At 43.9% G+C, this 72,089-nt stretch overlaps 1 protein-coding gene across 1 annotated transcript; it reads right to left on the bottom strand.

Moving 5' to 3' along the window:
* Nucleotides 1-12,982: 12,982 nt before the first annotated feature.
* LOC140906139 (uncharacterized) lies at nt 12,983-50,018 on the bottom strand. The gene is made up of 5 exons (XM_073329643.1): nt 49,918-50,018; nt 43,117-43,162; nt 42,440-42,515; nt 31,508-31,633; nt 12,983-13,335 (listed from the first exon to the last, which is right to left on the bottom strand). The coding sequence occupies exons 1-5, from the start codon at nt 50,016-50,018 to the stop codon at nt 12,983-12,985; spliced, it is 702 nt and encodes a 233-aa protein (XP_073185744.1).
* Between the last annotated feature and the right edge of the window lie 22,071 nt (nt 50,019-72,089).

Below are 72,089 nucleotides of genomic sequence, written 5' to 3'. Positions count from 1 at the left end.
ATGGCACATCCTTTAATGTGCAAAAGGAACACTCTGCATGGTAGATGGATTGCTCAAAGCCCCAAACACTGCTGACCACAGCCCCTGAATCTGGGAGTCTCCTAGGGAAGCTCCCCATCTGAGACAGGAGGCACCTGTGACCAAAGCCAGGAAGGGTAAGGTTGCGGGAAAAAGAAATCTCTTTGCACACATTACACATCCACCAATCCAGGGAGGACAAGGCACTTGCAAGCACATGAGTCAGCTTATCCAGCAGTGACATGAAGGATGGTAGACAGACTTCAACCATCTCTGCATGACTCTAAAATGAAGTCTGGCATGCTGAGTCACATACATGCAAGCTACCATGTGTCCCAGAAGTATCAGGCAATTCCTTACTGTTGTATGAGGATGCACCATGAAATCTTTGCACAAACCTCAAATTGTCTGAAACCTGGCTTGAGGTAAATACGCTCTTGCTGTGATGGAGTTGAGAACCAATCCTATGAATTTGATTCTCGGCACAGGGAGAAAAACTGACTTGTACTCGTTGATCAACCGGCCCAGTGAATGGAAAAGGGACTGGATCTTCTTGATAGCTATTTCCATTTCACAGCTGGATCAGCTCCAAACCAACCAATCATCCAGATGTGGATAAAACTTGATGCCCACCTTCCTGATAATGTGCTGCAACCACTGTCATGAACTTGGTGAAGACTCAAGGAGCTGAAGGGGAGGATTATAAATTGATAATGAACACTTGCTTCAACAAACTTTAGAAATCTATGATCCAGGTGAATGGCCGTATGAAAGCAAGTATCAGAGGGGTAGCCAGGTTAGTCTGGATCTGTAAAAGTAGCAAAGAGTCCTGTGGAACCTTATAGACTAACAGACATATTGGAGCATAAGCTATTGGAGAGTTGTCTGGCAGCCTCCTTTTGGTAGTCAGACCTGTTCATGATGACAACAGCACCTCCTTTATCAGCCTTCTCACCAGCAACTACACACCGCACCATAATAACTCTAACTCAGGAACCAATCCATGCAACAAACCTCGATGCCAACTCTGTCCACATATCTACATCAGCAACACCGTCACAGGACCTAACCAAATCAGCCACACCATCACTGGTTCATTCACCTGCACGTCCACCAATGTAATGTACACCATCATGTGCCAGCAATGCCCCTCTGCTATGTACATCGGCCAAACTGGACAGTCCCTAAGTAAAAGGACAAATGGACACAAATCAGATATTAGGAATGGCAATATACAAAAACCTGTAGGAGAACACTTCAATATCCCTGGACACACAATAGCAGATTTAAAGGTAGCCTTCCTGTAGCAAAAAAACGTCAGGACCAGACTTCAAAGAGAAACTGCTGAGCTTCAGTTCATTTGCAAATTTGACACCATCAGCTCAGGATTAAACAAAGACTGTGAATGGCTAGACAACTACAAAAGCAGTTTCTCCTCCCATGGTGTTCACACCTCAACTGCTAGAAGAGGGCTTCATCCTCCCTGATTGAGCTAACCTCATTATCCCTAACCTGATTCTTGCTTGCATATTTCTACCTGCCTCTGGAAATTTCCACTACATGCATCCGACGAAGTGGGTATTCACCCACGAAAGCTTATGCTCCAATACATCTGAGAGTCTGTAAGGTGCCACAGAACTCTTTGCCGCTTTTACATATGGAAGCAGACATCATTTAAACTGAGGGCAGTGTACTAGTCGTAAGGATCTAGAGATGGAATGCAAGGGTAACCATGTGGAACTTTATCTTTTTTTATATATTTGTTGAGGTCTTGCCAGTACACAATAGTCTGAGGCCCTCTTGGACTTTGGAATGACAAAAATATCAGGAATAGAATTGCTTCCACTAATGTTTGAGGAGGTACTTCCTCCTGTAAAAGAGACTGAAATTCTTGAATGAGAATGGTCCCTGAAAATGGAGGGGGATGGAGGAAGTGATAGGGAAGGGGGAATCGAGGTAAACTGTAGTGTACACCTCAGTTTTACAGTGCAATCAATCTATCTGTTGTAAGGTAATGTGGATCCAAGTGTGTAGGAAGTGGGATACCTGCTGCCAAAGGGAGAAAAATCAGAATGAACAGTATGCTGGCCTCAACTAAAGAGTCAAATGGACTACTTAAATGAGTCAGTTTAGAGGTAGGCCAAGATTGAAGGAGGAGGCGGCAGTGGAAATGATGGTTGAAGACTCCTTCTTTGGTTGTTCTGGCTGCCTCAGTGAATAGAATGGATACCTCTGCTGGAACTGAGGTCGGAACTGCTTTCTCTTAGGCCCTGGAGTATAAATATTCAACAACTTTAGGGTTGCCCTAAGGTCTTCAAGAGAATGCAGAGCTTCATCTGTCTTCCCTGAAAATAAGTTTGGCCCTTCAAGGGGTAAATCCTCAATAGTTTCTTGAAGTTGTTTGTATACCAGAAGATTGCAGCCAACAAGTATGTGGCATAGTGACTGCAGTCACCTCACACATGCTGCTGAATCATCATGTAAAGCTATTTGAAGGGACAATCTTGCCACATGGCAACTCACATTCATAAGTGCCCTGTATTCCACAGTAGTATCAACTGGTAATTTTTCAACAAACTTCGACACTGTGTCCTAGTTAGAAAAATCATAATGACCCAAGAAAGCTTGATAGTTTGCAATTCTAAACTGTAGCCCTAATGATGAATAAACCCTTCTTCCAAATGAATCAAATATTTTTGCATCTTTTTGTGAGTAGGTTTAAATTCATTTTGTCTCACCTTCTCATTCACAGCCACCACTACCAGATATCCTGGGCCTGGGTGTGAATAAAAATAGTCATTCCCCTGGGAAGGGTCTTCATATCTTTAATCCATGCTTTTGGCTGTGGGTGGCAAAGAGTAAGGATTGCCAAAGGATTCTGGTAGGCTCCAAGATTACTTCATTTATTTAAAGGCTCTGAAGAGTGCAAAATCCGCTAACTTATGTGGATCATCTTTCACCTGTTCCAGTTGTACACCCAGAGAGCTCTCTACCCTTTTCATAAGCTTGTTCTGTAATTGTCGTCAGGTACCAGAGATGATGATATGGAGACAATGGCCTCATCTGGAAAATATGAGGCATTTAAAAGTGACCTGATATGATGTTTGTTAGACCTCTCTATCAGATGGGCCCAGTACTGAAGGTAAAAGTTTCTTAGTTGCACAGTACTGTGATCAGTACCAGGTAAAAATCTGCTGTCTTGAGGTACAAATTATTGTCTTATTTAAAATATATATCAATCATGTGGAATAAGGAGTAAAGAGAAAGATAATGAAATTTGCAAATGATACTAAATTAGGAGGAATTGCAAACATCAGTGAAGACAGAAAAATAATATAAAGACACCTAATAATATTAGAAGAGTGAGAAGAATATGAGAGTCACTTTGGGAAAACGTAAGTTAAAACATCTAGGAAAAAATAATCTGATACAATCAGAAGGCAAAATCTGGGAAGCAGGATGATTGTGGATAGCAAAATAAATATGCATTAGTTATTATATTATAGTTATGACAGAACGAGGAGTAATGGTCTGAAGTTGCAGTGGGGGAGGTTTAGGTTGGATGTTAGGAAAAACTTTTTCACTAAGACGGTGGTGAAGCACTGAATGGGTTACCTAGGGAGGTGGTGGAATCTCCTTCCTTAGAGGTTTTTAAGGTCAGGCTTGACAAAGCCCTGGCCAGGATGATTTAGTTGGGGATTGGTCCTGCTTTGATCAGGGGGTTGGACAAGATGACCTCCTGAGGACCCTTCCACTCCTGATACTCTATGATTCTATAATTAGTAACTGATGAAACTCAAATGGTTCAGATGCTATTCTAAATAATATTCAAAATTCATGAATATGCAAGGGCAGGATATCTGGGTCCCAGTTCAGCAAAGCACTTCAGTATGGTCTTAAGTTTCATTGAAGTAAATGGGACTTACACTGAACAGGGATGGATTTAAGCAAGCTTAAAGTTATGCACTCACTTAAGTGCTTTGCTGAATTGAGGCGCTCATGGAAATGGGTTTTTAAAAGAACTGTAATTCTTTTAGCTTCCAAATCTGGACCAAATCTATACTACAAGAAAGAATTACAACTGCTTGCTTGCTATTTTGGCACTTCTGCTTCAAGATCCAGCTGAAACCAGAAAGTGTAGAGGCCATGGCAAAATAAAAAATTCAGTTTGAGGTTTCAAAAAATAGCTATTTGTTCTGTAACTGTGGTTCTTAGAGATGTGTTGCACATATCCATTCCACTTCAAGGGTGTGTGCCCCCAGTGAACTGAAGCTGGAGCTTTTCCCCATTGTAGTACCCATTGGGGCAACTCATGCACCCTCCACATACTCATGCTGCTAGCCTATGGTATAAAGAGATGGTGTTGCCCCAACTCTCCCGCTCAGTTCCTTCTCACCAGAATCCAGCAAGTTAGATTCCAATGTAAAAGAGGAGGAGGGTAGGTCATGGAATGGACATATGCAAAACATCTCAAAGAACAACAGTTACAGAATAGGTAAGTTTTTTCTTCCTTGCATGATTTACATATCCATTCCACTTCAGGTGACTTACAGTTTGACAAGGTGGAGGGTTTTAGCATCTGCCTGAACAAGGACTGCAACACAGCTCTCCCAAATCTAGCATCATCTCTTGAGGCTTGGGAGACAGCAAATGTCCAGTGAAAATGTGTACTGATGACCAGGTTGCAGCTCTACAAATGGCACTGGATGGATGTCTGAACCAAGAATACAGCTAATGCTGCTTGCACTCTTGTAGAATGTGCTGAAACTCTCTCAAGCAGAGAAACCTTAGCAATGCATGCTATTGTATAACAGAATACAAGATGAAATCCAGGGAAATATTATTTGTGAAGAGACTGGATGACCCTTCATTTTGTCAGTGAAGCAAATGAATAGCTAAGGAGACCATTTGTTTAGTCCTCTACATGTAAAAAGCCAGTGAGCTGCCAACATCCAAAATATGTAGCCTGCCTCGTTCTTATGACAGTGAAGCTCAGAAGAAAGGTTGACAAGTAGATAACCTGATTAAGATGGAAGTGTGACACTACTTCAGTCAGAAATGAAGGATAAGGATGCCAAAGAAAGGATTATACAAAATCATATTCATAGATTCTAAAGCCAGAAAGGACCACTGTGATCATCTAGTCTGACCTCCTATCTATCACAGGCCATGGAACTTCCCAAAAATAATACCTGAAGTTTAGCTTTAAGAAAAACATCTTATTTTGATTTTAAAATTGTCAGTTTGAAGGGTCAGCAATTAATGCAAGTAGTTCTGCTATTCTCCTGGCCAAAGTACTTGCCACCAGGAATGCCACTTTCATGGAGAGACATAAAAAGAACACAAAGCCATAGGCTCAATAAATGGACCCATTAGAGCCAACAAAACTAGATTTAAATGCCATGGAGACATAGGCTCCCTCACAGGTTGAAAAAAGTCTCTCCAAACCCTTCAAAAAAATCGCACAGTCAAGGGTTTAGAAAAACAGACTTCCCTTCTATAAGAGGACGGAAAGCAGAAACAGCAACCAAGTGAACTCTTAGGGAACTGGTAGAGACCTTTTTCTTGTAGGTACAGTAAATAATAGAAAATAAGGTGAAGTGAAAACTGTGAGGGAGGAATGCCCCACTTCTGACACCACATAGAGAAACTCCTCCATTCCATCAGGTAAGTGTATCTAGTGGATGGTTTTCTCCTGTTTAAGAGAACATTCTGAAGTGGGGTTTTTTACCCACAGAAGCTTATGCCCAAATAAATCTGTTAGTCTTTAAGGTGCCACTGGACTCCTTGTTGTTTTTGTGAACCTCTGAGGTTTCCTGGTACTATAACCACTGAGCATTCAATGCTATCAGCTGCATGCTGGATGGTTTGGGATGTGACCACTGATTCTCTGGACTACTGATTGTGGTTTTGTGAAATTATGTTTGAGGTCTGAGGTTGAGTTATGGGATCCCAGATAGAGAGACTCATGAGATCTAAGACCCAATGCTGATGAGGCCAGGCTGATGCTATCAGGATTATAATGTCATGATTGTGCCTGAATTTGCATATTACTCAGAGGAATGGGAGGACAAAAGTATATAGTAGTTTGTCTTTCCATGACAGCAATAAATTGTCTGATATAAATTCACAGATTCCAAGGCCACAAGGGACCATTGTGATCATCTAGTCTGACCTCCTGTATATCATGGGCACAGAACTTCCTCAAACTAATTCTTAGAGCATATCTTTTAGAAAAACATCCAAAAGCTGATACTTTATATATTGTAATCAATTCACCCTTTATCCTTCTCTTTTTTAAGTAAAATAGATTCAAAGAGCTCAATCCATTACAATAAGGCATGTTTTCTAATCCTTCAGTTATTCTTGTGGTTCTTCTCTGGACTGCTTCCTATTAATTAACATCCTTCTTGAACTGCGGGCACCAGAACTGGACACAGTATTCCAGCAACAGTTGTACCAGTGCCAAATACAGAGATAATATAACCTCTCTGTTTCTACTTGAGATTCCCCAGTTTATGCATCCAAAGACTGCATTTCAGCCCGTTTGGCTACAGCGTTGCATGGGGAACTCATGTGTTGCTGATTATACAACATGACCCTCAAATCTGTTTCAGAATCTCTGCTTCCCAGGATAGAGTCCCCATCCTGTAAGTATGGCCAATGTTCTTAGTTCCAAGATATATACATTTATATTTAGCCATATATTGTTTGCTTGCACACTAAGAAATCCAGATCACTCCGAACCAATGATCCTGCCCTCTTATTTGTTTATCATTCTCCCAATTTTTGGGTAATCTGTAAATCGTATTAATTATGATTTTATGTTTTCTGCCAAGTCATTGATAAAAATTCTGAACAGCATAGGGCCAAAACCCAATCCCTCTGGGAACCCAGTGGAAACACAACACTTGATGATTCTCTGTTTAGTTACATTTTGAGAGCTATCAGTTAGCCATCTCTTAATCCATTTAATGTGTGCCATGTTAATTTTATATCTTTCTAGTTTTTTAATCAAAATTTCATGTTGTACATAGTCAAATGTCGTCTAAGTAGATTATATCAACACTATTGCCTTTATCAACCACACTTGCAATCTCATCAAAAAAGATATCAAATAAGTTTGGCATGATCTATTTTCCATAAACCCATGTTGACTGGCATTAATTATATTACCCTCTTTAATTCTTTATTAATCGAGTCCCATATCAGACATTCCATTATTTGGCCGGGGTCAATGTCAGATTGGCAGGCCTATAATTATCCAGGTCATTCTGTTTACCCTTTTTAAATATTAACATAACATTAGCTTTTTTCCAGTGTTCTGGAACTTTCTCAGTGTTCCAACATTTATTGAAAATCATCGTTAAGGGTCCAGCAAGCTGGTCAGCCAGCTCTTTTAAAACTCTCGTATGCATGTTATGTAGACCTGTAATTTTAAAGATGTCTAACTTCAGTAGCTGCTGTTTAACATTCTCCAAGGATACTAGGGAAACGGAAAGAGTGTTATCATATGATCTGACTATATCATCTGTTTTTTTCCCCAAAACCAGAACACGTCTGCCTTTTCTGCATTATTATTGATAATTCTACCATTTCCATCTAGTAATGGACCAATACCATTTTCAGGATTCTTTTTGTTCCTAATGTACTTTAAAATTCCTTCTAATTGTCCTTAACTCGACTAGCCATAGATTTCTCCTTGTGGGCCTTCACTTCCATTATCAATTTTTTACGATTCTTAACTTCAGATTTATATTTATGACTATCAGCTTTCCCTTTCTTTGATTTGTAATATTTTATTTGTATTGCTGTTTTTGCTTCCCCTTGAAACCAGACTTTTTTTTTAAAAAATCAATACTGCCTTCTTGCTCGATTGTGGCCTTTTGGGGATCTACTAAAGTGTTCTTAAACAATTCACAATCATCATTCACATTTTTCTAATTCTTCTTCCTAGCTCATTTGGCTCATAATTGTCTTCAACTTTGTGAAATTGGCCCTTTTAAAGCACCACATATATATCCCTGGTCTGGGCTTTATACTCTTCGCAGAATCTCTAATAATTGGTTTTCTGCCCCTTTATATCATGAGCTGGCAGCATGTGTGCGCAGACAGCATGTATGCCACCCTACAGGTACTGCTATCAGAAAAATCTCTCCAGCTTCATTGCACTGGTTGCACACACACCTGAAGTGGAATGGACTCGTGTAATCACTTGACGAAGAACAAAGGTTACTGGTTATTTTTTTCATCCCAAATAGAGTGTGAATTTTCCTGACTTAGAAATGTGGAGCTGTGGTAATATTTTACATACACACACACACACACACCTTGAAAGATCCCAAAGTACTTCGAAAACCATAAATTCAAATTGGAGATTTGCCATAATCCTTCAGTAGGTGGCAGCGTTTAGTTGTGCTGCCCCAGAAGCAGACCATGAAGCAGACTAGAACTCAGAGCCACAATATGTCCCTAATTTCTTCCTGGCTCTGGCAGAGAAGAGGAGGTTACTTACCCTGTGCAGTAAGTGACGTTCTTCGAGATGAGTGTCCCTGTGGTGCTCCATTCTAGGTGTTGGTGCGTCCCTGAGCCTTCGCCCTGAGATTTTTACAGCAGTACTCATACTGGTCACGAATGCACAGAGCTTGCCCCGCCGCTCTGAGTGTACCTTTATAGTACACATGCGTAACTGGTCTCTTCAGTTCTTTCTCTACAATGGAGGCTACCACAACTCCGAAGTAGAGGGGAGGAGGATGGGTAGTGGAGCACCCACAGGGACACTCATCTCAAAGAATGTCAGTTTGTGCACAGGGTGAGTAACCTCCTCTTCTTCTTCAAGTCCCTGTGGGTGCTCCACTCTAGGTGACTTAAAAGTGGTGTATCTCACGGAGGTAGGAACTTTGGACTGGATAGAAATGCAGTAGATAAAACAGCTCTGCCTAATTGCGTATCTGAGAGGGGACTCTGAGTAAAGGCATAGTGCTTAACAAAAGTGTGTTCAGAAGACCAAGTGGCTGCTTTACAGATGTCAGTCAGGGGAAATTTGCGTAGAAAAGCCACGGAGGTAGCCATCGATCTAGTGGAGTGAGTTCTAATGTCTGCTGGAGGCGTAACTTTTCGTATCTGATAACAGAGTTGGATACAGTCAGAAATCCATTTTGAAAGTCTCTGGGTTGAAAGTCTATAGGTGTCCCTCTGGATTGCTCCGCGATGGAGACAAAGAGTCTAGAAGAATTCCAAAAGGGTTTTTGTCATAAATATAAAGGGAAGAGTAAACCCCTTTAATATCCCTCCTGGCCAGAAGAAAAATCCTCTCACCTGTAAAGGGTTAAGAAGCTAAAGGTAACCTCGCTGGCACCTGACCAAAATGACCAATGAGGAGACAAGATACTTTCAAAAGCTGGGAGGAAGGGGAAAAAACAAAAGGTCTGGGTCTGTCTGTATGCTGCTTTTGCCGGGGATAGAACAGGAATGGAGTCTTAGAACTTTAGTAAGTAATCTAGCTAGGTATGTGTTAGATTATGATTTCTTTAAATGGCTGAGAAAGGAACTGTGCTGAATAGAATAACTATTCCTGTCTGTGTGTCTTTTTTGTAACTTAAGGTTTTGCCTAGAGGGATTCTCTATGTTTTGAATCTAATTACCCTGTAAGGTATCTATCTTTACTTCTATTAAAAGTCTTCTTGTAAGAAAACTGAATGCTTTTTCATTGTTCTCAGATCCAAGGGTTTGGGTCTGTGGTCACCTATGCAAATTGGTGAGGATTTTTACCAAACCTTTCCCAGGAAGTGGGGTGCAAGGGTTGGGAGGATTTTGGGGGGAAAGACGTGTCCAAACTACATTTCCCAGTAAACCCAGTTAGAGTTTGGTGGTGGCAGTGGAGATCCAGGGACAAAGGATAAAATTAATTTGTACCTTGGGGAAGTTTTAACCTAAGCTGGTGAAAGTAAGCTTAGGAGGTTTTCATGCAGGTCCCCACATCTGTACCTTAGAGTTCAGAGTGGGGGAGGAACCTTTACAGCTTTGTTCTATCCAAATAGAAGGACAAAGCCCTGTGTACATCTAGGGTGTGCATTGTGGATTCAAAAGAGTTCGCATGTGGTTTGGGAAAGGTCGGCAGGTGGATCAGTTCATTCATGTGGAATGACGAATGGACCTTTGGAAGAAATTTGGGGTGTTATCGAAGGGTAACTTTGTCCTTAAAAATATGGTATACAGTGGGTCTGCCACAAGAGCTGCTATTTCTCCTGCCCGTCTGGCAGAAGTGATTGCCATAGAAAGGTGTAAGAAGGAGCAAGTGGCTAGGGGTTTGAATGGTTGTTGAGTTAAGCAAGATAATACTAAGTGAAGGGGTAGGAGGGGTAGGAGGTCTAACGTCTGAGTATAGGGATTGAAGTCCTTTGAGAAAACGTTTAGTGATCGGATGAGCAGACACAGAGGTACTGTCAATTTTATTGTGGAAAGTTGTAATAGCAGCTAGGTGGACTTTGATGGAGCTAAAAGAAAGGCCAGATTGTTTGAGGTCCAACGGGTAGTCAAGTATAAGAGGAAGAGGTGCATACATAGGAGGCAGTTATTTAGTTAAGCACCATTGTATAAATCGCTTCCACTTTTGGAGATAGCCGAAACCAATCTACTCGCACCACCTATGTAAGAGCACTCTTTGAACTTTATCAGAGCATGCTAACTCATTTTGGGAGAACCATGTAGGAACCAAGCTTTGAGGTGAAGCATGGACAGGTTGGGGTGGAGAAATTGGCTGTGTTGCTGCAATAGGAGGTTCGGAACGAGGGACAATGAGATTGGTGGTCGAGTTGACATCCTGGTGAGGAATGGGAACCACAGTTGTCTAGGCCATGCCAGGGCAATCAGGATCACCTTGGCACGATCTGTTCATATTTTTGTCAGAACTCTGCGGAGAATCGGGATCGAGGAAAAGCATAGAGTAAGTTCCGGTGCCATGGAATCATAAATGCATCTCCCAGGGAGTGTTTGCCCAGTCCTGCTCTGGAGCAAAATTCGGGCATTTCGTGTTTTGCGCAGTTGCAAAGAGGTCTATGGTTGGGTAGCCCCAAATGCGGAATACATTGGTGATGATCATTTCATTTATCTCCCATTTGTGGTCCCAGGGAAAGCGTCTGCTTAATTCGTCCGCTGTAGTATTCATAGCCCTGGGAAGGTAGGCGGCTGATATCCGGATATTGTTCACAAGGCACCAGTTCCAGAGTTTCATAGCTTCTGTGCAAACCAAATGAGAGCAAGCTCCTCCCTGCCTGTTTACATAGAACATACAGGCGATGTTGTCTGTCATCATCCGTACATGTTGATTCTGGATTAATGGGAGGAAGTGATGGCAGGCATTGCTTATAGCTTGAAGTTCCAGGATGTTTATGTGCAGGGAGGTTTTCGTTGGAGACCATAGCCCCCGGGGTTGTGTGATGTAACATGTGAGCACCCCACCCTGTGAGGGGTGCGTCGGTAGTCATTATTATGGTTGGAACCTCCTGGAGAAAGGGGACTCCAGAGCAGAGGTTGGAGGGAACTGTCGACCATAGGAGACAGTCTTTGACTCAGAAAGGTATGGATAGGGGGTTTGTTTAGGGCATGCACATTGGGTCTGTGAACCGTGGCCAACCAAGCTTGGAAGCACCTCATGTAGAGTCATGCATTTTGGACCACGAAAGTGCACAAGGCCATGTGACCTAGTAGTTGTAAACAGTCTCGAGCGGTGACTTGAGGACTGTTACGAAGTTTTGTTGCCAGCTGCTTTATGGTGTTAAAGTGACCGGACGGGAGAGATGTTATTCCCGTCTGGGAATCGAGGTGTGCTCCAATGAACTCCAGGTGCTGGGTAGGAATTAATGTGGATTTGTCGTTGTTTATTTGTAAGCTGAGGGATAGGAAACAATTGACGGTGAGTTGAATGAATCGAAGCACTTCGTCGAGCATTGAGGCTTTGAGGAGGCAGTCGTCTAGGTAAGGAAATATTATGACTCCTTGCTTCCTGAGGTGGGCAGTAACTACGGCCAGGAGCTTGGAAAAAACACGGGGGGCAGTGGATAGGCCAAAGGGTAGTACCCTGTATTGAAAATGTGTCGAGCCGAGGGTGCGTCTGTGGGCTGGCTGTATTGTCACATGAAAACAGGCGTCCTGTAGGTAGATGGCTGAAAACCAATAGCCCTGCTCCAGTGCTGGGATTATGGTGGCGAGGGTAACCATTTGGAACTTTTGCTTCTTGATAAAATTGTTGAGCCGCCTGAGGTTGAGGATCGGTTGCCATCCCCCAGTTTTCTTTTCTGTTAAGAAATAATGGGAGTAAAACCCCTTCCCTCAGTGTCTTTCGGGCACAAACTCCACTGCTCCCAATAGAAGGAGATGTACTTCTTGCAGGAGCAGTTGCTCGTGAGAGGGGTCCCTGAAGAGGGACGGGGAGGATGGGTGGGTAGGAGGCATGGATAGGAAGGGGATGGAATAGCTAAGTGTGATGACCTCTAAAACCCACTTGTCGGTGGTAATGTTGTGCCATTGATGGAAGAATGGTTGTAGGCGGTGTCCAAAAGTAGGGACAGGCGGTGTAAGCATTGAAGTGGGAACATTGTTTTCGAAACCCTCAACCAAGGGTTCAAATCTGCTTGTTAGTCAGAGGGGGTTGAGACACTGCCATGGAATTGGGGCAGCGATGCTATTATCTGGGTCTCTGGCATTGTTGCTGATGTTGGTCGTGTGATCTCTGGAAGTGCTGGGTATATGTTGGGTAGTGTGGACATTGGTAAGATTGGTATCTATATTGTCGCATTCTGGTCATAAAGGTTTGTATTCCTAAAGACCGGAGAGTTGCTCTTGAATCCTTCATTGAGTGAAGGACGTCGTTCGTTGTGGAGGCAAAGAGTTTGTCACCATCGAATGGAAGATCTTCAATAGTAGTCTGGACCTCTCGAGGAAATGAAGAAGAGAGCCACGAATGTCAGCACATGACTACTGCTGTAATGGTGGATCTTGCTGCCGTATTGGCCACATCGAGGGCCGCTTGCAAAGCAGTATGTGATAGGATTTGTTCCTCAGAGATTAAAGCAGTGAATTGTGGTTTCTTTGCTTCTGAAATGTCCTCAATAAAGTCCATGAATTTGTTGTAATTTTTGTGATCATATTTTGCCAGAACGGCCATATAATTAGCAATTTGAAATTGTAGGGTGGAAGATGAGTATACTTTACATCCAAGCAGATCTAAACATTTACTGTCTTTATTGGCTGGGGTGGAGTGGGGATACTGGTGCTTATTCTTTTGGTTGACTGCATCAACTACCGGCGAATTAGGCACTGGATGAGTGAAAAGAAATTCAGAGCCTTTAGAAGGGATGAAGTACTTGCGGTCCGTTCATTTGCAGGTAGGTAAGCTTGCAGCAGGAATCTGCCAGATGGCTTTGGCGGGTTCCAGAAGGGCTGGGTTGATCGGCAATGCAATCCTGGAAGAAGAAGGCGGCTGCAGGATGTCCGTTAACTCATGCTGCTATTCAGGAACCTCCTCCAGATTAATTCTTAATTCACTGGCCACTCTTTTGAAAAGGTCTTGAAATTTTGAAAAGTCATCTGAAGATGACAGGGGAGGAGGAAGCAGGGCTTCGTCAGGCATAAAACTGGGTCTACTGGGTTAGAGACAGGTCATGCCTGATTCTGCACTTGGGATGGTGCTGTCTGGTGACCAGCATCAGTGGCAGGTTCATGAGCTTGTGGTGCCAGGCCAGTGTCGGGCCTGGTTGAGGTGCCATAGTGAGTGTGGTCTCAAGGATAGGATGCCACGGGGCCCAATATTGCCACTGTGGTAGGAAGGGCATAGGTGGTGCCATCCATGGGTTTACACACCATGGGGCAGGATCCTGAGAGTAGGACGAGGTGATGTTTCTATGACCTCTATTAATTGGAGTCTGAGTATGAGAGACTTCATATGGTGAATAATCCTCCTAGAAACCAGCTTCCTCCTCACTGAAGGAAGGCTTTTTGGACCCTGGCTGAGCATTTGGCGAGAAGTAGGCATTCAGTAAGGGTGACTGCAGAATGAGTGACACAAGCAGGTCACTTGACTGCATAAATTGGAGTGCTGAAGCACCTGTGTGGTGAGGGCTGTGCGAGAGGAATTTGCTGCGATGAAAAGTTCCTCTGCACCTATGTCTTTAAAGTTGTTTGGCTGCCAGCCTGCTCAGCAGGTGTTGGTGCTGGTAGACCAGTGATAGCCTGTGGGGGGTCATGCACATCCACATGTATTGGCACCGCTTTCACCGCGGTGCCGAAAGGTGTCATCTGAGAGGCAGGCAACTGGAAGCCTGAAGCCTCGGCACTGGAGCTTTGTGCTATCACCGCAGCCACAGGCGGGTTTTGCGTGGTGCTGGAGGAGCCCGGCAGATCAAAATTGCTCAGCCAGGGAAGCGCTGGGAGGAGGCAGTAAACCTGCTGGGAGAAGCCTTGTCCCGTGAAGTTCGCTTTGCGGGTGACAGAAGGTGATTTTTTTTTTGAAGTTTTCTTCATCTTCTTAAAGGTGGGGGGCTGTGGTGTGGAGCAGAGCCAGAATCAGGACCTAAGGATTTTTGCAGCAGGAGCAGCTTTAGCCTCAACTCCCTATCCTTTCGTGCCCTAGACTTAGGTTTGGTGCAGTGGGGACATTTTGGGGGGATGTGGGACTCCCCCAAACATTTTATTCATTTTGAATGGCCATCTGACAGAGGGATGGCATCCTTACAATTAGAGCAGCGCTTAAAGCCTGGGGAGCCAGGCACATCGGAAGCGGCTGCGCTGACAGGAACTAAGACTTTTTTTTCTTTTCTTTTCTTTTATTTAAGAGAGAAACTAACACACAGTACTGGTAACATTAATAACTAACACTATTGGTAACAAATTAACTATCTAAAAGGGTAAGAGTAACAAGGGAGAAAAAGTTTTCTAACAAATCTGCTGAGCTCCATCTCAGGCCAGGGATGGTAGAGAAGGAATTGAGGAGACTGGTCGCACACCTGTACTATAAAGATACACTCGGAGGGCAGAGGGGGGCAAGTTCTGCGCGTGCGTGACTGGTACAAGTACTGCTGTAAAAATCTCCGAGAGAAGGCGAAGGGACGCACCAACACCTAGAGTGGAGCACCCACAGGTACAGCTCTCGAAAAAGTAATCTTTACCAGTCCTTTACATAGTGAAGAATGCTTGTCCTTCTGCACCAACTCAGCTGTGCTGACTGGTTAGAAGGGGCAGTAGTGGCTCCTTCTCCCCTCTGGAGTGCTACTTATAATATGGGTAGCTAGTGCAGAGGAATAAAAGAGGAGCCTTATGTCCCCCTTACTCTCCTGCAAGGAAACATAAAGGAAGTAACAATCTTGCCCTAAATACAGATACATCCAATGAAATGCAGGTGGAAGGTTAAAAACCAACTGGAACAACAGACTGCACAACAATGGAATCATGGGAAGTCTAATGATATATTAAAACTGTAAAATGTTAACACTTGAGGAATACTAACAAGCTTTTTTAGTCAACTAACCTATCCATACATGGCTTTGCATATGAAATTTCTGTTGGGTCTTCCACTCTTCTCCACTTCACTGTTGCTTCTGTTTCAACATTTTCTATCATTTCAATTCTATCCTTGACCTTTAAAATATATCAAACTTTAAATGTTTCTGTTCTTTTTATTTTTAATATAAAAACTCATTTTCCAAGAAAAATATAAATATAAGCTAATCATTTTACTTTTACTGAGTCAGTTTGTATTTATCTTTTATAAATGCCTGGCTCTCTATTTTTAAATAGAAATATTAATTTAAATTTAAACATCAACTGAGTGATTGTATACTTATATTATTTCACAGAACTTTCAAAATATAACATGATGGAAACCCAGTAACCATTAATGGTCAAAATATTAAGCTCTCTAGCCAAACAAAAAAGACAAGACACTCCAGACAACCATGTTCAAAACTGCTTAACACAGAGAGTTGCTATGATATGGAATTTTGCTATGATATGGGATTTTAGAGGTGGTGGGAACAGAGAGTAAGGGCCTGATTTTTGAAGTCTTTCAGTTGCCTAAAGATGCAGATAGGCACCTAATGGGATTTTCAAAAGCACATGTGCATTGATTTCAACATGAGTTAGGTGCCTAAATACTTCTGAAAATCCCACTAGGCATGTTTCTGCATCTTTAGGCACCTAAGTACCTTTAAAAATCTGGGCCTAAGGCCCCACTCCTACAAAGCACTTCAGAATTAGCTTAATGTTTTCCTCTAATGTACAACATACTTAGTATTTAGGAAAGAACTTCATTATTTTAAAAATATTTACTGAAAGGCAGATTCAACTTATGGAGGAAAACCATTTAACAGACCAATTTAGAGTCAATTTTGGACTTGTGTATTAATCTTTGTACAAAATATGCCTTGTAAGATACCATTTAAAATTAATAACTCACTGGTCAATAATGTCATCGTGAAATGTATGTGGCAACATTATATGTAAAGTTATAAACAAATTGAAATTAGGTCTGATGTGTTTACCAGGCAAGTCTGAGTAAACTAGTTTCTCAAACACGAAAGACAAGCTTACACCTCTTGTCAGTTATCAAAGTTGATGGGCAATCACTTGTCAAGAGGCTATTCTTTGGCAGAAAAGGGGGAGCAGGAAAAAATGGATCTGCATTTTAGCAAACAGCGGCATTGAACCTTTTTCACCACTGAACTCCTTGTCTCTGTCCTCACAGCAGGAATTAAGTTTATCTAGTGGTAACCCTCAGGAAAATGCATTTCAAAAGGGGACTGGACTAGAACAGGGAAGTGCAAAAATACCCCAATGTAACTCTCCCTATCCACCTCTCTCTCTTTCACCAAAGACAACAAAAGAAACAGCCCTTGGACTTTGGGAGAAGATCCTGGCCTGAGAATTTGGTCAGCAAAGCTACTGGGAGCATATGGTAAGGGACTGCACCTTGAATCAAGTCTAGTTTGTTAAGTTTTAGTACTAAAAAGCATTTTATCTTTATTTCTCTTGCAAACATTTCTGGCTTTAGTGCCTTATACTTGTACTCATTTAAAACCCATATCTTTGTAGTTAAATAAATTTGTTTTATCCTTTAATCCAATGGTGTGTCTACACTGAAATGCATGGGTAACTACATTTAAAGTAGCAAACTGTTAGATACTGAGGGGCAACAGACAGAAAATACCTGAACTGTCCAAGAGAGGGCTGGACAGTGCAGAACATATATTTGCAGGGGAGGAGGGGAAATTTGGTTCTAGGAGTATGTTGCTGTCAACCTGCAAGTAGTAACCAAAGCTGCTGGAAGCCAGAATGTGGATGGTGTGCTGCTGACAAGCTGCTGGAGTCAGAGTTGTTGGACCAGGGCTGTGGCTATACACAGACACTCAGGGTGTGACTTGCTGGCAGGCTGATTGTGAGCAACCCAAGTTGGAAGCTATCAGAGCAAAGCTTTGTGAGGCACCCGAGGTTGCAGAGCAGGGGCAACACAGCCCCTCACTGGTCTGGATTACAACCCGGAATATCTGACCATTGAAGACAATGGGTTTTGGATCAGGCCTCCTTTGCTTAAAGGTAAACACATGCTGAAATGTCTTGTTGGACTGGGACCTAAAAGGGGAGAGATATGGAGTTGTTGGGGTGGCGGGGCTGCAATGTAATACTTCCAAGCAGTATGTTTTTCTACATTCCCTTCTCTGGCCCATGTACCATAAAACTCAAAGAAAGCATTACTTACAAAGTAACAAGCATCCATATTTACTTCTTTTCCTGTAATATATAATACAGTAAATATTTAGGAAAGAACTCCATTACTTAATTTTAAAATATATTTACTGCAGCACAGCTTAATTTCATGGAATTAAACAAGCAATTTAGAGTCGATGTGGGATTTACATACTACATGCTAAAACTGAGAAATTGGCATATAGTCTGCTTGGGTGAAAGCAGTCTTTTGGAATTTGAAGTCTAGCCTATAAAGCAGGGGTGGACAAACTTTTTGGCCTAAGGCCCACATCAGGGTATGGAAATTGTATGGTGGGCCATGAATGTTCACGAAATTGGGGGTAGAAGCGTGCGAGGGGGTGAGGGCTCTGGGATGGGGCTAGAAATGAGGAGTTCAGGCGGCAGGAGGGAGCTCTGGGTTGGGATATGGGGGGGGGGAGGGCTCTGGAGTGGGGCTGCGGATGAAGGGTTTAGGGTTCAGGAGGGGGCACCAGGCTGGGACTGAGGGGTTTGGAGGACGGGAGAGAGATCAAGGCTGGGGCAAGAGGTTAGAGTACAGGAGAGGGGTGTGAGGGCTGTGGGGTGGGGCCAGGGATGAGGAGCTTGGGGTACAAGGGGTGGCTCTGGGCTGGGATCAAGGGGTTCGGAGGGCAGGAGAGAGATCAGGGCTCTGGCAGGGGACTGGGTCGTGGGTGGGGGGGACTCAAGGGTGGAGGCAGCTCCCGGAAGCATGTGCCCTTCCGGCTCTGAGGCGCAGCCAGGCAGCTCTGCATGCTGCCCCATCCGCAGGCGCCATTCCTGCAGGTCCCATCAGCCAGGAACCGTGACCAATGAGAACTGTGGGGGCAGCACCTGTGGATGGGGTGGTGTGCAGAGCTGCCTGGCCATGCCTCCTCATACTATGTAGGAGCCAGGGGGGTGGGGGTCGAGCCAGACGGACAGTCGTGCCAGCTGCTTCCTGGAAGCTGCATGGAGCAGGGCAAGCCCCCGACCCCACTCCCCGGCTTGAGCAGGGCAAACCCCAATTCTGCTCCCCGGCGGGAGCTGAAGACCGGATTAAATGGTCTGATGGGCCAGATGTGGCTCACAGGCCATAGTTTGCCTGCCCCTGCTATAAAGACTACATACTGGAGGAGTTTCAGAGTAACAGCCGTGTTAGTCTGTATTCGCAAAAAGAAAAGGAGTACTTGTGGCACCTTAGAGACTAACCAATTTATTTGAGCATAAGCTTTCGTGAGCTACAGCTCACTTCATCGGATGCATACTGTGGAAAGTGTAGAAGATCTTTTTATATACACACAAAGCATGAAAAAAATACCTCGATCTTTAGGAACTAGCTAAACATTGGTAAGTGAAAAATAAGGGTAATTATTTAGTTTATATTGTTTAGTATAGATTATAATATTCTATTTTCAGACAAACTACATTAAAATGGAGTTAAGGTGAAGACTATATATTACAGCAGTTGTTTTTCACATGGAGCTGTTGCACAGTCGTCTATGGTTTTCTTTTCTTAGCATGAGAGTAAATATTCAGTCTTGGGAAGACATGCTATAATGTTGTTAGATTTAGATTATGCAAGCGTCTATGTAGAGGCAGTGGTCCTTGGAGAGGGAGCTGTGTGAGCAGTAGGAGAGTTGGCTCTCTGTCTTGTTCTTGGATTAGAATCAATTCTTGAGGCAGAATTGCTCTCTGGGAACAGGCGTTGGCATTTGGCTAGGACTGCTGAAGGAAAGAATTGCCCTTCATGCTGTGCGTGAATATCTCTGTTCCAGAACTGGTATCTATGTAAATAAAACAAGTTATGCTTCAAATATATCTAGATTCTGTATCGCTGATTTCTCCTCCACTGGGCAACCAACTGGAAAGCCCTACCTACCACCACTTGGCAAAGAGATGACACTGGTGTCAGACCAGGGCACTGATGTGAGAAGAAGGGGAAACAATCTGAATAACATACATGGCTGTTATAACTATCCACCAAATACACAATATATCCAGGGAATTCAGAGTTGAAAATTAAACTTAAAAGAAACCTAGATATTTTAAGGTATGGAAATGAACAGTCAGGGCATCAAAACAACCTTAAAGCTGTCCTCTAGCAGGACAGGACGGGATGGGAAGGATGTAATGTGCCTTTAAATATACTCAACCTTAACTCATCTAATTTGTGATCACAAATTATGTGTTATTATAGTTGTATGGTTATTACATGATATCACTATAAAGCAAAATTAAATCTGTTTAGGTGCCTTAAATATATATATTTTTTAATTTAACTTTTCAAATCACATTCACCAGTACTTTCTAGCTTCTTTACACTGCTCTGGACTAGGACAAAGCAGCTAGAGCATATTGGCCAGTTAAATTGGGTTTGCAGCTGCTTTGCATTCTAGAGAAGCATCGAGCAGGACGAGTGTACACCCAAATTCCCCTTCCTTCTGCCCCCCATTCCTCTGCACCACCAACCCCATACAAGTAAATCTCTTCTCTTCGCCTGATGAGTAGATCTCATGCAACGGTAGTTGTCAAGGTTCCTTCCCCACTCTGAACTCTAGGCTACAGATGTGGGGACCTGCATGAAAACTCACTAAGCTTCCTTTTACCAGCTTAGGTTAAAACTTCCCCAAGGTACAAACTATTTTACCTTTTGTCCTTGGATTTTCACTGCCATCACCTAACATCTAACCAGTATTATTAGGAAAGACTCCGTTTGGAAACGTCTTTCCCCCCAAAATCCTCCCAAACGTTACACCCCCCTTTCCTGCAGAAGGCTTGATAAAAATCCTCACCAATTTGCACAGGTGACCACAGACCCAAACCCTTGGATCTTAAGAACAATGAAAAACCATTCAGTTTCTTAAAAGAAGAATTTTTATAGAAGTAAAAAACATCACCTCTGTAAAATCAGGATGGTAAATACCTTAAAGGGTAATTAGATTCAAATCATAGAGAATCCCTCTAGGCAAAACCTTAAGTTACAAAAAGACACAAAAACAGGAATATACATTCCATTCAGCACCGCCTACTTTCTCTGCCATTTAAAGAAATCAGAATCTAACGCATACCTAGCTAGATTACTTACTAAGTTCTAAGACTCCATTCCTGTTCTGTCCCTGGCAAAAGCATCACACAGACAGAGAGAGAGGCTTTGTTTCTCCCTCCCCCCAGCTTTTGAAAGTATCTTGTCTCCTCATTGGTCATTTTGGTCAGGTGCCAGCGAGGTTATCCTAGCTTCTTAATCCTTTACAGGTGAAAGGGTTTTGCCTCTGGCCAGGAGGGATTTTAATGGTATTTACCCTTCCCTTTATATTTATAGCATGCCCCCCAAATCACAGATAGGGTGAAACACTGGCTGGGATCTCTTCCTGGACCGCTAAGAGAAAACAGAGTTAATAAGACACATGCACCTCTAAATATACTACCAAGTATATAAAGACTAACAATATTTTCCACATCTCAAGGACAATTTTAACCAGTTGATTCTGGGAAACTTTCACAGGAGAGTGCATCAGCCACTTTATTAGAAGCTCCTGAGATGTGTTGGATGTCGAAATCAAAATCTTGGAGAGCTAAACTCCACTGAATAATTTTTTTTGTTATTTTCCATGGCAGTATGAAGCCACTGTAGCGCAGCATGGTCGGTTTGCAGGTGGAAACACCGTCCCCAAACATATGGGCATAACTTTTCCAGAGCATAGACAATGGCGTGACATTCTTTTTCACTGACTGACCAGTTGCTTTCCCTCTCAGACAGCCTCTTGCTGAGAAACACTACAGGGTGGAATTCTTGATCCGGTCCTTCCTGCATTAAAACCGCTCCCACACCATGCTCAGACACATCTGTGATTACTGGAAACGGTTTGTCAAAGTCTGGGGCCCTTAGCACAGGGTCAGACATGAGTGTCGCTTTTAAGCTGGTTAAAGGCCTTCTGACACTCTTCGGTCCACTGAACGGCATTTGGCTGTTTCTTTTTGGTTAGGTCTATCAGTGGGGCGGCGATTTGGCTGTATTGCGGTACAAATCGCCTGTAATAACTGACCAAGCCTAAGGATTGAACCTGTTTCTTTGACTTTGAGACAGGCCACTTTTGGATAGCATCCATTTCGGCCTGTAGGGGACTGATAGTTCCTTGACCCACCTCGTGTCCAAATAAGTCACTCTGTTTAGGCCTATTTGACACTTCTTAGCCTTAACAGTTAGTCCTGCCTCCCTTATGCTCTCGAAGACTTTTTGTAGATGTTCCAGGTGTTCTGCCCAGGAATCCGAAAATATGGCCACATCGTCAAGGTAGGCGACTGCATATTCTCCTAATCCCGCTAGGAGACCATCTACAAGTCTTTGGAAGATGGCGGATGCATTCCGCAGCCCGAAAGGGAGTACATTAAATTCATACAGCCCGACATGTGTGGCGAAGGCTGACCATTCCTTGGCAGATTCATCTAGCGATACCTGCCAGTACTCCTTGGTTCAGTCCAAGGTAGCGATGAACTGGGCCCATCCCAGTTTCTCCAATAGCTCATCTGTGCGTGGCATTCGATACTTCTCTGGACGAGTTACAGCATTTAGCTTATGGTAGTCCATGCAAAAACGTATCTCCCCATCAGGTTTGGGAACTAGAACCACTGGAGATGCCCACACACTGCCAAAGGGGCGGATTACCCCCATCTGTAGCATATCCTGGATCTCCCGTTCTATAGCAGCTTTAGCTTGAGGAGACACCCGGTAAGGTTGGACTTTAATTGGGTGAGCATTACCTGTGTCAATGGAGTGGTATGCCCGTTCAGTCAGTCCTGGGATGGCTGAGAACGTCGGCGAGTAGCTAGTGCACAGCTCCTGGATGTGCTGTCGCTGCATATGTCCAAGGGTCCTGGAGAGGTTCACCTCTTCCATGCCACCAGCACTTTTCCCTTCATAGTAGACACCTTCAGGCCACTCAGCGTCCTCTCCTCCCTGGGCTGTAAATTGACAAACCTTTAATTCTCTGGAATAAAAGGGCTTTAGAAAATTAATATGGTATACCTTAGGCTTTCGGTTGGAGGTGGGGAATGCTATGAGATAATTAACAGCTCACAGGCGCTCCTGGACCATGAATGGCTCTTCTCACGATGCTTCCATTTTATGGGCCTGGAGCGCCTTTAAGACCATGACCTGGTCCCCGACTTTGAAGGAACGCTCTCTGGCATGTTTATCATACCAGGCTTTTTGCTCTTTTTGAGCATCCTTTAGGTTTTCTTTTGTAAGGGCTAGAGTTACGGAGGGTGTTTTATAGGTTGGTTACAAAGTCCAGAATATTAGCTCCTGGAGAAGGTGTAAGTCCCTCCCATTGCTGCTTCACCAACTGTAATGGTCCCTTAACCTCGCAGCCATATACAAGTTCTAATGGTGAAAACCCTAAACTAGGATGTGGTACAGCTCTGTAGGCAAACAGCAAAACTGCTGCAACACTAGGTCCCAATCATTGGAGTGCTCATTTAAGAATTTATGTATCATGGCCCCCAAAGTTCCATTAAACTTCTTACCACCATCAAACAAATGGCATGGTGGAGGAGTGGCAACCAAGTGATTTACCCCATGAGCTTCCCAAAGGCTTTCCATAGTTCCTGCCAGGAAATTAGTTCCTGCATCTGTGAGGATGCCGGAGGGCCAACTTACCCTGGCAAAAATGTCTGTTAGTGCCTGGCACACACTTTTAGCCCTGGTGTTGCTTAGAGCTCCTGCTTCCGGCCATCAGGTGGCAACATCCATGAAAGTCAGTATTTCATGACATCGGGTGGCAACATCCATGAAAGTCAGCTTTCCTCTGCGTGTCTTTTTTGGAAAAGGACCCAGAATAGCCACAGCTACTCGCTGAAATGGAACCTCAATGATGGGGAGTGGCTGGAGAGGGGCTTTGACCTGGTCTTGGGGTTTTCCCACTCTTTGGCATTGTCAAGGTTCCTCCCCCACTCTCAACTCTAGGGTACAGATGTGGGGACCTGCATGAAAACCTCCTAAGCTTACTTTCACCAGCTTAGGTTAAAACTTCCCCAAGGTACAAATTAATTTTATCCTTTGTCCTTGGAACATCCACTGCCACCACCAAACTCTAACTGGGTTTACTGGGAAACGTAGTTTGGACATGTCTTTCCCCCCAAAATCCTCCCAACCCTTACACCCCACTTCCTGGGAAAGGTTTGGTAAAAATCCTCACCAATTTGCATAGGTGACCACAGACCCAAACCCTTGGATCTGAGAACAATGAAAAAGCATTCAGTTTTCTTACAAGACGACTTTTAATAGAAATAGAAGTAAATAGAAGTAAAGAAATCACCTCTGTAAAATCAGGATGGTAGATACCTTACAGGGTAATTGGATTCAAAACATAGAGAATCCCTCTAGGCAAAACCTTAAGTTACAAAAAAGACACACAGACAGAAATAGTCATTCTATTCAGCACAATTCTTTTCTTAGCCATTTAAAGAAATCATAATCTAACACATACCTAGCTAGATTACTTACTAAAGTTCCAAGACTCCATTCCTGTTCTATCCCCAGCAAAAGCAGCATACCAACGGACACACAGATCCTTTGTTTCTCTCCCTCCTCCCAGCTTTTGAAAGTATCTTGTCTCCTCATTGGTCATTTTGGTCAGGTGCCAGCGAGGTTACCTTTAGCTTCTTAACCCTTTACAGGTGAGAGGATTGTAAAGGGGTTTACCCTTCCCTTTATATTTATGACAGGCATACTTCACGAGACCGGACATAGGTAGAAACATCCTTGCCCATTCCCTCCCAGTGGAATGACTTCCCCAAACAGTCTTTGGTCCTGTTCACCCCAGCATGGCCACTAGGATGATTGTGAGCTAAGCTCAAGAGCTTGACCCGGTACTTAGTTGGAACTACCAACTGTCTCTGTGGATGCCAGTCTTCCTGGTGTCCACCAGAAAGAGTTTCCTTGTATAAAAGTCCTCTTTCTACAACAAACCTGGATCGATTAGAAGAGCTGAGAGGCGGTGGGTTGCTCCGTGCCGCCGTCCAAGCTCTCTGGAGGCTTTCATCTGCTTCCTGTTCGGTCTGGAACTATTCCCTTGATGCTGGAGACATCAGTTCCTCATTAGATAGTGGAGCTATGCTTGGTCCCTTTGGAAGCGATGTAGGGGATGGGGCTGCTTCTGTTGACCGTGAACTGCTCTCCGCTGGTGCACTATGTTGGGGTTCAGGCTCCAGCTGAGCCTCTTGTGTAGGTTTATCGGCTGCTGCCGGTTCAGGTTCGGTGGGGCCCTCTGGTGGTGGGGTTGCAAGTAGTGGGTTCAGTGCTTGCAATGGTTCTGGTGCTGGTTTTTCCGCTGGTTCTGGTTCTGAGACTGGCTCTGTCTGGGTCTCTGTGACTGGATCCACTACTGCTGTTGCAGACGATGGCATGGGGTCCAGTTCCATTATCTCTGATCGGGTCCTGGTAGAAGTTTTCGGAACAGAGTTAGGCATGACAGCTTGCTTAGCCTGGCTGCGGGTGACCATTCCCACCCTCTTGGCTCGCTTCACATGATTGGCCAAGTCTTCCCCCAACAGCATGGGGATGGGATAATCATCATAGACTGCAGAAGTCCACATTCCTGACCAGCCCTTGTACTGGACAGGCAACTTGGTTGTAGGCAAATTGAAAGAGTTGGACTTGAAAGGTTGAATCGTCACTTGGATCTCTGGGTTGATTAAATTGGGGTTTACTAAGGAAGCATGGATAGCCAACACTTGTGCTCCGGTGTCCCTCCATGCAGTAAACTTCTTCCCGCCCACACTCACAGTTTCCCTCCGCTCCGAGGGTATCTGGGAGGTATCTGGGCCTGAGGACCTCTGGTGTGATTCCGGTGCAATGAACTGTCATCTGTTGAGGTTCTTGGGGCAGTTGGCCTTTACATGCCCCTGCTCATTACATTTAAAACATCGTCCAGCTGACGGGTCACTGGGGTGAGCTGGATTGCTGGAGACGGTGTGGCGGGATGATAAGGTGGCTGGAGGGTTCCTTCGGGGGTAGCTGGGGCCTTGGGCTGCCCCTGGTAGTAGGGTGTGGTCTGGTATCCGCTTCTGGTATCCGCTCCAACTGCGACCAGTTATTTTCTTTGCTGCCACCTCCACCCATTTGGCTCCAATCTCCCCCAGCCTTGATTACAGTTTTGGGCTTCCCATCTAGGATGTATCTTTCTAGTTCCTCAGGAACACCCTCTAAGAACTGCTCCATTTGCATTAGGAAGGGCAAATCTTCTGGAGATTTAACACTTGCTCCTGATATCCAGGCATCCCAATTTTTCACAATGTGGTAGGCATATCAGGTAAATGACACGTCTGGTTTCCACCTTAGGGCTTCTAGCTGTGCGGAATTCCTCCTGCTTCTCTTCTCTTCGGTGGTCATAGTCTGCCTATCCTCATGTCTCCAATTGTGTAGAAGGCTGCCGTGAATTCTTGCCTCCAGTACTTACGAACTGTCAGGCCTCCTCAAAGGCTTCCTCTCTGAATTATTCATTTGTGGCCAGTTCCATTCTTTCTTCAACATGGGGTACAGGTGTTTCCCAAAGCTGGGTGTCTAGGAACTTACCAGCTTCTCTGATTCTTAGTAGCATCTCACCTTGCTCCTCTAAACCAAGAATGTTTTCCTCCAGCACAGCCATCAACTTGCATGGCTTCTAGTTGAGGTCCTGCTCTGAAATGCTCTTCTCTGCTAAACTTCTCGTCTCCCTGCACTAGCCAGGGCTGGCTTGGGGCCAACGAGACTTACATTATCAGTGGGAGAGACCTGGCTCCGGATACCATGAACAATGATGATTGCTTTGTATATGGATCTATCCTTCAGAGGGATCAATACGGCCTGGGCCAGTACAGATAGTGAGGTCAGCATATCAGTGAGTATCCAGATGGGGGTTTTCTGTGCAACCTTGATGTTCTTCCACTTCCCTTAAGAGTTTCAAGTTCATGGTCCATGTCATACTCCCATTGGGCCATCAACAGAAATGAGGGAGGTTCCCAGGAGCAGAGGCTCTGCTGCAGGCCTCTGAAGGAGAAAAGGGGTAGTCCTCCTCCAATGGCAGAAATGATCTTTCTGCTGCACTCTGCCTTTAAGTCATTACCAAGGCAGCCTTATGACAATTTCCCAGAGCTGATCAAATAGGGGTGATCCTAGAACCATTGGTAGAGTCCTTCAGTGTTATACGGGGCACTATGATCCTAAGAGTCCCTTTATGCCAACTGGCAAAGAGCACACCAAAAATATTGTTATCAGAATATTTAGCCTGTGTCTTGAAAACTGATCACGATTGTGTGGTGTATGTATAGGTTGTGTATAAAAAGTTACATATGTGTGCTGGAAATATGTTCTTAAAAATGTTTTGGAGGCAGCTTATAAACAAGCCTGCCCTAGACAAAGGAATGTGGATTTATCTGTCTACATGGATCAAGCTAACAGACAGATAACAAAACAGCCTGGCTTGATTACAAGCATGGGAAAATAAAAGTACATTTGCATCTCAGGGAAACAAAGTGATCAAGCCAATCAAAAAAGCAAATTGACCTGAAATTGAAGAAGGAGCTTGGCACCTACACTCCAAAGAACAAGGATCAGGGGAGAGGAACTTTGTCTGGTCTTACTTTTCAAGGTATACACTTCGAAGATTTATGGACTACAAAAGGGAAGAAATGTGGTGTTATACATCACTTTAGGGCCAACGGGGCCAGGGCTCTTCTGTGAAAGGTGGCTCCCCCAACCATGTGGATTGAGGATGCTGAGAACTGAGTGGAGGTGAGAAATTGCCTGAAATCAGAATTGTAGTCTGTTAAGTTTTAGACACTAGAAAGAAACCATTTTCTGTTTCTGTTGTCTCTGCTTAGTATCACTTTAGATCTCCAGTCTTTACTAATTAACTTATTCTTGTTTTATTACAAATTAATCTCTGTGCTGTTCTACTAAAGTGAGGTGTGCATTCTCAGTTGAGCCAGCAGACTGGTGTATCTTCTGTTCTTTTGGAGACAGTGGACTTGGTAGTTTCTGCAAGTGTACACTGATAGGCACTGGATACTGCAGAGGAACACTTTTTCAGGGTTTCAGGATCTGGGGTTCAATGAATGTTTCCTGCAAGGCAAGATTAAGACTGCAGTGTCTCAAAGAGTTTCCTGGTGAGGCAGACAGACTGGTGTGGCAAGGAGCTGATACACACAGTTTAAGCTCCAGCAAAACTCTCTCTTGCTGAGGCAAAGGGGTAACACAGTGGCTTACTGTTCTGGGTGTCAAGAAAGCATCGCAGGCACCAATGTCAAGGATACACAGAATTGCAGAATGGTATTACACAGTACCATCCTGGCTGAGGTCAATGACTTTGGTACCAGCATAGTTGGTGCCAAAGTGTTGGTGACCAACTTGCCATCAGAAGTAATGTGGTCCTTGGTTTAAAAGTGACCATTGGTACCAACGCATATGGACTTCATTTTAAGACTTGCTCATGGCAAAATCTTAGGAAAGGTTCTGCATCCCTGTTCCATGCAGGGGAATCAGTGCTGGTTGGAGTCTCTGGAGGGGTGCTCTTTACAACCTCTCTTGGGCGTCACCTGTAGTGCAGCTGATATGAGATTTAGTTGGGTACCACAGGAGTTTGGTGTGGTGTCAAGGCTGGTTGGAGCACTGAAGTAACTGGAAGGGCCCAATAACGAGAGATTTTTGGAGGATCTGACTCTGCCTGTGTTACAGTCTACCTGCATCAATCTCCCTAGGAGAAGGAGCTTCAGTTTCACCTCCCTGCTCTTCTGGGTCCTCCTTAAGAATGATCTGCATATACAGCAGCATGCTGGTATATAGCCCTTTCCCAGAAATAGGCTCTGTGGCATGTCTGTTGCTGACTCCCATGGCTGAGCCTCATGATGGGTAAATTCTGAAGCCTGGCAATTTGGGTTCCATAATCTTGGATCATGTACAGGGGAGTATGTCCTTGTACAGTAGGATATATTGAGGGAGGGTCTGTACCAGGAGAGGAATTCCTAAACAAAAGAAACTCTATCACTATACTAAACTAGAAAAAGAAAGTGTCAAATGGCAAAGAAAACCTAACAATATGCTAACTACAAAACTTTAAACTTCAGAAAGCTAAACAGTTTCTCACTAGAGCAAAGAATGAGGACACTACATTGTCCCATGAGTCTAAATACATCAATCTCACAGATGCAATGCCTCCAAAGACTGTAGGGGAGACCTAGCTTCTCCCTGCCTATTCATACAGTACACAGCAACCATGTTTTGTAGGAAAATCTGCATAGGGTTGCCTCTGATCTGAGGAATAAAAATCCAAGAGATGATCTGATGGGTCCTTGTTCCGAAGTGTTTATGTGGAGCTTCAATTTCTGAAAGTCAAAGCTCTTACATGAACTCCCCCTCCCTATAATAATTTGAGCGGATGGTTGAAGAAAGGATCTCCCCTTCTAAATATTTTGAGAAATATTTATCATACTAATGACTCATTGATCTTAGGTTCTTTATTCTAGTAGAGAAATGCATAAGAACCAATAGCTGGAAGATAAAGCCTGAAAAAAATCACATCAGAAATAAGGTACACATTTTTAACAAGAATGATTTAAGGTCTCGAAAATTTGCCTTACAGTGAGAGACAAAGAAGCTTCATTTATTTAAGTAATGCCAGAGAAGTTTATGAGGTGATATAATCAGAATCTACAAATACCTAGGTAGAAAAGAAATTTCTCATAGTACATGGTTCTTTAATCTCGCAGAAAAAGTCATAACAAGATAGAATGCTTACTTATCTCACAATAACTGTGGATCTTCAAGTTACATTGTTCATATGGATTCCACTTTTGAGGTATATTAACACATGGAGATAAGGCTGTGATTCCCAGATCACATAAAGATACTCATGCTAGCACTCATTGAGCTGGCACACTAAAAATAGTAGTGTAGCTGCAGCATAGGCAGTAGCAGAATGGGCTAGCCAGGACCCTGTGGATACATATTCAGGGCACCTAGCCCATGATGCCACTATTGCAGCACATGCTACTGTGACCTTTACTACTATCAAACTATCGCAAGTATGTCTACACAAGCTGGGAATCACACCCCTAACTACAAGTACAGATGTAACTTGGGGCACATGTGCCCCAAGCACACAAGGATGTGATTATTCATACCCTCAGCCAAATGTGGGCAGCAGCTTAAAGGATAGTCACCTTCCCCTTTCACTGCATTTAAAGATTCCATTGTTGTTACTCCTGGGGGAATTCTGCGCAACTGCACATGCACAGAATTTATGTCCCCGGCAGATTTCTTTGCTTTCCCACAGAAAAACGACTTTCTGATGCAAAGGGAAGCCACAAGAGCAGTCATTCGATCCTCCCCAGCAGTATGTTTCGGGCGCCCAGGGCAGCTGGCAAAGAGGTAAAACATTGTGGGGCAGGAGGCAGAACGGGGGAAGACCCAGCTTATGACTCCTACCCTGTGCCAGCTCAGCTCAGCTGCTAGTCTGGGCTGGGGAGGACGGGACTTCCTCTTCCCATGCATGGCATCCAGGATCAGGTCAGACCCACCACCAGACTTCTCCCCTGGCTGCAGGAAGCTCTGCAATGCCCCCCTGCTTCCTGCACCCATCGCTCCTCAGCTGCAGTGGGAAGGATCCCTCTACAGGGAGCTGCTCCCACATCTATGTGCCCCATTCATACCCAGACCCTCCTGCTGAGCCTCATCCCCCCACACTCCCCCTGGACAAGCCACCTGCACCCAGATCCCCACGCCACCAAGCCCCAACCAGTTGCACCTGGATCTCCACCTCACTAAGCCCTATTCCCCCAGCATTCAGGGGGAGGGATAGCTCAATGGTTTGAGCATTGGCCTGCTAAACCCAAGGTTGTGAGTTCAATCCTTGAGGGGGCCATTTAGGGGGTTCTGCGGCAAAATTGGGGATTGGTCCTGCTTTGAGCAGGGGGTTGGACTAGATGACCTCCTGAGGTCCCTTCCAACTCTGATATTCTATGAATCTGGACCCCCCATTGAGCCCCCCTACACCCACACACCCCTGCTGAGCTCTATATCCCACACACCGACCCCCTGCTGAGCCCAACCACCTACACTGGACCCCTTTGCAGAGTCCCATTACCATTGCACCCAAAACCCCCTAACCCCCCTGTGCATCCCCCACTGAGACGCCTCCACCCAGATTGCCCCACATAGAACCCTCTCAACCCACACCTGGATCCCCCCATGCTAAGCCCCTCCACATTTGGATCCTGCCTTGCTAAGCCTACCTGGTGCACCTGGCATGGAGGGGCAGGGCCCTGGAGTGTTTCTGGGGCAGGCCCCGTCCTTGCACTGTGCCAGGGTTGGGTGCAGCCTCACCACTGAGTCCATGCCAGGCGGGGTGGGCGGTAGTTGCACAGTGATTTCCCACCTCAATTCAGCCAGTGGCTTGTGCTCCCCAATGCCATGCTGGAGCCTCCACATTTCTTTGACAAATAAATTTGCAGAATTTTAAAATATTGTGAGCAGAATTTTAATTTTTTGGCACAGAACGCCCTCAGGACTAAACTGTTGTAGACCTAGACACCCAACTCCTACATAGTGCCTATGTGGAAAACAAGGTCAAGAAAAAGCAGCAAATGTCTCAATTAGTATTTCATGGGAAAGCCACCTTAGAATAGGAAAAATCAGTTGGTTTCATGTGACAATTGTGTCACGCTATAATAGTATACATTTGTTGCCAGTATTTCTTTAACCTTAACCTTACAAACTTACCAACAAATATATTTTGCTGAAATGAATTGAGTTCAACATACATAGTGCAAACATGAGGATATGGAGCAAGAAATGTATCCCCATGTTTGAATCTCAGTTTTGATACTCTCTCCCATTTACTTAAATCTGGATAGTGGAGTCAAGGCTTTAAAATGTAACATTAAAATTATATAAGGTGAATAAAAATCATGTGGCTAAATCTCCATTCACTGCTTCAAAAGTGTACCTTTATAAACGTATGTACCATACTCTTGTACATTAACTTATCTGTGTAGTTATAAGAAAAATTCTATATGATCAGCATTTTTTTCTTTTATCAGTGGTTTGTGTTTTCACCCCAGATTCAAGCAGTTTCTTTACTAGGCCCTAGTCCTGAAATCCTCACTCAAAGTAATATACTCGGCACCTCCATGAAGACTATCAAAATAAACCCTTGAATGTTCATTGAAAGTAACATTTAAATTTTTAATTAAAGTACCTTTCATAAGTACACTATCAAATGTACAGAATTGACTTGTTCAAAATGTGACTAAAAACAGTTATTTACCTTATAATAACTGGTTCTTCAAGATGTTTGTCCATGTGGATCCTGTTATGCTTGTGCATGTGCCACAGTCATGCGAAATGGAATATTAGCCAGAAGTGTCCTCATACCTCCTCATCCCAGGGCGAAAAAGGCACTGGACCTAAACATCACTCAGTTACTTCACCAGCACAGACTTTCCACACTATATAGGACTCTATAGTAGTGAGGAAGGAGATAGGGTGATGGGATCCACATGGACAAAACATCTAAAAGAACCACCTTACTGTAAGGTGAGGAACTGGTCTTCAAGTATTTGTTCATGTGGATCACACACCTAGTGATTAGCTAGAAGTCAGATCTAGCAATCGCAACCATGGAGCAGTGTTGGATAAACACATGTACTGAATTCCACATTGCCCCCGCTACAAATCTCTGAGATTCGAACATTCTTCAAGCATGCAAATGTAGCTGCTTGGGCTCCAGGTGAGTGGGCTTTAATACAGAGGGTGAAACTGCTTAGCCAACTAGTAGCAAGTCTTTATGCAATTAGGTACTCTCTTAGATAGTCTCTGTGTAGAGATGGCCTGCCCCCCTTGACTTACCCCCAAAGGCTGGGGGAGAAAAGAGTCTCAGTAAATTGCAAAAGCATTTTGTTCTACTAAGGTAATATGATAAGGCTCTCAAAAACATCCAAAATCTGTTAACTTCCCCTGGAGTTCAATGAGATTTAGGGAAACATACAGTCAGGTGAACTGACAGGTTCAGGTGAAAATGTGACCTTAGATAGAAATGTAGGATGGTCCTGATGGGCAGTTCATTGTCACAGAATACAGAGTAAGTAGCTTGAATTTCATCCCCCACCCTCCAAGCAAAGGTAATGGCCATCAGGAATGCCATCTAAATGAAGTAGTGATTCAAAGAGCAGATTCAAAAGGAGGCTCCATTAAGATCCTAAGGAGGAGGAAAAGGCGGTTCTTGAGCTAGATGAAAAATGTGAATTAGACCTCCAAAAACTCAGTGACTAGGGGGTGTGAAAATATAATGTAACCCTGAAAGGAAAGGTGGCAGGCTGATATTATAGCCAAGTGGACTCTAATCGCGATAATGGAGAGAATAGATTGCTTCCAGGGGAATAAGTAATCTAAAATATGAGATAGTAGCCACTAAAACACACAGGTGATGCTGACTGGCCCAAATAGAGGACCTTTCCCTCTTAGATTAATAAGTGGACTCATAGACACTTTTCTGCTTTGTATCAAAGTGTCCTGCACTTCAGATGAGCAGCTTCCGTCAGTAACATTCAACCAGCCAACATTCTTGGTGTCAGATACAGAAATGGAGATTCAGGGTGCAGGATCTAGCCTCAATTCTGAGAGATGATGTCCATCAGATTTGGTAGGGCAATTAGAGATATGTCTGAATACTAAAACTGCCTGGCCCATGGTAGTGCTATATTATTAATGAGGCCTTATCCTACTTTAGTTTCCTGAGAACTTTGGGAATTAATGGAACTGGTGGAAATGCTTGCACCAGCCCTAGCATCAGAAATGTACCCAGTAGAGAACCCTGGTCACACATCCTCTGAACAAAACAATTGCTACTTTTTATTCAGGTTGGTGACAAAGAAGCTTATGTCAGGGATACCATACTTGAGAAAAATTCTTTAGAAGACTGAATCTTTGAGAGACTATTCATGATTGTTCAAGTACTTCCTGCTGAGATGGTCTACTAAGCAATTCTGAGTTCCTGGCAGATGTAGGGCTATGGGAGTAAGTGAATGCCGTACACACCAATTCCACAGATTAATCCCCTCCTGACAGAGAGGGGATGATCTTACTCCTCCTTGCCTATTAATATAACACATGGCAGTAGTATTGTTTGTCATGTTTTGAACTGTTGATCCTTGAAAAGACTGGAATATTTTGCATGCTCAGCAGATGGCCTTTGAGCTCCAGAACATTTACTTTTAGGGAATAGTCTCTTGAACACCAAATGCCTTGTGTCTGAACATGCTCTAAGTGACCCCCACAACATTGCTTGGTGTAGTGGGGCGGTGCCCCACCCCCAAGCCAGATTGGGCTACAGCAGGCCAGAGCGGCTGTGCAGACAGGCAGCCAGAGAGGGCCTCTGGGGAGCCAATTAGGGCTGAGCAAGAGGCAGACAATCAGGGCCAGGCTAGGCCTTATATAAAGGGTGCCCAGGCAAGAGGCAGGTAGGCAGTCTCTCCCAGGCCTTCAGAGGGTGAAGGTCTGTCTCCTGTGCTAGGAGACTAGCACCAGGGACAGTGCAGTGCTGCGCAGGCGGGAGGGAGCAGAAGGGAACTCCCGCCTGGTACCTGGCAGGCTGCGGGCCCTGAGAAAAGGGCCTAGCTGGTGCAAAGGGGCCAAAGGGGAAATGGCCCAGGGAGAGAGAAAGACAAGGGGAAAGAAGAAGGAGAGCAGGCAGAAAGCCTGCCACCAAAGGGTCTCTGGGTTGGGACCCAGATTAGAGGGCGGGCCGGGGTCCCCCACTTCCCCCTTGCACTTACACCTGGCCTTTAGGAGTGGCCATCATGGACTGCACCAGACCCCTGCCCAAACGGGTTAGACTTTGGGGTGTGGTTGGCCATTGTGGCTGGGGCGAAGAGAAGAACTGCTGATAACACACACCTCCTGGAAGGGGGTGAGTGTGGACTAGGGGGCACTGCCAGAGGTAGTGTCCTAAAGAGGACCCTGCAAGAAGGGAGGAATGCAGATCCAGATGCCAACAGAGGGCGAGAGATGGATGGGACACCACCAGTGGAGGGTGCTCCACTCGGACTGAGCTAATTCCCAGAGTGACCAACAGGAGGTGCCGCGGTGGTGAGTCCCAACCCTGTCACACTTGGACACAGCCATCACCAAGATTTTGGCAGGAAAGGGTGAAGGAAGCTATCCCTTTGTAAACTTGCTCTGGGTCCATCCACCAGTGTAGCAAGGATAGAATTTCCTGAGGAACTGACACTTACAAGTCCAGATCGTGCTTGCTGGGTTAATAAACTGACTTCAAACATCCCTGACAAGGGTGAATGTAAAGTCTGGGATGTATAGTCACAAGAATATTGGAGGTAACATGCTCTAGAAATCTGAGACACTCTCTTGCTGAAGTCCTCAGGTGACTAACTTTATGATGAGGTCCACCATATTTCAGAATCAATCCTATGGATGTTATGCTTTCACTGATTTTTCAATTAAAGAATGCCCTGTTAGTAAATGAACCAAACTATCATAATCCTTTGATTCTTTGTAGGTAAGCCAAAGTCCCAAGTGTCCAGGAGTGTATATAATCCTTTGTGTATAAGATGAAAGTTAGCTGATCATAGTGTTTTGTGTTAAAGAAATGATCAGGAAAATAACGCCTGTAATCAATCAGTAAGACTGTACTTAATTAACCACTTTGCTTTTACTCTGTCTTAGCTAACCTAGCCCAAATAGGGATCACTTGTAACTGATATGGGGCAGGTTTTTTCTCTGATAAGATAATTATCAAAAGATGCTTTAGCTTATTATGTAAACTAGATATCATGAAAAGAGTTTCATGGTCAACAGATCATTTTAAACTCTTTTTTGTAAAAACGTATAGCATATAAAGGGATGCCTGTTATTATAGACGCATGTTGTCATAAACAGAATTAGTAATTGACAAAATGAACATCCTTTATTTATTTTATCAATTACAGATATTTATAGACAAGGAACATGTGGTTTAGGAGGTGTGTTATGTAATCAATGTAACAGCAAAACATTAATCTATAGATTAATGTTTAAGCATTAAGATCTAATTGTGGTCATTGTCCCAGTAGGGGTAAGTTAGTTCTAAATATCATTGGTTTATTGATTCAAAATAAGATCAAGCGTATCAAAGGATTTTTTTTCTAAACTAGTATATAAGAGGTGAGATCACTGAAGTTAGTCAGAAGTGAACTAAAGTAAAACTTCCATTATTTCTCCAGTTACAGAGTTGGTATGTATGTTTATTTTCTCTATTGAGTTTTGCTTAACTGTATTACTTTAACAAAACTTTAACTGAGTTAGTTGTTTGACATCATGACCTATTAAATCCCCGATGAACTCCATTGTATGAGCAGGAGTAAAACAGGATTTTTCAGAGTTTACTTTGCATCCCAGGGTGGTAAGTAGGTCAATTGAATAAACAAAATTATTGGTTACTTGTCAACGAGATTTGCCTGGGGTCAGCCAATCATTGTGATATCAGTAAATGTACTGTCCTTGTCCTCTTAGATGAGCTGCCATACTATGCTAGATATTTGGTAAACATTCTTGGTCCATGGAAAGTCCAAACAGTGGACTATTGTATAGGGTTTATTAGTAATGTGTATTTCCTACTATGAAATGGAGGAACTTCCAGAATGCATCTTGAAAGTTGAGAGCCATGAACCAATTTGGAGGATCTGGGGAAAGAATTATGGAGGAATCCAGCATGACTATCTTGGACTTGAAGCAATGGATGAATTTGTTGAGTTACCTGAGATCTAGAATGGGACACCTTCCTCTTATTTTTTAGAATAAAGTAGTAATACGAGTACTGAACTTGAGGGCACCTCCTCAAGATGCAAAAAACCTCATCTCCGCATCTTGTGAGGAGGAGGAGCAACAGTAAAGGATGGTAGGCAAGGACTGAAGCTGGAACAAATAGCCCTTTTTTAAATTTCAGTACCCAACAATCCAAAGTAATTCCATTTCAGGCCCCTGGGGGAAAAAAGTGATAGCTGCCAAATGGTCTGTGTGTGGTGGTGAAGGGGCAGGAGGAAGGAAACTAGTACAGAACCATGGAGATCTGTGCAAGGCTCTTAACTCTTACGTCAAATTTGCTGCCTGCATGAAGATAACCAAGCAAGAGACTGAATTTCTCCATTGAAAAGAAGGTCTTTTTCTGGGAGGCACAGACCATTTCTGCTGATAGTAAAATGATGAGAGCTGTTTACTTCACCTCCTCCTTTGATCCAGAGTATAAAGGTTAGACGAATCACTCTAGAATCACTAGGGGAGTGAAGAGCTCAGACTGTCTTGAAATTAAATAAACTGGGACCCTCAAACAGCAGATCCTCAGTAATGGCTTGCACGTATTTTGGTATATCTGACTACTGCAACAAAAACAGCTTGAAGTGATGTCTTAGTGATTAACTGACCTTCAGATAGAATGGACCTCAATTGCTTTCACAAATCTTATTGCATTGTAGTTAGTCACATTTCACAAACAATGCTTGATAATTCATTGTGCAGACCTCTTTGCTGTTTTGATTTATCATGAATATTAGCAACTACTAGTGAATCAGGAGCAGGGAAAAGTTTTAAAGTATTCAAAACCCTTAGGTGGAACCTTGGTGGTCAGCTCTTTTAGAAGTGGCAGAAATAGAGGCTGCCATTTGAAGTAAATCTGCTGGTTCTAGGACTCCATTATTAAATGAGCATAGCCAATCTACTCAATGTTGTATGTAAGACATAAAATAATGTGATTTTTCTCTAACAACTTCCAAAAGAATGCTGGAAAGCCTTAAAGTCATCAGTAGTAGAAGGTACAGTGGAGTTAAAAGCCTTATATGGGGAAGAGGATGAAATCACCACAGGAAACTTAAGGTCTGCTTCTTCTCTTTCCTGGTCTTCCTCACTTAGACCCTCTTCACATATAGATCTTTTCACTCTGCAGGTTAAGGCACTAATAATGCCCTAGGAGACCTAAAAGGGGAAGGATATCTGTGATGTGATGGTCTCTGGATAACTGAAGTCTAGACAATTGAGTCAGAGGATTTCAAGGTGGTGAATAAGGGTAGGCTTGCAAACTGTGTGGATAAGGCATATGAGAAGAGTATGACCTATATTAGTTGTATGTCTGTCTTTTATGCAGGCTAGGTAAGTAAGTGTCTCTTAGCCTTCCTTTCAGATTCCCATTCTGATATGAATATAGGTGACATGGAGCTGTACTTGGGAAATGTCTCCCTTCAAGGAATATATGGGAAGGAAAAATAGGAATAATCTTAAACAGTGAAGCCATCTTATCAGGTATTAACAGATGCTGAGAAAACCAGAGTGTCCTTCTAAATGTCAAAGGGGGGCTGGGGACTCTAGTGGAGCTTGGTGGATGGAGACTTAATTTAGGTAGCTTGGGTTCTGATACTAGTACATTAGATGCTCATTGGTAGCAACATATTGGGGGGGCCTTTTGCTATGTGGTTCCTAAGCCACATGGGGATCGTTGTTAATTCACAGTAGGGAAAGTGTTCCCAGGGGAAATGTTGCTCGTAAGGGGCAGTTGCTCTTACAAGGTGTTGCTGCAAACAAGCGTCTACTGTAGCGCTCAATTGAGAAATACTGCTAGTGCCAGGTTAAGTAAAGGAAAATCTGGCTCTGGTGTAATGGTAAGGTCCCAGGATGCTGTAAAGACAGATGGCATTGAGCAGGACATTACTGAATGTATCAGTGCCACAGGTACCAACATGAAAGGTACCAGTGCCGAGGAAGGTTCTAGTGCTGAAGAATGGTTGGTAACCAAAACTGGTGCTGGAGATGCTTGGTATACAGTCTATGTCAAAGATTTACCAGTGCCAGAGGAACCCAACCTCAGTCAGTCAGATTTCAAAGGACAGAGTCCTAACAGTTTCTCATAGGGTGACTGTTCTATCTCATTTCCCTTGATATGAAGGATGGCACTGAGACACCACCTCAGAGATTACAGACTGATCCCTGGAGGCCTGAACAGAGTAATGACCCTAAAATGAAGAGATCGGAGGCCCGTTGCCAGGTACTGAGAGCAGAGTCCCAGCTCACCAGACTACTGGCAGAATAGGACTTATGAAAAGAGTGTCCCTTGTATGACTCACTGCTCTCCAAATCCATGGCACCCTTGATCAAATACTCGAAGAGGAACAACCTGTGATTGGTGTCCCTCTATTTCTGTGTTTGTTTGGAAAAGGATCTGCAAATGAAGCAGCGATATAAAATGTAACTATTACCAAGACAAAATAGGCATTTGGTGCTCCTCATTCGAACCCTGGGGACTATAGCTGATCCATGAGGCAGAGGCGCCTTGATACTAAGAAGGCTCTTGGTTCAACAAATGTATTTCTATTTTATTTTTTCCCAACAGCCTAAAATTGGATGGGTAGCATAATTGACAAAGATATTCAACCCTGCTATCAGATGCAGAAGTATGTGTGGCACAATATTTTGCATTGTTTCTTGGCTATTCTGTTGTATTTAGGTGAGAGATGTTTAGTTTTGAAAGATGCAGGTGAGAAAGTAGACAGTCCTTTAACTGTAATTTTTTGCATTTACCTGAAAGGCTTGCAAAGGATGACAGCATGTTGCAAGATCATGTGCAAGATATTAAGCTGGTACTGTAACGGTGACATATTTATCAAATCAAATTCAAAATGAATTTATTGGTAAGATCACAAGAAAAGTATGGCAGACTATTTTTGACAAGATTACAAAAGCTACGTACTTCTGTCTGATTACATCCAGACATCTCCCAAATGAAACAAATGTCTCAGGTGTTAAGGTATGCTGAGGTCTTGAAAAGCAGAGAGAAGGTTGTTGAGAGCTTTATAGATTTCACTGATATCCATAGGGGCTGCTTCCATGGGTGCTCTGGAGCTCAAGCACCCATGGAAAAAAAAAGTGGTGCTCAGCACCCACCAGCCAGAGCTGTTCAGCTATTTGGCAGCTGGCAGGAGGTGCTCAGGGGATGGAGGAGAGCAGAAAGTGCCAGGCGGGCAGGAGGGAGGTTTCAGGGGAAGGGCCTTTGGGGAGGGAGCAGAGCGGGAAGAGGCAAAGCAAGGGTGGGGTTTGGAGAAACGGGTGGAGCACCCACTGGGAAAAATAAAATCAACTCCTGTGATATCCACACCAAAACCAGGGAGGATATTATGGAGGTTATTTTAGAGAAGATGAAAAAAGACGGTTTGGACATGGCTCACTGCAGGGGACAAAGCTATGACAATTGGGATAACATGCCTGCATGATACAAAAGGTGTTCAAAATCAAATTGAACAGGTAAATCAGCACACATCTTTTGTCCCATGTGCTGCCCACACACTGAATCTTGTTGGAGAAGCTGCTGCAATGGTTGTTCCAAATTGTTCTACTTTTTGGAATTGTTCAAAGGTTGTATACCCTGTTTTCCACTTCTACTAATCATTAGGGTGTGTTGAAAAAGCAAATTTGTATTTACATTAAAATGCCTAGGCACAATAAGATGGTCTGCAAGGATAGAAATCAGGTTGAAGGTTTTTAACACTTTAGACAAGATAAAGGCTTCACACAATCACATGCCAGAATTTATGCTGAAAGCAGATAGCTTGCAAATGAACATTTCAGAGTTTGAATTTCTTGTTTTGGATGAGATATGGTAGCTATCTCATAAAAAAAATTAATGTTGTGAGCAAAAAATTGCAGAGTCCAGTTCTTGACAATCAAACAGCTTGCAGTTTACTTGGTCGCCTTTGAGATGTTTTATCAGAATTAGTCTTCTGGGTTCATTGCCAGTAAGGAAGCTACTGCATCACAGGCTGAAACTTCAAGAATATCCACACAGTCCAAAGAAAAACCATCTCAGACAAGGGAAGTAATGCAAAGCAAACTTGCAAAAGACAAAAGGTCACCCAATCCTGAAAGTTTCTGAACACAAGGTTTTCAACCCCATCTCAAACACAATATTATCACAACTGGACAAGAGGATGTGTAAGATTTTCTTTTTTAATGGACAAGCAGCAAAGATCTAAAGAGGCATGCTTAAAACACAGCAAGCAGCTGCCCTAAGGATTTAAATTCTGAAAGCAGAAAGCATGAGATTGAGCTCTTAGCTACATTCATGAAAGGCTTTTAAATGAAAGTTTCCCAAAAGAGGGAAACAGCACCGCATATTTTTTGCCATCTTCCTATAACCATGGCTGCTAATAAAAGGAGTTTCAGCAAGCTAAAATTAATCAAGACCTACCTAAGAACATTCATGGGATAGGAAAGGCCAGACTATCTGTCAACTGGTTTCTATAGAAAATTAGGAAGCAAGGCATGAGATTGTTTGTTTGTTTCAGAGAAGTCTAGGAAAGTCTCTTCGTAAGAGTAAATTCTCAAATAAAAATTCTGCAACAGAAGACAAACACAGGGACAGATCCACAGCTGATGTACACTGCATAGCTCTCTTGACTTCAATATTGATTTATGCCAGCTGAGAATCTGGCCCATAAATTCCACATACCAATAATATAAATTAAACAAGGTCTCATACCTGGGCTCACTGAATTTATATTGACACCATGCAAAGGATACACGGAAATGTAGTAAAAGTATTCTGTAGCAAACAGATGTAAATTATCAAGATTTCCAATAATTATTCAAATGGCTTTCAAAAAGATTTAAAAAATTAGGGAGGGATATTAACAATGTATGCAAATTTCTATTAGTGTAGGAATTTTTTTTTTATTTTTTTTTTTGCGGCTGGAGGTACGTGGGGCTCAGATTTGAGTCTTCAAACCAGGCAGAGGCAGAACATCTGGCACACGACACTACCTGAGGACCGAAATGCTTTTGTTAAACTAAAGACATTGGGGTCAGCATAAGAGTGTTAGGGCATTAAATTCCACGAAATGATATGCAGGTCAGATTAGATGATCCCTTCTGGCCCTCAATGCTATGTAACTATGGAAGTTCCATCTCCCTGCCATGGGTGGTAAGAAGAAACTGAGGGCTGCTCTGTCTTTTATGCCCTCCAAAGAAAGGTACAAGGTAGCGCAAAGCACGGGTGAGGCCTCAACCAAAGCTGCTGGCCAAGAAAATTCAACCTCACGTGCATGAAGCAGAGGCACAACAGAAGCAGAATCCATATGGATAAATACTCAAACACTGCAATTTTAGGTGTTGCTAATATTTACTTTTGTGCACTCCAGTGTTTCTCAATCATTGGGGATGTGACCTGACAGCCCCTCCCCCCAGTGAGATCAAAAAAGGTAATGGAACTTTTCATTATAATTCTAAAACAAGAAAATAAAATTTCCAGAATAACTTTAGGTGGCCAAAACCTTAAGTTTGTGAGGTCAAATGTATTAGTAAAAATTGCATTATATGATCTTACTGTTACAAGGTATGTTTTTACTTTAAAAGGTAAAGAGTTATGAAAATTATTGATTTCAAAAAAGGGGCCACCACCCTAAAAAAGATTTAAAAGCACTGCGTGCATTCAAATAATAATTCTGCAACAGAAGACATAGGGACAGATCTTCAGCTAATGTAAACTGCATAGATCCATTGACTTCAATATTCATTTATGCCAGCTGAGGATCTGGCCCATAAATTCCACATAGCGATAATATAATCAATTTCCCACAGATTAGCTCACTGAATTTATTTATTATCACACCGAGCAAAGGATACATGGAAATATAGTCAAGCGTTCTGTAGCAAATGGATGTAAATTATCAAGATTTCCAATGATTACTCGAATGGCTTCCTGAAAGATTAAAAAATTAGGGAGGAATATTAAATATTAACAGTATATGCAAATTTCTACTGTTGAAGTAATTTTAACTAGGGCTTCCAGCGTGGGAACATTTTTGTTTTAAGAGTCTGTTGGTCAATATCACTGGTCACATGTTCCTGAAGATGCCCCAAAGCCCATCAGACCTGCAGGATAAGCAGCTGATATACACAGAATAGAGCAACCAGTTCCTGAACAAAGGTTAAAACAACTGAGATTCCACCCCAAAAAAGGCCCAGAATCTGAGGTGGGTTCACTGAGAGACCAGAAAGGGAAGAGAGGTGCAGCTAGCTCCATGAACGTGACAATTTCCATTTTTTAGATTGGGTATTTATTAGGTGTATTTCTATATTTAAGGTGGAACCTTAAAATTTTGCATTTACAGGCTCACATTTGTGGTTTGGATGAAAACTATAGTATCTTAAGTTTCTTAACTGGTGATATTTATTGTCAACCTCAATCTGCAGATCAAAAAAGTGTTTTTCTCTGGGAATATTTCATTTGACAGAATACTATTACCCTGTAATGAATAAAATATATGAGGAGCACCCAGTGTAAAATTTAGATAACCTACCTCTAGTTCCTTGGTAGTAGTTTCATTATTGTCTATATCATTACAGCTGTGAAACAAACAAAAAATATATTTAGCCTCACAAGACAAGATGGAGCTTCAAGCACTGTAATTATTTCCATATTGATATATGGAATCTGACTTCACATGGAAAATATGAAGCAAGAGACAAATGAATTCTTAAAGTGAAAGAACAGTTATTTCCTCACACTAACTCTGGTTCTTTAAGATGCATTGTTCTTGAGAATTTCACTCTTGGTGTGACTGCACCCAATGCGCACAAGGTTGGCTTTTTTTTTTTTGGGGCCACTAATGTCCACTGAGACAGCAACCCCTCCCCAACTGAGGGCATAAAATTCAGGGTGGGTCCAACCATTGCTCAATTCCTTTGCCAACACAGAATCTGAGAGGAGTAGGACTCCAAAGTAGCAGAGAAGGACGGGAGGTGTCGTGGAACCCACATATTCAACATATATCAAAGAATCACAGTTACTGAAGGATAAATAATTGTTTGTTCTTCAAGTGAATGTCCGTCCACATGGATTCCACTCTTGGTGACTAACAGTTATCTGTTTGCTTGGAGGTAGGTGCTAGGAGTCCTACTTAAACAATGCCTGCAGGAGCGCCCTATCAAAGCAGGAACCCAATCTGGAAGTGTCTACCAAGGAATATTGTCTTGTAAAGGTGTGGACTGAAATACATGTAGCTACCCAGGAGATTTCAGACACAGGCATTTTTCAAACTGGCAACAGAAGCTACTTGTGCTCTAGTGGAATGAGCTCTAATGTGGCTAACCAGATCTATTCTAACTGGCTTGTAGCATGTTCTTATACAGGTGGAGACCCTCTTTGACAACCTCTGAGATAATACTGCTTGACTCTTAGCTCCATCAGCAAAGGCCACAAACAATCTAGGTGTGTTCCTGAATGATTCTGTCCTGATAAAGTTGCCTGACAATGCCCTTGCTACATCAAGTGTATGAAGTTTAGTTTCCCTTATTGTTGAGTGAGTTTTGGGGAGAAAACTGGGAGATTGATGGATTAGTTCATTTGAAATGTTAAAACAACTTTGGACGAAAATTTGGGATGTGTCCCGAGCGTAACCCTGTCTTTACAAAACGCTGTATGAAGGGCCATAAGGGCCTGCATCTGCCCTACCATTCTAGCTGATGTAGTGGCTACTAGAAAGGCATTTATTGATAGGTGGTGTAGAAAGGTGGTTAGGGAACATGTTGCTAAGGTCTCAAAGGGAGATTGTTTGATGTCAAGGGAAATTACTAGTATTGAGATGCTTAAATAGAATACCTCTTCCAGTTTAGCTTCATAAGTCAATCTGGTTCAGGGTTTCTTGTTTTGGAGCAGAATATTCCAAACTTCAGCTGAACAGCTTCTTTTAGTTTGTCATCCAGCCAGTATCCAGTCTTTCAATTATAAGGAAGCTGGGTCCTAATGCAAGATCCAACTGTTGTTCTGGGAGACTGTCAGGAAGAACTAGTAGGGTGATGGAGGGCTGTGTTAAAGGTTTGTCAGATCTCAATACCAGAACTAGTTGGCCTATATTGTGGTTATCACAATAGTCTATCCTGCATCTTGTCTCTATTTTGTCAGAATCTTCGGCATCATGGAGATCAGTGGAAAGGCATACACCAACCCTGATATCCAAGGAATGAAAAAAGCATTTATGAGGAAGCCTGGGCTTGCACTCTCTCCAGAACAGAATGTTGACACTTCTTGTTCTGGTCTGTGGCACAAGTCTATTTCTGGGCATCCTCACTCGCAAAAGATGTTCTCTAGGTTTGATTGTTTGACAGAACACTCCTGGTTGTCTAAGCCTGGTGAGTTGATCAGCTTAGGTATTTATAAGGCAGAGAAGATGCAGAGCCAATGATGTGATTTTCTTTGGAATGTGCCTGTCATAAATATAAAGGGAAGGGTAAACACCTCTAAATCCCTCCTGGTCAGAGGAAAAACCCTTTCACCTGTTAAAGGGTTAAGAAGCTAGGATAACCTCGCTGGCACCTGACCAAAATGACCAATGAGACGACAAGATACTTTCAAAAGCTGGGGGGAGGGCGAAACAAAGGCTCTCTTGGTCTGTGTGTGGCTTTTGCCGGGACCAGAGCAGGAATGCAGCTCAGAACTCCTGTAAAGGACTAATAAGCAATCTAGTTAGATATGCGTTAGATTCTGTTTTGTTTAAATGGCTGATAAAATAAGTGGTGCTGAATGGAATGTATATTCCTGTTTTTGTGTCTTTTTGTAACTTAAGGTTTTGCCTAGAGGGATTCTCTATGTTTTGAATCTGATTACCCAGTAAGGTATTTACCATCCTGATTTTACAGAGGTGATTCTTTTACTTTAATTAAAATTCTTCTTTTAAGAACCCGATTGCTTTTTCCTCGTTCTTAGGATCCAAGGGTTTGGGTCTGTGTTCACCTATGCAAATTGGTGAGGATTTTTGTCAAGTCTTCCCCAGGAAAGGGGGTGTTGGGTTTGGGAAGATTTTGGTGGGGAAAAACGTTTGCAAGCGGGCTCTTTCCCTGTTATATATTTGCTAGACACTTGGTGGTGGCAGCAATAAAGTCCGGGGCAAAAGGTAAAATAGTTTTTACCTTGTGGAAGTTTTAACCTAAGCTGGTAAAAATAAGCTTAGGGGGGTTTTCATGCAGGTCCCCACATCTGTAGCCTAGATTTCAGAGTGGGGAAGGAACCTTGACAGTGCCAATTCAATAGTCACATGGCTTCCTGAGAGAGTGGAGATGACCTTGCTAGCTGTGGTGTTGTCTGTCAGCACATGTGTTGTGGATTGCTGGAGAAGAGGCAGGAATCCTTTGCATGTCAGGCAGATGGCTCTGAACACTAGGACGTTTGCAAGCCTCTTCAGAGAGCCATAGGCCCTGAATTTGAAGGTAATCTAGATAAGACCTCCAGTCAGGGATGGGGGATCTGTTACCAGAACATTGGTAGGAAGAGGTGCGTACTTCAGGAGAGTCTTTCCATTACTTTAATGAGGACAGAACTTTTTGTGGGACCATGACCAATATGTCCATGTGCTGCTTGCTGAGTAGATACACTGATTTCAGCCACCCTTCCATAGAGCACAGGAGAAAAAAGCCAAACAGCATCACCTAGGTGCATGAGACCATAGGTCCCAAAAGCCTGAATCATATTCTCACTAATGTTCTTGGGTGATCATGAAGTTGTTTGATAACTCAAATGAAAATGATCTTGAATGCTTATGGATCAATCACTTAACAGATAAAGTACAAGATAGGATATTAGTATCTTCTACAAACCACCAAATCACACTAGGGAATAGGTTAACTACCTCATTATTCACCTATATGTAGTTTGTAAGGGGGGGGGGAAAGCAGTGTGATAGTGGGGGAACTTCAGTTGGAGGTCTTGTGTTTCCAGTACTAAAAACATACTTGGACTTTCTAAACATTATAGATAACAATTTCCTAATTCAAAACATGTTGCAGCCAACACAAGTGAATTCTTTATTAGACCTTGTCCTAACAGACAAAGAGGAACTAATCAGAGAACTAAAAATTAATAGTAGCTTAGGTACAAGTGATCATGATTTGATCAAATTTACCATGGGCAAGCAGAATAAAATCCAAACCAGTAATACATATACTTGCTGCTTTAATAAGACCAATTTCACAAAGCTGAAAACAATTACAAGCCATATCAGGTTGGAGGAAGAATTTAATCTTAAAAATTTGAATGGTAATTGCAAATCATTTAAGAACACCTTACTAGATACCCAAAAAGCCATATCATCACAACTGAGGAAGAATGCCCTGCTGGCTAAAAAAAAACAACCTGGTTTAGAATGGAAGTGAAAGCAGATATAAATAAATTATTTAGAAGGGAAGTGAAAAAAAGAGGGAAGTTGATGGTAATGAATATAAACCAGAAATCAGGAATTATAGAAAATTGATAAGGGAAGCCAAGGAACACAAGGCCAAATATATGACCAGCAGAATTAAGGCACCTGGTGCTGAGGGGTCAGTACCAAGAGAAGCATGATCCACAGATATAGTGACACCACTTGTGTTTTTAGTGGTTTGCATCAGGACACCAGAAGAGGCCTTTTCAGTCTTCTGGCCCTTGGAAGGTTGAACCTGAGACAAGTTAGAAGTCGGATGATTCTTGTGTCTCAGCTTCCTAGGTGCCAGAGACCATAATCTGTTCCTTCACTCATCCTTAGAATGGTGCTTCTTTCTACCCTTGTCAGAAGACAGATGCTTGAATAATGGTAGATGAACTTTAACTAGAGTGCCCCAGGAGCTCAAGAGTGGGTCTTGGCTCCTCAGGCACTAACAGACAGAGACTGACCAAGCTTGCATTGATCTCTCAAGGAGGAAAACCTTCAGGTGGGCTTCTTTAACTCTCAGTGCTCTCAGAAACAAACAGCTCATAGCTCATGGACATGTCCCTCTCCAAGGTAGAGTAGGCACTGGCGGTGCCACTTAATAGGCATCAAAGCATCACATAAGGGACTGGTCTTGAATCCTGGAGATGTAGTTTCTGCCATGCTGCTAGATTGCATGCTGGATGATAGGGGTCTAGTCTTACTGAAATGTAAACGATGCAAATTCCTATATTTATATAGTTAGTTGGCTAAACAAAATAAATAAACTGATTAACAATAATCCTAAATAACCCCAACACCAACCATAGTGAAAAGGCAGGCATCTCACGGTCATGGGTGGTAAGGAGGAACTGAGCAATGCTTGGGCCTGCTCTCCCCTTTATGTCTTGGGGGAGGGTCAAACGACGTACATGGCACAGTTGCAACTGAAACAGACACTGCTGGCCAACAGAATCTGATTTTGCATGCATGGGGCACATGCCCATGTGCATAATCACTTGAACAGAAAAACTTTAAAAATAAAATACATTTTTAAAATCCCAATTCAGAAAGGGCCAGATCCAAAGGCCTTTGACTGAAATGGAAAGACGTATTAACCTGAGTGTACTTTGGATCAGGCCCTAAAAGGAAAGATACTGATTTCTCCTCCTTGCTGCTTAGGCGACAGCAGTGGAAGCACTGAGAGTATAAGAGCCAGTCTCATTGTTCTCAGTTCCAGTGCCTGGAACTACAACATCTGTCAGTTGAGAGGAGCAATTACAGAAAGAGTCTTTCTCGGCCCCTGCAGCCCCAGAATGAGGCATGCTGTTGCTCTATGGGGATGGCACTGAACTGATTTAGTCAGCACATAATGCTATGAGGAGATGGAGCACATGTAGTGCAAATGGAATCTCCTGTGGAATAGGGCTGTCAATATAGCAAGCAAACCTTTAAGCATGTAACAATAGATTTTCAAAGGCTTGTAACTTAATCATAGAATATCAGGGTTGAAGGGACCTCAGGAGGTCATCTAGTCCAACCCCCTGCTCAAAGCAGGACCAATCCCCAATTAAATCATCCCAGCCAGGGCTTTGTCAAGCTTGACCTTAAACTTCTAAGGAAGAAAAGGAGTACTTGTGGCACCTTAGAGACTAACCAATTTATTTGAGCATGAGCTTTCGTGAGCTACAGCTCACTTCATCGGATGCATACCATGGAAACTGCAGCAGACTTTATATACACACAGAGGATATGAAACAATACCTCCTCCCACCCCACTGTCCTGCTGGTAATAGCTTATCTAAAGTGATCATCAAGTTGGGCCATTTCCAGCACAAATCCAGGTTTTCTCACCCTCCACCCCCCCCACACACAAATTCACTCTCCTGCTGGTAATAGCCCATCCAAAGTGACAACTCTCTACACAATGTGCATGATAATCAAGTTGGGCCATTTCCTGCACAAATCCAGGTTCTCTCACCCCCTCACCCCTCTCCAAAAAACACACACACAAACTCACTATCCTGCTGGTAATAGCTCATTGGTATATAAAGTCTGCTGCACTTTATATGGTATATAAAGTCTGCTGCAGTTTCCACAGTATGCATCCGATGAAGTGAGCTGAAGCTCATGCTCAAATAAATTGGTTAGTCTCTAAGGTGCCACAAGTACTCCTTTTCTTTTTGCGAATACAGACTAACACGGCTGTTACTCTGAAACCTTCTAAGGAAGGAGATTCTACCACCTCCCTAGGTAATGCATTCCAGTGTTTCACCACCCTCCTAGTGAACTTATCTAGAGACAGCAAAAAGCACATCCTTAACACTAGGGCAACCTATCAAATCCCTGCTCCAAACCATGAAGGCACTAGAGCTTCTCAGTTAAACACTTGTAAGAATATTTTAACATGAATTAACCTATTTTTCCTTGACTTCATTCTTGTAAATTGCTATTGGACTATTTTAGATGAAAGTTTCAAAAAAGTCTGAGGCAGATACTCAACAGGAAAAATTCAGACTAAACGTTTAAAGTTTAGCAAAGTTATAAGCAACTGAAAACAAGGCCTTATAATGAAAAGTGTTAGGCAATCTTTATTACAGGAATAGGTACGAGCTCCACCAATAATAATAACAGGGCAGTGTGCTCAACTCTTCTGGAAAAGAGAGCAGGAGGACCATTTCATAGTCTCAGGTGACTCCCTCTGGCCAATGCTCAGTCTGGTGTTAATGAACTTTGAAGATGAAATATCCAGTCCTACATGACCAAAAATAGAACTGTTGCAGTTTGGAACCTTCAGAAATGGGGCTAGTGCTTAGTAAATGAAGAATCTTCCAAAATCCTCATTTTGAGATAGCAGTACAATACATTCATACTGTGGCTTCATGCTGTTGTGGGCTGAAAGTATGGGTTTGGTTCATACCTAGGAGTAAGAAACTTGCTTACCTGAGGAAGTTGCCATATCTGATTTTAAGTTTATATACACTTCGGCCTGCATGAAGAAACCTTGTTTCAGGTACTGGATATGTAAAAGGTTTTAGAAACATCTTTTTCAGAATACCAACCTAGGTAAGCAAGAGAAATCAGATGGTAAGATTAAATCCATCCCAATCAATGTCTGTATCTTTCAAAATAGAAGAGAAGAATACACACAACTTTTATTCTAGAGCAAGTTTACAGTGTCAGACCTGTACCCTGGATCTCTCTTAAACCTAACCCAATAATTCTGCACATTTTGCTACTAACTGAGGATTTAATTGCTGAGAGTAGTAAAAGTCATAGTAAAGGGGACATTTGCTGTATGTGTAAGATGAAAACAATTTAGTGCTACCACAACTGACTGTTGAAAGAAAAAAAAAACCTTCCTCTTAGAGTTTAGTCTTGTTTTTTCTATCATTACTGACCGCACACACAAAATGAACTACTGTATTTAAAAATACTAAATTTAGGTAGCCACATTACAGTACTTTCATGGCTATTCAAAAAACTTGGAGGCTTTTTCCCCCACCATAAATCTGTAGCCAACTTCTACTGCTTAGTTATTATTAAGTGGAACTGACATGCTGGATTTAATTCCCTTCACGCAGTTTTAAAACCTGGGATAACTTGGATCTGACAGTCAGAGGCACTGAGCAACCACAAATCCAAATGAAATCAATGGGAGTTGAAGATGCTCGTCACCTCTAAAATATTAGGTCCAATGCATCTCAAGTTGGGAACCCATAAACTGAGGCACATAATGTCTGAGTGTCTAATGACTATTTCTGAAAAGGTTGTCCTTAACATTAAGGTTTCATATGCCATCTTGAGCACTACCAATTTTCAAAGAACAATTCTGAAAATATAAAAAGTTTCTAAAGGAACCACAGGTGACTCACTCAGTATACTTATTCCAAATGGTAGCTTCAGTCACTCTGCCTGTAGATAGGAATCTGGGGGTTTTGCACTGAGATATTTTGCAAGATCTGCCTGCAAATCCCTAATTTTTAATCTGTGGGATCCTAATTCTGCACTGATTACCCACTCCCTCTCTTCAACACTGCACCTACTATCCATCTATGCAGCCCATTGTGAGTATCTGAAGTGGGCTCCCCTCCTCCCACAAATGAAAAGAAGTTTCATTTGCTTTGCCCACTAACACTTACTGTCAGTTTCTCAGCCTCCATATGGTCTGTGCTCCATATGAGCTTCACAAATATTACAGCCTCTGCAACATAGCCCCACCAAGATAAGGTTTCCCCACAAAATTAAGGTGTCAGGCTGTCCTGCAGTGGCTTAAGAGCATGGGTACCAACCTCAGGGCAGACTGTTAGGAAACAGCACAAAACCCAAATTGGTTGAGAGTTCTATACTTAGATTTCACCAACCAATTATCAACTGTAAACTCCTCAGGCACTAAAACAGCCTTAACATGGAGTCACAGATTGTCCCCTTGGATACTCCAATCTGTCTTGCCACTCAGGTAGGCTTACCTTTGTGATAGATGGTCCCATACTCTGAAGAACACAGCAACATTCAGATTAGTCCCAGTCCCAAAGGGCCACTTACCCCAGGTCAAGTGCACCTTAGATCTCACACCAAAAACAACACTTGTAGTCAATCCTATAATAAACTATCTAAATATTTATTGTGTAAGAAAAAGTTATTTACAAGATTATATACACACACACAAATGAGTTCCAATTGGAAGTTTCAAAAAAAGTTTTTAAAAGAAGCAACCTCTACGTGTCCTTTAGGGCTAACCCAGGCTAAGCACTGGGGATCTTTTGCTTATGCTTCATAATCCTTGCCTCTCATAGTCATAGCAGCATAAAGATATAGTTCCTCCTTGTTAGAGGTTTTAATCGCTTCCCCTCTTCTGCTTCAAATTGTGAATTCATCTGATGGGAAGAATTCACTTGCACATCTCCTCTTCATGGGGCGGAGGACAGGAGGGGGCACGAAAGTCCATTTTGATGTTCCACAATAGTTTGTCTGATGTTGCTGGATCTTCCTTGTGAGGCAGGACATAACACTTTGTGTTGGAGGCCAACATTTCACACTAATAAATGTGTCTCCTCTGTCTGGTGATTTAAGCCATGTCTACATTATAAAATGAAGTCAACCTAACTTACATCGGCATACAGCCACGGCAGAAATTACATCACTTGTGCTTGCCTATGCTTTGCTCCTTGTATCAGTAGTGTGTGTCCTCACCAGGAGCACATGTATCAATTGTACTGCCAGTGTGGGACACTGTGGGACAGCTCCAGAAAGCCAGTAACAATCGACATAAGCAATGCAGTGTCTACACTGATATTGTGTTGACCTAACATCATCGACCTTGGCTCTATGCCACTCGTGAAGGTGGAGTTATTAAGTCAGCGTAGGGAGGCAGTTACATTGGCAGGAGTGAAATTTAAGTGTAGACACTTCCATAATTAGGTTGATGTAAGCTACCTTGCATCGACCTAACTCTGTAGTGTAGACCAGACCTTACACAGTTATACAGCCTTACAATGCAAATGCTCAAATATTACCTTAAAATATGGGATACAGATGTTCTAAGAGATTAATGCACGCAGCAATTTACAAGCATTCAATAAATAAACATTCAGGACATTTTTATAACTCTAATATCTATTTTAACAATACTAACACACAGGTGCACAAGACTGATTCCAGCTATGTATTTGACAATATCCAAGTAAGGCATAGGGCCCTTGGCATGAGTTGGCACCTAGTTTTCCAGAATCACATAAGAATTGGAAGCAACTCAAAACATCCATCAACACACACACACTTCAGTGAGTTAAATACATGGGTAATTAGTAGTGCTGCAAATTTGTCACAGTATTTTTTTAAAAAGAAATCACAAATCACAAAGCAGTCACAATAAATCTAGGAAAAGTAACAGGTTTACTGCTCCATAATTTTTTATTAAAAAATGCCATGACACATGAAATTCAACTATAGGTCTTAAAGTCAACTATAGGTCAGTGTCCTCTCACCACAGCCAAAGGGGCAGCAACCAGCTGCAGTAATACCCTCTGCCCCAGCACCACAACCCTAATCCCTGGCCAGGGAAATGAGGAGGCCCCCATGTGGCCACAGTGCTGGAAAGCGAGCCCACCCTCCATTCACCCCCTTGTGGTGGCTCCTGTGTCCCACGGGGCTCGGCCCAGAGATTGAGAGCAAGCTCCTCACACAAACACTCACCCCAGGCATTGTGATCTGGCACACAGGGTTGCAATGCCATTCAGGTTTGGCCCACTGTGATGGTTCTTGGGTCATTTTGTTTCCTCATTTTTGAAGCATGAGGAAATCTTGCCTGTGCCTGACTGGGTGTCTGTGCCCTATCACCACCAGCCTTTCAGGCACTCTCCTCTGGGTTATACCAGCCCTGTCTTTGTCTTGAGATGCAACCCTGTCAAGAGATGCAACCCTGTCACCGAGTCCCTTTGAATCATTCCTCTGGGATATCTAGCCCCTAACACTGGATACTCACAGAAATCCTAGATCCTCTGTCCCCAGAGGAAAGTGTGCCCCAGCTTACTAGTTTTACCTTAAACCCCCTGCTCTTGTGTAACACATAGCACTTGCAATAAAACAAAAGAAAAATCAGAGATTCTACAAAAACAGGAAGGTGTGGTAGAAACAAATGGCTAAAATACACAACAAAACGATAAAATGTAAACCTGTCTCTATACTTATTAATAAGTACCCTTCCTATCTATTAAAGTAGGTTTTCCCCCAAAATTCAGTATGCTGCAGAGCTGGCTGGCTTCACAGGAATCAGGATCCAATTTTTCATTAGAACACCCCTGCTCCTCAGGATGTCTCCTCAATAAAAAAGATGCAGTGGGTCTTTCCCCAGCTTATGTTTTAATGAAACAGTCTTTTGTTGCTGTTCATAGACAGGGCAAACCCCTGTCTTGTTGTAATGTTCCTTTTTTTCTTTTTTTTTTTCTTCAAGAGATTTTGATTGTTTGCAATAATCTCTGATGGTTTTCCAATGAACTTCTTAGGATTGGGTAAAAGGCTAAGCAATTGAGCCATGCATTGCACCACCAGCTGAACAGAGCAGGATGACAATTCCTTCCTGCCTGAATGAACCATCACTGAGACATATTATCCACTAGTGACTAGGAGTTATTCCAAATCCATAAAGCATACTTTCAATGTAAATACAAAGTATCAGAGGGGTAGCAGTGTTAGTCTGTATCCACAGAAACAAGGAGGTGTCCGGTGACACCTTAAAGACTAACATTTATTTGGGCATAAGCTTTCATGGGTAAAAAACCCACTTCTTCAGATGCATGGTTTTTTACCCACGAAAGCTTGTGCTTTAAATCTGTTAGTCTTTAAGGTGCCGCTGGACTCCTCGTTTTTTTTAATATAAATACATTATTCCTTATATATTACCCCATATATACACCTCATAACGATTATGAATCTTGACAAGTTATAAGCTTTCTCGTAGGTATCTTACTTGTTACTCTTTATGGATAAATATCCTGTAAGACATGTTTGGTGTAATGAGTTTGTCAAGTCTAAGTAAGAGTTATTTGCAAAGAACAAGGGACCTTTCTCCTAGGAGCTTCTGTGTCACACTTTCCTACTCCTTTGTCAGGCCAAACCTGAGAGGCACTGCAACCCCATGTACCAAGTTTTAAGGCCCAAGTCCTGCAGGGTACAGGGTACACTGCTGCAGGGGGAGTGCACAGCAGGCTCACACTCCAAACAGCCCCCCTGGGATCTGCCTCCACACAGGGCTGGTGGCCCACCTGGAGCCTTCACACACAAATAGAAATATCATGGTATCCATGACATTTTCTTCACCGTGACAAACCTGCTGCCCTACTAATTAGGCATAAGACCATATCCTTAACTGCTGGTAAGTCAGCACACAAAGAGGACTGAAAGATGCCTTTGAGGCAATAGACAAGCATTTCCGTAATGGCAGAATCTTGAGCAGGCACAGGTCATTATTTTCTGGTGCAAAAGAGGACTAGTGACCAATTTTGCCCCAGCATTCCCTAGAAGTAGGAGACATAAAGGTGGTATACAGTCAGAAAGAAATGGTTACTTACCGTTAACTGTGGCTCTTTGAGATGTGACAAAGCTTGAAAAAGTCCTGGCTGGGATGATTTAGTTTGGGTTACTCCTGTTTTGAGTAAGGGGTTGGAATATTTGACCTCCTGAGGTCTCCTCCAACCCTAGCCTTCTATGATGCAGATGTGTGTTCCACTTAGATGTGTGCACACCCAGGGCACCAAGAGCCAGACAATTTTGCCTAGCAGTACCCGTAGATGGGTGAGGCTTGTGCCTCATGGCCATAGCCCCTCCCCTGTCTATATTAGGCAGTGCCCCCTCAGTCCCTTCGCACTGAACACTCAGACTAGACTCCAACACAGGAACAGAGGGTGGTCATGGAATACACATCTGCATCACATCTAGAAAAAACACAGTTACTTAGTTTCTTCTCTGAGTACATGCAGCTGTTTAAATTCCTCTTAGGTGACTCACAAGCAGTACCCACAGGGGGTGGGGCTTGGAGTCTATTTAAACAGGGACTGCAGGAGCGCCCTCCCAAAGTTTGCATCTGCTCTTGATGCCACAGTAATGGTATAATGGTTCATAAACCTATGCATCAATGACCATGTGACAGCCCTGAAAACATCCAATATTGAGACGTCACTTAAGAATGTTACTGACGTAGCCTGCATTCTCATAGAACGAGCTTGTGCCCATAGAAGGGGGCATAGCCGAAGCTGTTTCGTATGCAGTCTTGATGCAGGAAGTTATCCACTTAGAGATCATCTTTGAGGAGACTGCCTATCCCTTCATACGGTCTGCATATGACACAAACAGATGAGGTGAAGACTGAAAGGATTTAGTCCTGTCCAGATAAAAGACCAAACATCATCTGATGTCCAAAGTGTGAAGACACTTGCTCCTCAGGAGATGAATGCAGCTTAGGAAAAAACACAGGCAAATATACTATCTGGTTTAAATGAAATTGAGAGACTACTTTAGACACAAATTTTGGGTGCAGCTGCACCATCACTTTGTCTTTGGAGAATGGTGTAACAAGTCTCTGCCATCAAAACCTGCAACTCATGCACTCTCCTCGTAGGTACTATTGCCATGAGGAATGCAGGATTTTTTTACATAACAGAGGAAAGGGGCAGGATGCTAGAGGCTCAAACAGAGGTCCCATGAGAGCTGCTATCATATTAAGGTCCCACCAGTTTCCATGCCTGTGAATGGAGAATCTCACCATCATGGCATTGGAAAGCACCAATCTTCAATGAATGGGTGGATGAAAGGCTGAGCTCACTGGATGCGCCCTCAATGAGCTAAGCTTAAGGCTGACAGCTGAAGATGCAGCAAATACTCTGTGATGTCTTGGATACTAGCCAGTGTCAAGCTGAACTCCATAGGGCAATGACCACATTGAAAAAAAGCTTTCACTCTGAATAGGCTATCTTGATAGGTCCTACTCAGTAATAGAAAGCTCTCTATCAAACAGTCGCCAAACATCGCTCATCCTCCTCATTCAACCATGGAGCAGCCATACCATGAGATGCAGGGAGCTGAGCATGGGAAGCAACGTGTGACCATGATTCTTCATGAGCAAGTCAGGCTGGAACATAAGAGGCTGAATTGACAGTGCAAGAAGGTCGGAAAACCAGCACCACCTCAGCTATGCTGGGGTGAGGGTGAGCTAGGCCCAATCTGCTTTCCGTTTGAGAATGATTTGTGGAACAATCAGCATCGGAGGAAAAGCATAAAGAAGAGCCAATTGCCAGCTGAGGTGGAAGGCGTCATTCAAGGAGCCCTCAAGAGCAGAACAGATGGCATTTTCTTTTGTTCTTTATAGCGAACAGGTTGACCATTGGGACATACCACAATGCAAAGATGACTCTCTGAACATTGGACTTCAGAGACCACTCGTGGTTCAGGGAAAAATTCCTGCTGACATGGTTCACAAGAGGAGTCTGAACTGCCACAACCTGATCACCTCTTGGCAAAGCACCCTGGAATGTGCTCAGCCTTGCCTGTTCACATAATACAATGTGGTGGTATTATCGATTAGCATGTGAATTACTGAACCCTTGCTGCAGTCTAGGAAAGCGAGACAGGCATTGTAGATGGCCCAAAGCTCCAAGACATTGATATGCAGCGGAGCTTCCTGCTCCAACCACAGATTCTGAACCTTCAGTGACCCCAAATGCGCTCCCCAACCTAACAGGGAGTGACAACAGTCCTGGTTGGTAGGGAATAGGCAAAGGGAATGTCCTAACCTACACTTCCCTGAACCACCCACCACTACAAGAAGTCCAGGATCAAAATTCCCGGGGGTGAAGGATTGGACAGTAAACAATCCTAAGCCACATTTGAAGAGGGTGAAGGCACAACCTTGTGCATTGAACCACCTGCGTGCATGTGGACATGTGGCCTAAGAGCCTCAGGCACATGCAAACTGTCATGAAAAGCTGACACTGCAGATTGAGACAAAGGCAGCAAATTGTCTGGAAATGTTCAGTTGGCAGAAACGCTCGTGAAGTCATACAATCTATTAGGAACCCAGTGAACTCAATTTTCTGTGTGGGGACCAGCGCTGACTTTCTGGTGCTTAGGATGAGACCCAGACAGTCGAGTAAACACAATGTAATGAGTATGTGAGAAAGTACTCTTTCCCTGGATGTGCCCCTGAGTAGCCAGTCATGCAGATATGGGAAGATGTGGATTCCCCTCTTCTTGAGGTACTCTGTCACCACGGCTATACTTTTAGTAAAAACCCAGGGGTCAAGGGAAGGACTGTGTACTAAAAGTGACAGTTTGCCATGATGAACCAGAGAAATCTTCTGCGACTTGAGAGAATCACCAAATGGAAGGAAGCATCTTGAAGGCCCAGAGCAGGAAACCAGTTATTCTGAGTCAATGCAAGGAGGATAGTGGATAGCTGTCCAATTTACAAAATCATACAGACAGCAATGCCTGCAGATTCGCAATCTGCATTTGCAAGGAGGAAGAAGTGTAAATCTTTCTGCCCATTAAATCCATCCTTTTGGAGTCCTTGTCCTTAGCCATGGACTTAAACCTGCCCTGCTGGGTTCTATCATTCACTACAGTTCAACTAGGTGAAATGACCAGATGAGAGTAAAGAACATAAGAACAGCCATACTGGGTCAGACCAATGGTCCACCTAGCTCAGTATTCTGTCTTCCAACAGTGGCCAATGCCAGGTGCTTCAGAGGGAATGAATAGAACAGGCTATTATCGAGTCATCCATCCCATGTCATCCACTCACAGCTTCTGGCAATCAGAGGCTAGAGATACCCAGAACATGCAGTTGCACCCCGACCATCTTAGCTAATCGCCATTGATGGACTTATCCTCCATAAACTTACCTAGTTCTTTTTTGAATCCCGCTATAGTTTCGGCCTTCACAACATACCCTGGCAATGAGTTCCACAGACTGACTTGCATTTTGTGAAGAATCAATTCCTTTTGTTTATTTTAAACCTGGTGCCTCTTAATTTAATTGGATGATCCCTGATTCTTGCATTATGGGAAGGAGTAAATAACACTTCCCTATTCACTTTCTCCACACCAGTCACAATTTTATAGACCTCTATCAAACCCCTCTTAGTTATCCCTTTTCCAAACTAAAAATCTCCCAGTCTTTTTAATCTTTCCTCATATGGAAGCTGTTCCATACCCTTAATCATTTTTGTTACCCTTCTTTGTATCTTTTCCAATTGTAACATTACTATTTTTTTTGAGATGGGGTGACCAGAACTGCATGTGGATTTAAGGTGTGGGTGCACCATGGATTTATAACTTGGCATTTATATTGTGGCCTATTTTCTCTATTATCTATCCCTTTCTTAATGGTTCCTAACATTCTGTTCACTTTTTTGACTGCTGCTGCACATTGAGCAGATGCTTTCAGAGAACTATCCACCATGACTCCAAGAACTTTTTTTTCAGTGGTAACAGCTAATTTAGACGCCATCATTTTGTATGTATAGCTGGGATTATGTTTTCCAATGTGCATTACTTTGCATTTATTAACATTGAATTTCATCTGCCATTTTGTTGCCCAGTCACCCAGTTTTGTGAGATGCCTTTGTAACTCTTTACAGTGTGGCTGGGACTTAACTAGCTTTAGTAATGTTGACAAAATTTTCAGACTCACCCCTTTTTCCGGACCACTTATGAATATGTTGAACACAACTGGCCCCAGTATAGATCCTTAGGGGACACCACTATTTACCTCTCCATTCTGAAAACTGACCATTTATTCCTACCATTTGTTTTGTCTTGTCTTTTCTTGTCTGTTACTAAACCACAAAAGGACCTTCCCTCTTATCCCATGACGGTTTACTTTGCTTAAGAGCCTTTGGTGTAGGATCTTGTCAAAGGCTTTCTGAAAGTCCAAGTACACTATATCCACTGGATCACCCTTTTCTGCATTTGTTGACCCCCCTCTAAGAATTTGAATAGATTGCTGAGGCATGATTTCCCTTTACAAAAGACATGTTGACTCTTCCCCCAACAAATCATGTTCAGCTACATGTCTGATCATTCTGTTGCTCACTATAGTTTCAACCAGTTTGCTTGGTACTGAAGTTAGGCTTACCAACCTGTAATTACCAGGATCACCTCTGGAACCCTTTTTAAAAATTGGCATAATATTAACTATCCTCTCGACATCTGATATAGAAGCTGATTCAAGCGATATGTTCCATACCACAGTAAGTAGTTCTGCAATTTCATATTTGAGTTCCTTCAGAACTCTTGGGTGAATACTCTGGTCCCAGTGATTTAGTACTGTTTAATGTATCAATTTGTTCCAAAACCTCTTCTAGTCACATCTCAGTCTCGGACAGTTCCTCAGATTTGTCATCTAAAAAGAATGGCTCAGTGGTGGCAATCTCCCTCACATCCTCTGCAGTGAAGACTAATGTAAAAAATTCATTTAACTTCTCCCCAACAGCCTTGTCTTCTTGCATGCTTGTTTTCCTTAAAATGCCAGTCAATTTACATTTTTCTCGATTAAACTTGTACACTTCAGTTAAACCACTAAGTTCAGTTGTTGGCCATTTTTCTCCCTACATTCATCTTATTTTCAGTGGTGTTTTTGGAATTTGACACCTCTTTTTGTCACATCAAATCATTAAATCACTCAAATAACCTAAATTCCCCTCCAAAAAAGTTACCTTTACCCCATAACTAATTTGAACTTTCTACTTAAAGTTGTTTAGTTTAAACTGTGTAATCTGAAATTCCCCCCTAAACATTTTCTGTTAAGCTACCAACAAATTCAACTTTAAAAAAGATCATTTACCTCACGGAAAGCATCAAACTGATTTCAGATTTTACTATCTTCAATTTATTTACTTCAGGCTATGTCCACACTTGGAGCTGGGGGTATACCAAGCCTTTGAGTTTGCCTACACTGCAATGTAAACCCGGGCTCAGACTCAGGCATGAGCCCAAACCTCCCGTCTGTCTACACATAAATGTGTCAAACTCAGAACCATGTCAAGCCATGACCCAGGATTTGAGCCCTACTGCTCCCAAGTATAGACACAGCCCCACTTGGCACGTGTCCCAGGAGTCTGCCAAAGATACTCCACAACTCCATGAGCCAACTTTCTTTGTCCTCTCTGGCCCAAAAATTTCCAGCTGACTCAACTGAAAATGGAACCTACCCCCACCCTTGGCACATAGCAATAATTCAATGAATCAACATTAACCAATCCATTGTCTTCTGACCACCGCGCTGCAAAGAACTCCATGAGAAAGCCTTCTGTGTTTGCAATGGAGACTAACCAGAACTTTTGAAAAGTAAGCTGCTTCATGGTCATTAAACAAGCCATCAAGCAAGAATTGCGAAATGCAAATGAAGAACTTTAACAGAAAAGTGCTAATTTCAAACAAAGTGGTCATCAGGTATGATGATTGGAGGCCAAAGACTCAAAATGCATTCCTCACTCTCCATCAAAGGAAAAGCCGATGTGGGTAGTGAAACCATCCGCTTGTTTTCTGTGAAAAGAAGCTACAAGTATGGATTCAGGGAAAGATCCTTCATCTCTGAACTGTTTGGACTCCTACGGAGAAGTGTACCAGATACAAACCTGAGATCCCAAAGACAATCTGGGTACCCTGACTTTTAGGAAACTGGCAGTTTATTACATCACTGCCACCATTTGGAATTACAAACTGTGACTCACCTGTGCATCTATTTTACCTGCTTTAACCTCTCAATAACTCTCATTTCCTTTTCCTAGCTAATAAACCTTTAGTTTACTATAGGACTGGCTCCCAGCATTGTCTTTGGTGTAAGATCTAGAGCAGGGGTTCTCAGACTTCATTGCATTGTGACCCCCCATTCTGACAACAAAAATTACTACGTGACCCCAAGATGGGGGGCAAAGCCTGAGCCCGCTCCGGGAAGGGCAAATCCTACACATGAGCCCTGTCACCCTGGGCAGGGGGGCCATAGCTGAAGCCAAAGGGCTTCAGCCCCGCTACCCAAGGCTGAAGCCAAAGCCTGAGCCCTGCCGCCCAGGTTCGAAGCCCAAGCCCCAGCAAGTTAACACCAGCCCTGGCAACCCCATTAAAACCCACTTTGGGTCCCAATCCACAGTTTGAGAACCACTGATCTAGAGTACCAATTTCATCTGGGGTAAGTGACTAGTCTCTTGGGACAGGGCACAACCTGAAGTGGTGTGATTTTTGGTTTAAGTGACTTATCACAAAGTCCAGTTTGTCTGGGTGATAAGGTAGACTGGAGAGTCTAAGGGGACCATCTGTGACTATGGTAAGACTGGTACAGTGATCCAGGAATTCACATTTGTCACTAGCTTGGTGAAATCTAATTATAGAACATACCACCAGTTTGAGGTATTTGCCCTGTTTTCTGACAGTCTGCCCTGAGGTAGGCACTGATGGTTGTGAGTCACTCGAGACAGCTAACAATCATACAATCTTGATTTGAAATAATAAAGTTAAACACATGATCAGGAGCAATTAGACATTACTAAGCAAACACTATTGCTCTACAAAGTTATGCATAGCAAATCACACTTCAATCATTTCCTTTTATGAACCTATACTCTGACTCCTCTCCCTACCGTTTCATAATTCATCATTGTCAAGGTTCCTTCCCCACTCTGAACTCTAGGCTACAGATGTGGGGACCAGCATAAAAACCCCCCTAAGCTTATTTTTACCATCTTAGGTTAAAACTTCCACAAGGTACAAACTATTTTACCTTTTGCCCCGGACTTTATTGCTGCCACCACCAAGCGTCTAACAAATATATAACAGGGAAAGAGCCTGCTTGCAAACATCTTTCCCCCCCAAAATCCTCCCAAACCCTACACCCCCTTTCCTGGGGAAGGCTTGACAAAAATCCTCACCAATTTGCATAGGTGAACACAGACCCAAACCCTTGGATCCTAAGAATGAGGAAAAAGCAATCAGGTTCTTAAAAGAAGAATTTTAATTAAAGAAAAAGTAAAAGAATCACCTCTGTAAAATCAGGATGGTAAATACCTTACAGGGTAATCAGATTCAAAACATAGAGAATCCCTCTAGGCAAAACCTTAAGTTACAAAAAGACACAAAAACAGGAATATACATTCCATTCAGCAAAACTCATTTTCTCTGCCATTTAAACAAAACAGAATCTAACGCATATCTAACTAGATTGCTTATTAGCCCTTTACAGGAGTTCTGAGCTGCATTCCTGCTCTGGTCCCGGCAAAAGCAACACACAGACTGAGAGAGCCTTTGTTTTTCCACCCCCTCCAGCTTTTAAAGTATCTTGTCTCCTCATTGGTCATTTTGGTCAGGTGCCGGCGAACTTGTCTTAGCTTCTTAACCTTTTCCAGGTGAAAGGGTTTTTCCTCTGGCCAGGAGGGATTTAAAGGTGTTTATCCTTCCCTTTATGACAATCATGTCATCCATAAGTACTTTGTATGGATGGCACTCAAGCCCCCACCCCTCCCAAGCACTGAACCCCCACAATTTAATTGATCCCACCCCCCTCCACAAGCTCATTCTTAGAGGTACTATTCCTCCTCTTCCATTGGGCCATGCAAGTTCATAATGTGAGAACACAAAGCATCCCTGACTTCTGTCACCTGGGTGAATCCAGTCCCAACTGCGGTAGGTACATTTCCTGGCTGAGTGTATTGATTCAGCAGCCCCTCTCTGTCATAGGTCCATTCAAGGGGGAAATGGCTCACCTATGGCTTCACAAAGATTGTGAAGAGCACAGCAAGCCATAGTGATGCAACAGAATTAATGATACCGTTATCCAAATGGGTCTGCAGACATCTCCAACGGGATGTCAATCTGCCAAAAGCACATTCAACAATGATTTTACACCAGCTGAGAGTGTAATTAAACCTTCTTTTACCAGGCTTCTGAAATCAGAGTATAGTTTCATAAACCAAGGCAAAAGAGGGTACATGGGGTCCCCCAGAACAACAGTAAAGACAATAACTCCATATTTTATCTCATCATTTAGTGGGAATAGCATCCCAACCTGTCCATGAATGTAGACTCCCCCAATCAGCAAAAGACCCTGGCATCATAAATTTTTCCAGTGTAGCCCACATTGCCATTCACAAATTGATCTTTGTGGTCCACAAGGGCCCTTATAACAATGTGGTTGTGATTTATGTACTCATGTGCTCCTTGTTGAGGGCAAACTATGGCCACATAGGTCTCATCAACAAGCCACAATGCAGTTTGGAAACCCCATTCTCTCAAAGCAAGCAATTACTTCAGTAGTATCTTTCATGCCTTATACCTTGGGGTAAACAACATGTTGGATTGCCTCAGAAACCCCCACCACCATTCTACCCATAGTCAACTTTCCAACACCAAACTGGTTGTCAACAGACATGGAGCAGTAGCTTGTGGTCCTCTGCCAGAAGTACCAGTCTATATAGGGGACATCAGCAGCTTTCCGAGTATACTGAGCAGCATCAGCAAGTGCAAGTTTGCCATGCCAGGGTACTCTTCCTCCTCTGCCACTGCCGCCGCCTCCTCCTCCTCCTTCTGCTCCATTATGAGCTCTGTCAGTTGCCTTTGCGGGTCAGAAAATGCTGCCAAAATGTCCGCCAGCACCTCTACCCATTTTCTGAGACAGAAGTGAAAGCGGAAGCAAGAACTTCTTGGAAAGGGGACTCCTCCATATTGCTCAGCAGGCTCTTCAAACTTCCAGTAACGTGCAGGGTGGGCAGTAAAGCTTAGTCACAGTGCACCACGGACAAAGGACTAGAGTGGCCACATTTCAGGAGGGAGTACACCTGGGGGAATTCTGCACCACTGCGCCCATGCAGAATTCATGTCCCTTGCAAATTTATTTGTTTCCCCACATAAAAATGACTTTCTGATGGTGAAGCAAAGGGAAGTCGCAAGAGCAGTCATGCAGCATGGGAATGTCATTTTGGATGCCTGGAGCAGCTGGCAGAGAGGTAAATCACTACAGAGGTGGGGGAGCTGGTGATGTCCCGGACAGTGGCTCCTACCGTGCACTAGGCTCAGCTACTTGTCCCAACAGAGTGGAGGATGATGGGACTTCTTCTTCCCCTTCAAGGGGTGGCCAGGTCTAGGTCAGACCCACCCCCAGAAACCTCCCCCAGCTGCAAGAAGCTCTGCACACAGACCTGCTCCCATTGCTCATCAGCCATGGGGGGAGGGGTCACTGTACAGGGAGCTGCTCCCCTGTTCGCCTAGCCCCCATGCATCTGGACCCTCCCAGACCCAGACCTACCTGCCAAGCCAAACCCCCTCCCCCACCAGAATGCCCACCCTGCCAAGACTCACACACACCCTTCACCCAGACCCCCACAGCAAGCCTCATCCCCCCAGCACCCAGACCCCTCCTTCATCCAGATTCTCACCCCTGCACCCATACCACTGCCCACTGAGCCCCTCCACCTCAGCAGCCAGACCCCACACCCAAAACCCCCATCAAGCCCCAACCACTTTCACCTGGACCCACCTGCAAAGTCCCATTGCCCCTGCTCTCAGAACCCCCCCACAATGAGCCACTGTACATCCAGATCTCCCCCCAATCTGCACCCAGACCCCCCACTAAGCTGCCTGCAAGCAGATTGCCCCATACAGAACCCTCTCGCCCCACACCTGGATCCCCCCACACTAAGCCTCTCCACACTTGGATCCTGTTGGCCTGAGCCTGCCTGCCCATGCCTGGTGCGCCTGGCAGGGAGGGGCAGAGACCCAAGGTGTTTCTGGGGCTGGCCCAGCCCTTGCACTATGTCAGGGTTGGGTGCAGCTTTGCAGCCAAGTCCATGTCCCTGGGGGCAGTGGGGGGAGCTGCAGCACCATCTACCAACTCCATGCAGCCAGTAGCCTGTACTCCTCACTGCCATTCTAGAGCCTCCACATTTATTTATTAACAAATAAAATTTGCAGAATTTTAAAATATTGTATGAAGAATTTTTAATTTTTTGGCATAGAATTCCCTCAGGAGTAAGGGGGCTACAGAGTCTAGAATATGATTCATTCAACTCAGGTCTCCTTGCTATGGTGTGGACACCAGAACTCCAGGCTCAAGCCCAGGTTAGAAAATTCTTAACATAGGGTTAAGAATCAGTGTAGATGCTCAAGCCCAGGATCCTGTAACACGTCCTATGATTCAGTCCCACTAACACCAAGCTTACCTTGAACTATAGACATACCCTGACAGGCTATACTGCAGGCTGCTAGTCCTTCTCCTGGCCCTGCTTATGCTCATTTTTTTAGCACTGGTCCAGGTCAGCTGACACAGGCTCATGGAGCTATAAAAACCTCAGTGTGGCTGGTCAGTTTTGGGCTAGAGCCTGGCCTCTGGAACCCTCCCCCCAAAGTGGGGTCCCAGAGCCCAGGCTAAGCATCTACACAGCAATTCTACAGCCCCACAGTCCGAGCCCTGAGAACCCACGTCAGCCAACCTGACCTAGCCTCAGACACACTGCAGGTCTTTTATTCCAGGATGTGGATGTACCTTCAATGGCTCACAGGTAACCCAGTTGGTCTCCTGAAGCAGGCAACCACAGTGTAGTACAGGAAACTGCTCCCTGTAGGAATGTACTACTTGTGGTGTACTGAGCATGTTCACATGAACTGAGCATTCTCAGAACATCTGCTGAAGCCACTGCCCTTCACTCTGCCCGTATTAGCTGCAAGATTCTGCTGACTGATTTTTACAGGGGTTGAAAAGGAGCAAAGGGGGCAAATCGGAGGAGGGGGGTAGGAGTCTGAGCTGGGGATGAAAATTGACTGGTCAGAAGGGTCACGCAGCTGGAAGCAGGGTTAGGATAGGGGCTGAAGGCAAAATCAGGGATGGGAGGGGGGAAGGAGACGGAGTTAAGCCCAGGGGTGAGACGCAGCCAGAGGGCAAAATCCCGGCACAGGCAGGGGTAGGGGGGTAACAGTTACCACGGTGGACTAAGACACCAGTGTTTGGAAAAAAAAATAGGGTGGGAAGAGCAGAGGGGCTTTTTTATTTCCCCCCCCCACCCCACAGACGGTACCTTTCAGCATGGGTTCCCAGGGCTGAGTTCTTAAAGGCACAGGCCTCCGAATGCCTAGTCACTGCAGCTCCTCTTTGATGTAACCGACTGAGGTGTGGCAGCAGGAGACTTAATTCAGTGAAACTGAACCTTCCCTACACCCCCGAGGAGGCTCTACACACACACACACAAATTTCCCCAACACCCCATAATGGTCAACTAGTTACAACAGTGTTACCAATTTTGTCGTTGGTTAGAAATTTGACTTGAAAGTGAAACATTAATACACACTTTAAAAGCACAGACAATGTATGATAAAATACTTGTACCTGGAAAAGTATAATAGGTTTGAAAAGTATGAACAAAGACTAGCTTCCTCACACAGCAGTTGTTTTTTCTAACAATATTGGCGCACTGGTTTCAGCAATGTTGGCCAACCTTATAATTTAAAATTACAATTTGTAAGCAACATCTGAATGAGCTCTCCCCTGACAGCTAGTGATGAGGCAGGGGAGTGGGGAAGGCTTCAGGACCAGATTGTATTTACATGAACTCACCTACCCTGCCTAGGTATCCAGCAGATAGAGCTGTGTTGCCCAAGTGATCAGTTTTGGCTGGTGTTGGGAGTTTCTATACTAAACATTTTGATTATATTATAATTAATTTTTACATAAGAATGGCCATATTGGGTCAGACCAGTGGTCCATCTAGCCCAGTACTCGGTCTTCCGACAGTGGCCTATGCTAGGTGCTTCAAAGGGAATTAACAGAACAGGGCAATTATTGAGTGATCCATCCCCTGTCATCCACTCCCAGCTTCAGGCAAACAGAGGCTCTCAGAGCATAGCGTTGCATCTCTGCCCATCCTGGCTAGTTGCCATTGATGGACATATCTTCCATGAACTTATCTAGTTTTTTTTTTTTTTTTTTACAATAGCCCCTGGGAAAAAGTTCCACAGGTTGACTGTATGTTGTGTGAAGAAATATTTCCTTTATTTGTTTTAAATCTGCTGCCTATTAACGTCATTGGGTGATCCCTAGTTCTTATGTTATGTGAGGGAGCTTTTCACTTTCTCCACACCAGTCAAGATTTTATAGACCTTTATCATATCTCCCCCCACCCTCCCCCGCCTTAGTAGTCTCTTGTCCAAGCTGGAAAGTCCCCCAGTCTTTTTAATCTCTCCTCATATGGAAGCTGTTCCATACTCTTAATCATTTTAGCTGCCCTTCTCTGCACCTTTTCCAACTCCAATAAATCCTTTCTGAAATGTGAGCATGTCATGGATTTATATAGTGAAAGTGAAGGAACTTGTTTTGCCAGACTGATCAGCAAAGACAATGCTGACAAACTATGTGAAAAGGCTGCAAAACACCAACCTCTGGACTGCATCAACATGCAGAAAGCCTTATAAGCCAGTCATTGTCAAAGCCAATTTTAGAAATACTTTCATGAGGCTGTTAAGAATGCTGGAGCCACAATATAGTTTATGCAAACAAACATGGCTGTCACATCATACTTTCTCTTTAAGCAAGAGATACCACACACTACAAACTGGAGGCCAATGTTGAGTGCATTGTTATTTGTTAATCCGGAAACTGGACACTGGTTCTGCCCAAGACCAGCAAATGCTCACTATCTTTCTGCAAGAAACTCAACTGACTGGTTAGAAGCATGCAGTGCAACAGTGAAAGACTCAGCAGTTGAAAAAGTAAAGAACTCCCTCACTGCATTCAGAAAATGTGCATACAGGGCTGATAGAAATGGGTGTCTAGTAGTAAGTCACTGCCTGTATTATCTTGATTTTAGTGGTTGGCCAGTAGATGACTTTCTAGATGTTCAGGTTATTAAAGACAGGGGGGCAGGGATAGCTCAGTGGTTTGAGCATTGGCCTGCTAAATACAGGGTTGTGAGTTCAATCTTGGGGGGGGGGGGGGGCCATTTGGGATCTGGGGCAAAAATTGTGGACTGGTCCTGCTTTGAGCCGGGGGTTGGACTAGATGACCTCCTGAGGTCCTTTCCAACCCTGATATTCTATGATCAGCTGCATCTCTGAAACCCCATCTTAGAAGAGTTAAATGCTTGTCAACTGAACCCTAACCCAAGAAGGATGTAGATATAGTGCTTCATAGTAAGCTTGTATAGCCAACTTTAATTTCTGTGACAATTTAAAAACATGAGATTAAATCTAATAAAATGGTCATAAAACATTTCTGTTTTTACTACGGTGCCATACAGCCCACCTTTGCGGTAACAGTCTCACACCTCATCAGTCCTCCTCCCTCGCCCTGTATTTTTGAACACCTCCCCTAATCTAAATTTCTGTGGAAAACACGGCAGGGAAATATTTTTTCTGTGCAATACTTGTTTATATCACATTCTGTCAGCTGAAGGATTCAGCATCAATTATCCTCCTAATGTAAATAGCAGGGTAGGTTTGTTTATTTTGCTACGCTGCTTCGCTGGCTCATTTGTTCATGGGAGAAGCCTGAACTTCTAAAGAGCTAATCACCTCACCAAAAACATCATGTCAGTTTTTCAATAGAACTCTTTGCCTCCCCACTAAGGTTTGTCTGAGATCCTCAGTAACAACAATTACAATCAACTTAGGTCATGTTTTATAGAGATCATGAGCACTTTACCAACTGCAGGCTCAGTTATGGCTCTAAAACTTGAGCAATGGTGGGGAGGAAGAAAAGGTGGTACATCTTCAAGCAATGGTGATAGGAGAGGTGTTTGTGCTGGTGGAAGTGACGGGAAGCCCTGGGGCCACCAGGAGCACTGTGGAGTGAGGGTTGCCCTCACCAGTACAGAATAGATGTAGCAGCATACACTCCACACAGTGCATGGCTCCTCTGGGGTGCTCAGTACAGCTGGCAGTGCCTTCTGCCCCTACCCATTTGCTATCAGGGTATTTAGGCAGCAGCAACATTATAGCTTCCACATGCATGGGAGTGTTTGGGGGAAGGAAAGGACTTTTTGGCCCTCTTCTCACCTTTGCCTCTGTGTGATGGCAGCCATATTTTGACCGTGTAATAAATATGAGTCGGAACCGTTTCTGCCAGGAAAAATTTCAGTGACCCATAGATGGTCCTCAATAAGGAAAATAGGAAATCCAAAATACTTCTCCCTCCTTTCTAACCAGCCCCCGGAGAATAAAATATAGCTGCATGGAGACAAACCCATCTGGCTCATTTTTACCAAACAGACTTGAAAATCTATTTCTGAACAAGTCTTTTCTTCTCCAATGAGATATTAACCCAGGATCTTGCTGGAATTTATGCTCTCTTTGATCAGAAACCTCTCTCAGTCAAGGCAACAAGACAAGTGCATTGCTGCCTGTGCCTGCCTGCAGAGTTGATGAACTGTAATAGTCAGAGATCGCACCAGCATAGAAGTATATTGAAGGCAAACCAAAGAAATTGAGAGTTTAAATTATGCTCCACATGTCCTGCATCCCACAAAGATGAATCCATGCAGGGTCATTTGGAAGTGGAACACTTTATGCTTCCATCCCACACCACTGTCAAGTTTTAGCAAATTAGGACAAGGCACATAAGAACAACCATATGTAACAGTAACTGCTAATGGTAACAATTCACTACCTCTCCCTGCTACAGGTAGCAAATTCCTAATTACACCTTTGAGTGTAAGAAATGCTATCTGTAGGAATTATCTACATCAGATAGCAGTTTTTAGCAAATTAGGACTAGTCAGCAAGTCTAAGGGGAAAAGCAATTGAAGACAATTGGCAGTTTTTCAAGGAGACATTATTAATGGCTCAAGAGCAAACTATACAACTGCATATGGAAGTAAGACAAGAGACCACCCTCCTAGGGGTGGAGAGTTATATCTTCATGTGATGCCTTAGCATCAGCAATATTCAGAGCCCAGGGGCCCAGCTCCACCAATATTTGGGGCCGGGTCTTCCGCCCCCTCCCCGAATCCCCCAAGTGTCCCCCGGCCCCCTCTTGCTGCCCCCGGTCCCCCCGCACGCCTCCCTGGCCCCAGAGCAGAGCCTCCCTGTCTCTGCCTCTTCCATACAGCTCCATGCTGCCTCCCTGCAGCAACTGCTGCCGCAGGGTCCTAGCGCCCCCCATCTACACTGCCAGGGCAGACTGACTGAGCCTGACCTTCCAACTCAGACCCTTCCCTTTTCCAGCAGGACCTTCCACCAGCACAGGGGGCCCCCCTGCCCGCAGTCACTGCTCCTGCCCCACGCTGGACAAGGGGGCAGCCCCATCCCTCACCCCCAGTGAGGCTACAGTCAGGGGCAACAGCAGGGGAGGAGGCGCACGCAGCACCCCCCACGGGGGAGGCGAGGGAGATTCCTGGACCTGAGAGCAGCCCTAGAAGCAAATGCAGTGACAGTGGTGGGGGGGTGAGTGTGCTGCTGGGGGGGATGGGAAAGGGGGGCTCCTCCCCCAGAGCTCACTGCTGCCAGCAGGGAAAGGCTGGGGGGAGTCCTCCTCTCTGGCCCCTGTCCCGGAGCAGCCTGCCTGCACCCCAAACTCATCCCCAGCCCTGCCCCACCCCAGAGCCCACACCCCCAGCCAGAGCTTTCACCCCCCCACACCACACCTTCAACCCTCCACCCTAGCCCTGAGCCCCTCCAACACCACAAACCCCTCATCGCCAGCCCCAGCCAGAGCCCTCATCCCCCACACCCCAACCCTCTGCCCTAGCCCTGAGCCTCTCTAGCCCCCCAAACCCCCTAGACCCAGACAGAGCCCTCACCCCCCACACTCCTACTCTCACCCTGAGCCCCTCCTACACCCCATACCCCTCATTCCCAGCCCCGGACAGAGCCTTCTTGCCCTGAGCCCTTCCCATACCCCAACCCCCTAATCTGCAGCCACACCCCACAGCCCCCTCTCATCCCCAAACTCCCTCCCAGAGCCTGCACCCTAATCCCCTGCCCCAGCCTAGGACCTACACCCCAGACCTCCTCCCCCACCCAAACTCCCTCCCAGAGCCTTGGGCAGGTGCAGGTGGGGGGGGGGGTGGAGTTTCGACAGGGGCGGGTTCTGGGCACCACCAAAAATTATACAAACCTACCACTCCTGACCCTGCCTTAACCAGGAGCGCAGGGCCACAGCACAGGGGAAGAGCCACAGAAGCAAGAGGGGAACTAGTGGCGGAGTGTGGGTGGGGCGACACCTGGTTGTTTGGGATGTCTCAGCCTCCCCCAGCCTGCGATACCTACCGCCCATGTAACCGGCCTTGCTTCAAAGCTGAAACTGAGAGGAAAGTTCTCGCGGCCCCAGTCCTTCAGCGCTGCACGCGGGAAGGCGCCGCGACGTCAGTTTCCCGCCTCAGCTCTTCTTGCCAGCTCTGTGTGCGCGAGCCCCTACCCGGCACGAGCGCAAACGGAAACAACCGCTCCCCGTGGCCTGATCCGCTGACTTGGGGAGTATCCCGCAGCGGGTGGCGCCCTGGCTGTGACTCCTTGCTCCGTAGAGCCCCTCCACCTGATGGTTTCATCTTGGTTTATTGACCGTATTATTTTCCTTTGTACTGATGTCATGTGACTTTGTACCACATTTCACCAAGTAAGTGCTCATGACAACTTTACCGGAGCTACTT

The sequence above is a fragment of the Lepidochelys kempii genome, chromosome 2, assembly GCF_965140285.1.
Source record: "Lepidochelys kempii isolate rLepKem1 chromosome 2, rLepKem1.hap1, whole genome shotgun sequence".
Lineage (NCBI taxonomy): Eukaryota > Metazoa > Chordata > Testudines > Cheloniidae > Lepidochelys > Lepidochelys kempii.
The sequence above is the reverse complement of the archived record's forward strand: the minus strand, read 5'-3'. Positions and strand labels throughout refer to the sequence as shown.

Excerpts from the sequence above, each read along its gene's own strand:
- LOC140906139 (XM_073329643.1), bottom strand. The coding sequence starts at position 50,018 with ATGTTTCTAAAACCTTTTACATATCCAGTACCTGAAACAAGGTTTCTT. Across the intron at positions 43,163-49,917 it reads AGATATGGCAACTTCCTCAG|CTGTAATGATATAGACAATA; the intron begins GTAAGCAAGTTT and ends TTTGTTTCACAG. Across the intron at positions 31,634-42,439 it reads ACGCTTGACTATATTTCCAT|ATTTAAGTAAATGGGAGAGA; the intron begins GTATCCTTTGCT and ends TCCACTATCCAG.